The 71,658-nt window shown below is 47.5% G+C and overlaps 1 protein-coding gene across 1 annotated transcript; it reads left to right on the top strand.

Annotated features, from left to right (window-relative positions):
• Window positions 1-16,972: 16,972 nt before the first annotated feature.
• Nsg2 (neuronal vesicle trafficking associated 2) lies at window positions 16,973-68,059 on the top strand. Its single transcript, XM_076855667.1, has 4 exons — window positions 16,973-17,101; window positions 32,017-32,100; window positions 65,648-65,758; window positions 67,868-68,059. The coding sequence occupies exons 1-4, from the start codon at window positions 16,973-16,975 to the stop codon at window positions 68,057-68,059; spliced, it is 516 nt and encodes a 171-aa protein (XP_076711782.1).
• The last annotated feature ends 3,599 nt before the right edge of the window (window positions 68,060-71,658 follow it).

The raw sequence follows: 71,658 nt of genomic DNA, 5'->3' as shown, positions 1-71,658 counted from the left end.
TGAGGCTGGTCTCAAACTTTCAGTCCTCCTGCCTCAGCCTCTCCAGCCTGTGGGATTACAGGGGTGTGCCACAACTCCCAGCTTGAATTTACTTTATACTATAACTTGCTACACTGTGACCAATAACCCACTCTCCTGGAATCCATACTAATGGATCCACCAATCCATCCATTCATGGGACTGTTGTCTCCATGACCCAGACACCTTCTAAAGGGCCCACTACCTCTCAATCCCATGCCTTTGCAGTTAAACTTCAATTTGAGTTTTGTCAGGTTCCAACCATGTTCATCCCATGGCGGGAGAAAAATATGATTTTAAAGGAACTTGTTAAGCAGGGAAATGGAGCAGATTAAGTAAGAGTCATGGTAATAGAAAGGGGTAGACTTATTTGAAAGACACTTAGGAGGGAGAATTATGAAGAATTGGTAATCAGACATAAAAATGAGGAAGAAGGAGATGTCTACAATTCCTGTCGGGTTTCTGGCTAGGACAATGTGGGCAGGAGGGGGCAATTCACTGAGACAAGGCAGGCAGAGGAGTAAGTTCAAGGATAGAGGCTCTCTTGGCCATTTGGGCTGCTATCACAGAGTACCATACACAGGTGGCTGACGAACAGCAGAAATCTATTTCTCACAGTTCTGGAGGTTAGAAGGGCAAGATCAGGTCGCTGGCATGGTTGGGTTCTGGTGAGCTCTCCCAGGTTGCAGACAGCTGGCTTCTTTTAACATAGTGGGAAAAACAGAAGGGTGGTGGTGGCTAAAGAGATTTGCTAGGTCCCTTTAATAAGGCATTCATTAATACCATCCAGAAGGGTCTACCCTCGTGACCTAGTCACCTCCAAAAGGGCCCACGTCAAATACCACCACAATGGGAATTAGATTTCAACGTATGAATTGGGGGTGAGGCAAACATGAGACCTTGAATTCAATTTCAGACACATTGAGATTAAGATGTCTTCAAACCATTCAAGCAAAGGTATTGAAGAAACTCATGCATAGGGGTCTGGAGTCCAGCGGAAATCTCCCTTCTAAAGATACAAATTCAAGAGTATTAGTTTGAAGACACTTGAAGTCAGGGGGTTTGTCCTAAGGATAACCTAGGCAGAGCCTGCTGGAAGCCGTATTGACCACATAGAACTCCCTTCAGCACTGAATCTGTTATCCCTCAGTGCTGGCTGGAGCCCTTGGTTGGAAACCTTTTTGGCAACTGGCCTTAGATGAAAAGCCACCTTGCCCACATTCTGCCCTCTTGGGGAAGCCGCCCACCTGCACCTGAATTGAGACAACTCAGAAAGGCCATCCCAGCTTCAGAGCTGCCTGCAGGACTGGCCAAGGACATTCTTGAGACAGCCCAAGTTCTGCCTCTGGCCATTCTGCCTCTTCTCTTCCCTTCTTCATCTGGAGGGTTTCTTACAAATCTCTGGCATTCAAAGCTGCTCAGAGTTGGCTGGTTGGGAAGCCTTTCCATTCACTTGCCATTTATCTTACCCGGCTCACCAGGAAGTCCTTTAGTAGAAGAGACCCATGAGTGGATCATTTAATAGGAACATAGTCCTTGGAATGCCTTTAAAAGACATAAATTTCGAGGCAAATTCAAAAACTTTCTCTAAAAGTCTTTATTCTGTTGGTGTATGTCTTTCTAAATGGATTTCTCAGCCTTGGTTGGAAGCGTTCTTTGTAAGTCCTCTGCTTGTGTTAAGTTGCCCGTCAGTTTTAACCCCTAGGCTTGCCTCCTTTTCCAAGAGAATTTCCTTCTTCATCTATTTCTAGCCAGCCAGAGGAAACATTTTGACTGGCCTTCCTGCAGCTTGCCTTTCTGCCTGCCTATTGTCCTTTTATCTTTTAAATCAAAAGAAGGCAATGTCCCCTTCTCTTTTCAAGAAGAAAGAGAATCTCTCATTTTTCATAGCTTTCTGACTTCTGTTATTTGAAATTTAAATATAGAGTTCCTAGCACTAGTGTGAGCGTAGCTTCCTTCTGTGCTGGCCTCTGGGAGGGTCTCAAAACAGATTTCTAAAAAGCCCACATTTCTATCAGACCATTAAATTTTGAATAAGATTCTTAAACTGACAACAAGATTTATAATGAGACACTTAAAATGCTTTTATATTCTCTTCCATTGGAGGTAGGCTTATGCATGGAAGCAAAACAAAACAATAAGTGCTAAGATGTCATGGAAAATCACCTCAGAAGCATCACAAAGATGCTTTGAAGCTTAAGTATGTAAAATAATTACTTTTAGGTAGAGTATCATTTGAGGCCTTCTGGAAAAATCTCACATTGTATTCACTTTTCCTCCTACTTCCAATTCTGACAAAAGTGTCTCAAGGAATGGAAATAAAATAGTGGGAAGTATGCATCAGTGGAAGCAAAGACTCGGAAGATAAAAATGTCTGAGGTTCAACTGATAAATATGGGAGGAAGGAGGCAGGGAAATGAGACAGAGGCACAGATGTGTGCTGAGCATCTCGTTTTGCATGGGAGGAGATCAAAAGAATTTGTCCTGTTCTTGAGGATGGGAGATGAATGTCAATTCAAATGTTTTAGTATATTAAAAATAAATCAAGATATAATTTTAAAAATCATGTATACTACCCAAATTATGAGATTAAACATTTTTTAGAAAACAATGAAAAATAAAAGCAGTAGCAAGAAACAAGAAAAGTTTATGATAAGCATAAGACAGTTCCTATCATTATAAGGGTAAATTTTTTAAAAAACATTTTTTTAGTTGTTGATAGACCTTTATTTTATTTATTTATTTATATGTGGTGCTGAGAATGAAACCCAGTGCCTCACACATGCTAGGCAAGCACTCTACCACTGAGCCACAACACCAGCCCTGTAAGAATTAATTTAAGAGGTTCCTTATAACTATTTAGTCAAGAAATAAAGTCCAAGTATAAAAGGCTGAGAAGAGCAAATACAAACCACAGAAATGGAGCTTTGCATTGTATTTCAGATAAAGAAGAATTGAATTTAAAAATACTAAATAGGACTAATAGGTCTCCTTCACATCCATAAAAGTGAAATTTATAAGACAGGACATCATGAAACTATTTGCCAAATATCATAGCATTGATGCAAGGAGAAATTTTACAACAGTAATGGAAAATTGAAATACTCCTCTCTCATCTCTTGACAGATCAAGCAAGTAAAAAATAAATGAGGGTATAGAAAATTTCAATAACAACAGATATGATTTATGAATAAAATCTGCATTTATAGCAGATATGACATTTTTCCTTATGCCCAGAGAATTTAAGCAAAAATAGTTCATATCTTAGGCCACAAATAAAATATAATATATTCCTCAAAGCAGAAAATATCCATACCATAGTCTTGAACAACTCACAATAAAACTAGAAAGTACTCTCAAATGATATATATTATAGCAACAATGAAAATCAAGCATTTAGAAATTCAAACAAAATTGTTTTACTAACAACTGCTGCTTGAAAGAGAGAAAAAAATCTTCAATTATAAAATCCTTGAAAAATGATCATGACACAAAGCAGCAATAATCTTAAGTTCTGACATTGATTTCTTTCATTGTCAAAGAGGAAGACGACATATCATTGAGCTAGATATTTGTCCTAGAGCATTTAAAAGAGAAAGAAGGAAATCAGGAAGAAGAAAATAATGTTTTTAAAAGTATAAATTGATACATTAGAAAACTAAAAGCCAACTTATCATTTAAGAGTTGTTCTTAAGAATGCTTATTTACTAATAGAATAATAAGAATGAATATTTGTCTTGCAATTATAGGTGTTTTTATAAGCAATCATTCATCTATAGTCCTCATAATGGCTCAGTGGGCCAAATACTGCTAGTGTCCTTAATTTGACATGAGGAAACTGAGTCACAGAGAGAATAAATAACTTAGCCAAGGTCATAAATCTAGCAAAGTGCAAAGATGAGATTTGACTTCAGATGTTCTGGCTCTATACTACACATACATTTGTTAAGGAAGATGGTTGCAAACTCATAGACACAGCATCAGTTTAAAATTTATAAGTAAAAAGAGCATGTGAATGATTTTAAAATATTCTTTATAAGTCATTGATGGCAAAAGTCACCTAGCGATGCCAGAGAATGTTCAAGAGATAATTATTTCTTTATTTCATCTAATGCCAGTACATTTTCTTAAGGATGCATTCTTAGGCTAAATATAAAGTTGATAAAGTTTAAACAATTCAGCACTGTGGTAGGCAGATATCTGTGGTTTGAAGTGCTCAACATTTCTTCCCACTTTTTAGAAATGCTTCTTTCCTTCCTTTCAAGAAATGCTTTTGCCTACTTTAACCATTTGGTTTGAATGTGACTTATTATCATATAAATCTCATTTCCTTTGTTAGAAGAGGGCCCTGGGCTTTACTAGGGTACTGATAGGCCCTTCTTCAACAGTATAAACTTAGGACTAGAGGGAAAAATGCTCAAATTCTTCTTTGGTGTGATGGAGAAATTTATTTTAGTGATACTTACTCTGTGAACAACTAAATTAAAAAAAACCCTGCTGTTGGGTCAGTTCATGGTCAGTTGGCCCCATTTGGGCCTGTGGTGAGGCAGTGCATCATGGTGGAAGTGAATGGCAGAACAAAACCACAAACCTCATCAGCCAGAAAGAAAAGACGAGGGGGAAAGTCTCGATTCCCACAGTTCCCTTCTAGGGCACATCTCTAATGACCCAAGGATCTCCCAATAGGCCTCACCTCTGGAAGTTTCCAGCATCTCTCAACAATACCACTTGGTGGGCCAAGCCTTTAACAAATGGACCTTTGGGGAGATTCAGCATTCAAACTATCAGATGATATGAGTTGTTCAAGACCTGGTATCATGCTAGAGGTGGATTCAAAAATCTAATATCTGACTCCATACTCATATACTTTCCCCACTCTGTATTATTGCCTCCATGACTTGTAGGTAGAGTTTACTTTAAAATAAAGCAAGTCCTCCAGCAAAAGAAAGAATGAATTTAGTAGAGAGGTAGATAAGCAAATATGAATAGGAAGGAATCAAACATTAATCAAACAAAAAATATTCATATAGTAAACCATCAAATCTCTAAGATGAATAAGGGAGGAAGACATGAATATAGAATATTCAAAATAATCAGAAGGAAAACATTAAATAACAGGAAGAAGAACATGTCTTTCAATAACTCTGAATGTAAGTGATTTTAATTCTCCAATTAGACTCAAACCAGCTGATTTTTATTAAAAAAGCAAGACCTGACAATATGCTGCCTGAAAGAAAATCATCTCCCTGGTAAACACACACACAAATTGAAAGTAAACAGATGGAAAATGATATTCCAAGCAAATGGAATCTGAAAGCAAGCAGAGGAAGTTATACTCATATTTAACAAAACAGACTTTAAACCAGAATCAGAAGAGACAAAGAAGTTCACTACATTTTGATAAAGGCAACAAACCATCAAAAGGTAAAATGATTATAAGTTTATATGCATCAAATATCAGAGCACTTGATTTTATAAAACAAATACTAATGGAAATTAAGGGAGAGATAGGTCACAATTCAACAATAGTGGGTGATTTTAATACCCCATTCTCTCCAACAGATAGATTATCCTGACCAAATATCAATAAAGAAATATCAATGTTAAATTATGTTATAGATCAAAGGATTTAGTATTTAACCTATGGATTATTTCACCCAACAGCTACAGAACATATATTCTTTTCATCAGCACATGGAACTTTTTCCAAAACAAATCCCATATTAGGTTATAAAGGAAGTTTTAACAGATTTTAAAAAATTGAAATAACTTCTCTCATTTTATCAAATAATAATGGAAGGCACTAGAAATCCACATCAATAGCAACTGTAGGAATCATACAAGCACATGGAGATTCAACAATACACTTTGGAACAAACAGTGGCTCTCTAAAGAAATCAAAAAGGAAATTAAAACATTCTTTAGAATCAAATGAAAATGGAAACACAACTTACTGTAATTGTGGATACAGCGAAAACAATACTCAGAGGGTCATTATAGATCTGAGTTCTTACATTAAAAAAAACAGAGAGCTCTAAAATGATCTATTGATGCATCTCAAGGTGTTAGAAGAACAAGAACCATCTGAATCCAAAATAAGTGGAATGAAAGAAATGATAAAGATCAGGGGAGAAATATGTGAAATAGAGGCTAAAGAACAATACAAAAGACGAATGGAATAATTGGTTCTTTCTTTGAAAATGTAAACAAAATTGACAAACCCTTAATTAAACTAACCAAATAAATAAAAGTAGAATAAATAAATAAATGTAGATATGAAAAGGGGATATTACAACAGATATTACTGAAATTTATAGAATCATTAGGGAATATTTTGAAAAACTATACACCAATAAACTGTAAAATATACAAGAAATGGGCACATTTACAGACACATGAACTGCCAAAATTGAACCAATGAGATAAAGATCAATAACAAGCAATGATATTGGAGCACTGATTGAAGGTTCCCAACAAAGAAAAGCTCAGTACCAGACATATTCACTGCTGAATTCTTCCAGGCTTTTAAAGAACAAATACCAATGCTCCTCAACCTATTCCATAAAATAAAGAAAAGGAACCCTTCCAAACTTATTCTGTGAGCTACTGAAAACTGATGAGGACATAACATTAACAATAACAACAAAAATAAAAGAAAACTATAGACCAATATCCATGATAAACATAGATTAAAAAATGTCTATACAATACTTGCAAATTGAATTCAGCAGCACATTAAGAAGTTCATATACCATGATCAAATTTCATTCCAGGGATATAAGGATGGTTTCAACATATGCAAATCAATAAACATAATACAGCAGATAAAAATAATCAAGGAGGTGGGCATGATGGCTTATACCTATCCAGGGTTTGGGAGGGGAGGCTGAGGCAGGAGGATAGCAAGTTCAAAGCCAGCATCAGCAACTTAGGGAGGCCCTAAGCAACTTAGTAAGACCCTGTCTCAAAGTAAAAAGGGCTGGGGTTGCGGCTTAATGGCTAAGCACCCCTGAGTTCAATTTGTGGTACAAACAAAAACAAAAACGAAAATAATCAAGTATATTAAAAAAAAAAGCATATGATCATCTCAACAGATGTAGGAATTAGGCATAGAAGGATCATATATGACAAATCCATAGACAACATCATACTGAATGGGGAAAACTGAAAAAAAAAATTAGGAACAAATCAAGAATGCTCACTTTTACCACTCTTATTCAATATAGTACTTGAAACTTTAGCCAGAGCAATTAGACAAGAGAAATAAATAAAAGGAATACAAATAGTAAAGGAGAAAGTCAAATTATCTGTTTGCTAATGATATGGGTCTAGATTTAGAAAACTCTAAGAACTCCACCAAAAACTCTTAAAATTAATAAACAAATTTAGCAAAGTAGCAGGATACAAAATCAGCATTCAAAAATAAGTAGCTTTTCAGAGGTAAAGCACCTCTGGGTTCAATCCCCAGTACCAAAAAAAAAAAAAAAAAAAAGGAGCTTTTCTGTACACAAATAATGAACCCACTGGGAAAGAAATTAGCATAGTCCTATTCACAGTAACATCAAAACAAACAAACAAACAACAACAACAATAAAAACTCTAGGAAGAAAACAAACCAAAGAAGTGAAAGACCTCTACAATAAAAATTTAAAAACATTGAAGAATGAAATTGAAGACACTAAGTTGGAAAAACCTTCCATGCTCATGAATGGGGAGAATTAATAGTGTTAAAATGGCCACACTCCCAAGTGATCTGCTGGTGCACTGCAATCCCCATCAAAATACCAATGGTATTCCTCATCAAACTAGGGGGAAAAACCCTGAAATTCATAGGAAAATGCAGAAGAGCTTGAATAGCCAAAGCAATCCTGAGCAAAAAGAATAATGTTGGAGGCATCATAATACTTGATTTTCAAAATATTCCACAGATAGTAACAAAAATAGCATGATATTGGCATAAAAATAGATGTGTAGGCCAATGTAATAGAATAGAGGACTCTGAAATAAACACATATGTACAACCAACTGATTATTGACAGAGGTGCCACAAACATGTTGGAGAAAAGACAGCCTCTTCAACAAATGGTGCTGGGAACATTGGAGAGTCATGTGCAGACGATTAAAACTGGACCTGTTTTCTCACCTTGTACAAAAGTCAACTCAAAATGATCCAAGACTGCAAGGTAAGTCCCCAAACCTTAAGACTACTAGACAAAAATACAGGAGAAACACTTCAAGGTCTCGGCAAGGGAATGCTCTCCTGAGTGGGACTGCAGTAATCCAGGGAGCAAAAGCAAGAATTGACAAATGCAGTTACAAGAAGCTGAACTTCTTTTGCACAGCCCAGGAAACAATCCACAGAGTGAAGGAGCAGCTTGCAGAGCAGGAGGGAGTCTTTGCCAGCTGCTCACCCGATAGAGGATTAATAGCGAGAATATAAATTAATATCCAGAATTAAAAAATGACCACAGAATAAGTAATCCAATAAACAAAGGGACAAATGCACTGATCAGACAGTTCACAAAAGCAAAAATGATCAATAAATACACGAAAAAATACTCAATGCCTTTAGCCATCAGAAAATGGCTGGTATCAAAAAATCCAGAAACAGTTAGTGCTGGTGAGGATGTGGAGGAAAAGGAGCCCTCCTGAGTGGCTGATGGGCTGTGAATTAGAATAGCCACCGTGGAAAACCCAGTGAACACATGAGTATCTTCAGGAAAAATGAAAATAGAACTACCACACGATTCAGCCAAGCCACTCCTGATTATTTACCCAAAGGAAATGAAGTCAGCACACAAGAGAGATGGCGTGTGTATTGAGATATGATTCACAATAGCCAAGATGTGAAATCAGCTTAGGTGCCCAAAGACAGATGAATGGATGAGGAAAATATGGTCTATATGGGGAGCATTACTGAGCCAGGATGAAAGTGAAACCATATCATTTGCAGGAAAATGGATGGAACTCTAGGACATCCCGTTAAGAAAAATAAGCCAGGCACAGAAGACAGACCCCACACGTTTCTTCATATATGGAAACTAAAAATATATAAAAGATGACCTGATAGTAGAAGAGGGACCATTAGAGTATTAGGGAAGAGGATGGGGCCCAGGGACCAGGAAAGAGGGGAAGAGAGGGGGAGGGACAAGGAGAGTAGAGGGGAGGTGAACATGGTCAAAACTTGACACGTATGTTATGGAAATATCACAGTGAAACCCAACAATTGGCACAATTACTATTCATCAATTATAATTTCAAAATGAAATAAAAATCTTCACAAAAAATGGAGAAAGAGGAAATGTGGACACATAAAGAAACACCAGGGAGGCAGGTTCCAAGAGGAAAGGCCACAGAGGACCCAGCGAGGAGGCAGCCTACTGGGGCAGCCGCAGGAAACCGAGCCGCCAACACTGGCCACGGCCTCTGGGCGCCCACAGCACGAGGCCTTGGTTTATGTTGGTTAAGCCACCGCATCTCTCAGGTTTGTGTCAATGGAAGCTGTAGAAAAGGAATAAAATCACAATTATTATCAGTTAAAAAAATTAAGTGTCTCTTCCTCTCCTTTAACTTCTTTCTTCCACTTAACCCTATGCTCCATTTCTTTCCTTCTGAAGACGGGCTGGGCTATTGGGTGCAGATTGACAGATGCTTGAACAAAGGCTTGAACATGGTACAGGCCCCTGATAGCGGAAGGTTTCAACATCTTTTTTGCACTTATTTTCTGTTTATCTTCTTCGATGACACATCTGTTCAAGTTTTTCACTCACTTTTTTTCTTTAACTGTGGTTGTCTTTTATTTATTTATTCTATTTTGTTATACATGACAGAAGAATGCATTTCAATTCATAGTACACACATAGAGCACAATTTTTCATGTCTGGTTGTACGCAAAGTAGAGTTACACCATTTGTGTCTTTGTACATGTACTTAGGGTAATGATGTCCATCTCCTTACACTGTCTTTCCTACCCCCTGATCCCTCCCTTCCCCCTCTCCCCTTTACTATTTAAAGTTTCCGCCCATGTTCCACACCTGCCCCCGCATTATGGATCAGCATCCTCATAGCAGAGAAAATATTCAGCATTTGGGGTTTGGAATTGGCTTATTTCACTTAACATAATATTCTCCAATGCCACCAATTTACCTGAAAGTGACATGATTTTATTATCTTTTAATGCTGAGTAATATTCCATATATACCACAGTTTCTTTATCCATTCATCTACTGAAGGGCATCTAGGTTGGTTCCACACTTAAGCTATTGTGAATTGTGCTGCTATAAACATTGATGTGGCTGTGTCCCTGTAATATGCTGTTTTTAAGTCCTTTGGGTATAAACCGAGGAGTGGGATAGCTTGGACAAATGGTGGTTCCATTCCCAGTTTTCCAAGGACTCTCCATACTGTTTCCCATGTTGGCTGCACCAATTTGCAGTCCCACCAGCAATGTATGAGTGTACCTTTTTCCCCACATCCTCACCAACACTTATTGTTATTTGTCTTCATAATAGCTGCCATTTTGACTGGAGTGAGATGAAATCTTAGAGTGGTTTTGATTTGCATTTCTCTAATTGCTAGCAGTGATGAACATTTTCATATATTTGCTGAGTGTTGTATATCATCTTCTGAGAAGTGTCTGTTCAGTTCCTTGGCCCATTTATTGATTGGGTTATTTGTTTGTTTGGTGTTAAGTTTTTTGAGTGCTTTATATATCCTAGAGGTTAGTGCTCTATCTGATGTGCATGTGGTAAAGATTTGCTCCCATTCTGTAGGCTCTCCATTCACCTCAATGATTGTTTCTTTTGCTAAGAAGAAGCTTTTTAGTTTGAATCCATCCCATTTATTGATTCTTGATTTTATTTCTTGTGTTATAGGAGTTTCACTCATTTTTTAATTGTGGTGTTTGTTTTCTTATTGTTGACTTCTGAGCATACTTTGTATATTCTGGATGTCAGTAATTGTCAGGTCTATGATTTGCAAATATTTTCTCCTGCTCTATTGCTCATATTTTATCTTCTTAACGGTGTCATCGGCAAAGCAAAAATTTAATAAATTTTAAAATTTAATAAACTCCAACTTATTAGTCTTATCTCTTGTAGATTTTGCTTTCGATATTAAATATATGAACAATTTGCTTAGCTGTAGGACACAGAGGTTTTCTCTTGTGTTTTTTTCTAAATGTTTTATAGAGCTTTCAAATGTTTTATAGATATATGATCTATATTTGTGTAAGACATGAAGAGTAGGTCAAGGTTTTTGTTACAACACATTTTTTTTTAAAAAAAGATTCTTTTCTCTATTGAATTGTACTTGGACTTTTGTCAAAAATCAATTTGTCATATTTGTGAGTCTATTTCTGTTCTGTCTCTTCTCTTTCATTGACCTATTAATATTAATATATACATATCTCATGACAGTACCATGCTATATAAAATACTGTAACTTTATATTAAGTCTTAAAATTAGGTAGGGTAGTTCCTCTGTGTTACTCTTCTTTTTAAAAGAAGAATAAAATTTTTTAAAAATTTGTTTTGGTAGTCCTGGTTTCTTGTCCTTTCCATAAGAGAATGATCTTATTGATCTACAAAAATTCTTGCTGAAAATTAGAATTAAAAATTTATCCATAGATCAGTGTTTAGGGAATGGACATTATTCCTATGTTGAGTGTCCAATCCAAGAAATTAGTGTGTCTTCAATTATGTAAATTTTTGAGATCTTTTATAAGCATTTTGTAGTTTTTATCATATAGGTCCTATATGTATTTTGCTAGATTTATACCAGGGTTTTTTTTTTTTTCATTTTGGGGAATTATTGTAAATGATATTTATACATTTTGGTTTCTGTTTATTGCTAGTGTATATATATATATATATATATATATATATATATATATATATGATTAATTTTGTACATTCATATATTCATAATTTTGCTAAACTCATCTATTAGTCTTAATAATTTTAAAAAATAGATTTGTTGGGTTTTCTATGTAAACCATCATGTTTGAAAAACAAAGATAGTTTTGTTTCTTTCTTCCCAACATGTGAGCTTCTTCTGTTCCTTGCTTCACGGCACTGGCTAGTGCTCCCAGTAGTGCTGGGCAGCAAGTAGCACCAGTGGACCCTGTGGATCTTCCCCAGGTCTTGGGAGGAAGGCATTCACTCTCTCACGCTTCCATGGGATATTAATTTTTTAAGGCACCTTTGACCAGGTCACTGAAATTCCCTCCTATTCCAAGTTTTCTAAGCATGTAGATTGTGAACAGATGTTACACTTAATTGAAAGCCTTTTCTCCATCAATTTCACTCCTAAGAGAAAGGTCACTTGTTCAAGGTGTATTATTTTCCTTTTTGCCTATAGCTGGATTTAATTTTCTATTTTGTTGATGTTTTAGCACCTATGAGGTATGTTAGCTGGTAGTGTTCTTGTCCTGTATTATCTCTGAGTGATTTTGGTATCAGGTTACTGCTGGCCTCATAGAATGAGTTAGAACATATTTGCCTCCTTTTCTGTTTTCTGAGAAAGATTATGTACAATCAGTGTCATTTCGTTTTAGATTTTTTTTTTTTTTTGGTTGAATTGACCAGTGAAACCACTTGGGCTTAAAGATTTATTTGGGTGACTATTTTTAATGCAAATTCATTTCCTTCATGGTTAGGACTCTTCTGGTTAACCTTTCATTTGGAGCATGTTCTGATTCGTGGCTTAGAGAAATTAGGCCATTGAATCTACTTCATCAGTTGTTTGTAGGAGTTGCTTATTATTCTCTTAAGCTCTGCCTACACAACAGCGTCAACCTCTGTCATTCATGGTACTGGTGATTTGTGATTCCTCTTTTCTCTTTGTTCATTCTCTCCAGAGTTTATCAAATTTATGGATCTTTAAAAATAACTGGATTTTGCTTACATCACTTTGCTCTATTGTTTTTCTTTTTTTAAAATTTTGATATCTGCTTTTTATGGTCTCTTCTTGTTTGTTTTGTGTTTATTTTGCTCTTATTTTCTCCGAGTTACAGCACATTTATTTCGACTTCTTTTATAACATACACATTTAATGCTGTGAATTTTCCTCTAAGTACCACTTTTGCTGTGCTTCCCAAACTTTGATATCTTACATTTTCATTTTCAATTCAAAATACTTTCTAGTTTTCCTTGAGACTTTTTGTTTGACATATAGATTATTTAGAATTAAGTTGTTTTGTTCCCAGTCGTTTGGAAAATTCCCTGTTATTATCCTGTGACTGATTTGGGGCCTTGTTCTGTTATGGACAGAGAAACTTCTTTGTCCCATCTCAGTTAAAAAAGGAAATGTTCAGGTTTGTTTTCCATCTCAGAATACACACTGTCTTGTAGGTGATTCCACTTGAGAAGCACGTTCATTCTCTGTTGCGGGGGGAATATTCTGTAAATGCCGGTTCTTCTGTAACAGGGTTCTCAGCTGGGGTGGTCTTGACCCTTTCTCCCTTCCCCCGTGGGACTCTTGCCAATGTCTGGAGACATTTTTAAGTGTCACATCTTGAAAGAAAGATGCTGCTGGCGTCTAATGAACAAAGGCAGAGATACTGCTAAACAATTCACGATGGCTCCCCCACAAAAAATAATTAACTGCTCCAAAATGAATAGTTGTGAGGTTGGGAAGTCCTGTTTTATATCAGTACTTATTTTCTGTTTGCTCTTCAGTTAATGAAAGAGAACTATTGAAGTTCCCAACTGTTATTGTGGAATTCTCTAAATCTGCTTCCTGTTGTGTCATTTTGCTTCACGTTTTTATTAGGTTCATACACATTTAAGATTGTCTTGTCTTCTTAGTGAATCAACAATTTTATCTTTTGTTGTATGTAATGCCCCTCATTATCTCTTGTAATTTTCTTTGGAATCGACTTTGTCTGACATTAACGTTAATATAGCTACTTCAGCTTTCTTTGGGCCAGTATTATTATGATTTGCCTTTTCTTATCCCTTTACCTTTTTTTTAATTACTGTCAAATGATCCTTTTTATTGAAATATTTTCCTCTGTAGTTCGTAACCAGCTGGGTGTTCTACAGCTCCATTGTGGATACCATCTGTGAAGTCCTAAGAGTAGAGGACATCAACCCTGCAGACCCAGTGTGGAAGTCCCTCATCTCCCAAAGGGTTCCCAGAGTTCTCCAGCTAAATATCAGTGCTCATCTGTTAGGCAGTGCTGATGGTCACATCCAGAGTGATTTCCACTTTGCTGTTTCTCTGCTTCTTTTTCCCTTGAGGGCCTTAATGACCAGGGAAGAGGTCGAATGCATTCCTGCAGTGGGGGCCTGGTGTTCAGTCTGGCTAGTTTTGCTGTAGAACTCAGGCCTCTGGATCAGCTGTTTACTTGATGAATTCACCACCAATCTCTTTTTGGAAGAAAGAACTAGGGGACTGGTCTTGGGGTCCAGGTGGATCTGGCACCCATGTTTCCTCCCAGTGTACTTTGGTCACATGACTTTCATCTTGTTGAATCTGGATGACATGGAAGAGGTGGCTGATGTTGGATATAGGATGATCGAAGATAGTTGGCCTTGGCTCCTTTGAGCTGAAAGCCAAAAGCCCATCCTTTCAATTTTAATGTACTTACATTATTATGTTTAAAGTGAGTTGTCTCAGCAGTCTCTCTCTCTCTCTCTCTCTCTCTCTCACACACACACACCCACCCACACACACACACACACACACATATTTCATCACTGAACATACAGATAATATGTTTATTGTCTTCTGGGCTTTTAGCTAGAATAGTGCATGCTTACCATGCGAGTACTGGCTAGGGTGACCAAACGAATTACCATGCAAAGGAGGGCTCTTGAGAGCAAAGGAGGAAACTGACAAATGCCAAGACAGATGGACCCTGTAAAATGCATCCTAAACAGCACTTCACCTGGGGACGAACAACCAACAGTGGCTGGAACCACAGCTGGGAGAAACCAGCGGCAATGGTCTTGGCCTTGGAGGATTCGAAAAGGGGATGCATGCAGTGTGGCTCAGCCACTCAGGATCTGGCTCCCACATCCAAAGGGGTTTCCTCGGGCATACTTTCTTCTCATGCTCACAACCACTCTGCGAGGGGAGTTATTGTCCTCATTCACAGATAAGGGAGCAAAGGCCCAGAGAGTGAATACAGAAGGTCCAAGATTGGTATATTCAGAATTTGGTGGGGGTGACACTGCTCTTTGCCCTTTCTGATTCCAGACACTAACCTGGATGCCGTAAGCCACGTGCTGGATGTGGACTTTGGTGGCGATGGAGCAGGGCTCGAGTCCCAGTTCTGGGCTGTTGAGCTCTGTGGCCTTCGTTGCCCTGTGTGATCACGGTGTGGTTGTGGGGCAGCGGCTTCTGCGTGTGCAGCGCTGTCACTTGCCCTGCTCTGTACCAGATGCTTTCTCTGTGTGTCCCACTCGCACCTCACCCCAACCCCACAGTAGGCACTGTTACAAACCACGCTCTGCAAGTGACAGAGACAGCCTGAAAGGGACCAGAAAATTGGCCACCATGTGGGAAAAACACAGCAAATAATCTTTCATTTCTGTTTTGACTGGGTCAGACCAGAGTGCAGGGCTGGAGTTCTTCTGCTTCTTCTGCTTCTTATTCAGGAAGATCTGAGGAGGTGATTCCTTCTAAAAATGTGCCTGCTTTTCCAGTTTCCCAAAGGCTCAAGGATTGCTTTTTATGTAATGTCTATTGATTTTTAAAATGTGTATTGTTTTTGGTGTGGCCAGAGTCCCTCCCACTTTTTGAAACCGTTGTCCCATGCAGTGGTTGTGGCCATGCATGAGAAACAGCAGGTGGTGCCAGATGACAGATGGTGCGGGAGCCGTCCTGGTGGGAGGGGGCGCGATTGGAGCAGGCAGGCAGCTGCCAGATCTTCCCCGCTCGCTGGCGCCTCGCTCGCTCGCTCGCAGAAGCTCGGATCCAGACGCACGCAAGGCGCTGTCCTTCAGCACCACGACTCGCGCTGGGGCGGGAGGACTCCTGTTTGTCCTCCTCCTCAAATTGGCTTGAATCTGCTCTGACCCCAAGAGTGCAGCACAGTAAGTAGGCATTTGTTTTTGTTGAAACCACTCCCCAATACCCTCTAAATCCTACCACCCGGTCCTCCCCACAGCAGCCTCGTTTTGTGGGGTAACATTCCATTAGCAGGATTGACAGGAGGAATTCAGTTGTGCTCGGCTTTTGAGGGTGGGGTGCAAGCACTGTTTGACTTCCAAGGGAGCTGGAGAGGAATAAATGCAGTTTGTTTATTTAGTTGGCAATCTTGCAATATGGGGGCCGCTAACTTTCCATGGAACCAAAAAAAAAAAAAAAAAAATGGCCCTCCGCTATTGAGGAAATGGAGGCATCCATGGCTGAATAACAGGATCAGCTCAAGCCAACCTCTTTTTGTTTTATGAAATTGAACGTCATGTGCAGTCTACGTGTGATGTGAAGGGTACACCTGGAGACATCGAGTGAATGCATTGTCTTTTTTTTTGGGGGGGGGGGTTGCTGAAGGAAAACCATGTAATGAAATAGCAACCAGGGTGGTGAGCTGAAATTTATCATACTGCAGGGGGACCCAGAATAATGGGATTTCGTTCTGCACTAAGAATAAGCTTTTCACTGGGGTTATATGGATATTTCAGCTGTAGTGTTTGGGTATTTTTTAAGCTTGTATTTTTTTATGTAGATCTGGGATTTTTCCTTGTTTCCCCCAATTTGAGGGCTATTGAGCCCTGTGGGCAGGTGGCATGTTCTGATGATTAAAGAAGTTTTACTGGACAATGGGGATCATGTCAGGAAATATAGCGGAAGATCGATGACTGATCACTAGACTGAAAGCCGCCCAAGTGGAGCTGTTGAGGACAGCGCAATTTTCTCTGTCGCCAGCCCTCTCTCCCTGCCTTACCTCCTGCTGTAACCAGAACCCACTGCTTGCCTTAGGTCTGGGAAGAAAGGCGTGAGGATGGTGAAGCTGAACAGCAACCCTGGGGAGAAGGGCACCAAGCCACCTTCGGTGGAGGATGGCTTCCAGACCGTCCCCCTCATCACCCCCTTGGAGGTCAATCACTTACAGCTGCCTGCGCCGGAGAAGGTAAACGAGGTGCTCTTCCCCTCGTCATCCCTCTAGGACCCCCATCCCAGGAAATAAAATGGCACGCAATCCCATCCCAATCCCTTTCTTTCCCCCATCAGCCCCCTTTCTTGTAAAATGTAGCTATTTTCTCCAGAGACCAGACATCTCTTGTATTATTTCAGATTTATGGTAAGTGTTTATTCATTTTTTGGTTTGTGTCTATATGCTTGGGCAAGCAAATCAGGCTTTCCTTGTTAAAGTTTTGTTACAGCAGATGAATACAAATAAGCTTCTAGATAGTGACAGAGAAAAACCTGCCTCGATTATTTTGGGAGGTGTTTCAAGAATTAGCTGGTGTACATTTGAAGACAGAGAATTGGATTCAGTCCAACAAGCATTCAGTTTGCACCTGCTAAGGTCCTGTCCCTATCTAGGAGTTGGTTATAAAAAGAAAAAATTACAGAACACTTATTCAGTATGACAAATGAATGTAATGTGTCATGGTGAATGCTGTACCTGAACATCACAAAGGCTCTGAGAGTGCATGGGTGGAACAAGCTAAATTCTGTTGAAGTGGGAAGAGGCAGGGGAGGGCTTGGGGATAGGACTGGGGGACAAGTTAGATAAGCTACAGAGGACATTTGGATTGGGACTTTAAAGGTGAGTAAGAATCTTTCAGGAAGACCATGGAGGGACAGGCATTTGAGGCCAGCAGCACACATGTGCAAAGTGTGGGGAGGCTTGGGGACAGCATGCCTGGAGCAGAATGTCTCCGGGAGAGGCGTGGCTGAAGTGAGTGATGGCTGATGGCACATCTCCTGACATGGGAGTGGCCCATGAAGAATGGAGGTGGGCATTCATACAAAGGCGAGGGGTTGTCATCCCATGGGCACAGATGGGAGAAACAGTCATTCACTGCCACCTGAGAGTGCTTGGGGTTTATAATGTGAGTTTTGGGCCATCATATGAGAGATTTGGAGGCAAAGGATGAAGAGTGAACAATGGATCATTCCGTCTGTTTGATTTTCTCATTGGCATCTCCAGGAGGGCACTGTGCGTCTTACCACTTGGCTCCATCCAATCCAGAGAGGAGGAGCCAAAGCTAGATAAAGAGCCTGCTGATTGGCTGGGGTTGAGTCATTTGTTTTGAAAGTGCAGAGGTTGTCAGTAGGAGACCGTGCTGGAGTGGGGTGGGGGGCAGACATGAGAATTTCTTGGGCCATTCTCAGAAACTGATAAAGCCTTTAAGAATAAATTTTGAACAAGAAATTAGCACTCAAAATGTGAAGAGACAGGATTAATTTAGTCCTTGCTACATGCATATCAGATCTTCTCAGTTTTTTTTAAACATATCAGAATCATCAGAGATTTTAAAACCCCTAATATCTAGACCCCACCCTAGAACAATTTTATCAGAATCTCTGGGGTGAGACCCAGTGTCCATGTTAGTGAAATCTCCCTAAGACACTTCTATGTGCAACTAAGGTTGAGAGTTGCCGTTTTAGATGTGCAGCGGCCCTGGGAATCAGGAATAATGCACTCTCATTTATAGGAACATTTGGTGAGTTATCCAAGTTCACAGAAGGAGCCATGGAAGTGCTGGAATTGGAAACCAGATATAAGTGGAACTGGGGAAGGAGGAGGGGAGTGTTTTCCTGGGGTTCTGTGAGGCTCACAGCTACAGCCTGCAGACCTGAGTTTCCTGGCAGTTGTGCAGAGAGAAGGGATTGTGATGGGGTCACTTTTCTTAACCTTGCACAAGCCTGCAGGTCATTCAGAGTTCACTGTGGTCTCTTTCTCCCCTTGCTCTTCCCACCCTGGTACTTTCTTTCCTCAGTGAAGGAGGAGACAGTCCTGGTAAGCACTGAGTATTTAGTCCAGACATATCAGAAAGTTGTCCCAAAGGCTCGCCAATAAATAAGTACCTTATCTCCACGATGGACATGCGTGTTTGTAAAAGGAAGCCATGAATCCCGAGACATGCAGTAGGTCCCAGTTTGCCTGCAAATCCCCACAGGGGCACATCCCTGCAGGGTCACACCGCAGGCTCTCTCTGATGTTTATGACAATGTTTTTGCTGGGTGGACCTCAGTTTTCTCAAGTGAACAGGATCCTGCCTACCTCACCATGGTCAGAACAAAGTTAGATGTGGTCTCACGTATAAAGCATCCGGCACAAAACTAATTATAAAAGAAAAATAGTTACAGTCTTCAAGTACTTTTTAAATGTTAGAGGCTGTCTTCAGTCATCTGTAACACACACACACACACACACACACACACACACATTTTTCTTTCATTTTCTCAATAGCTTAATAGAATATTGGAGTTGCAACTTCGATTTTTTTTGTTTGTTTTTTGTACTGGGGTTGAATCCAAGGCTTTGTACATGCAAGCAAGTACTAGATCACCAAGCTACAGTCCCAGCCCTTTGATTGACATTTTAAAAACTGAAACACAGAGCAGTAATGTAACTTCCCAAAGCAAAGAGTTGGTAAAGCATCTTGGATGTAGAATCTGGAAAGTGTTGTTCCAGAACCTTCCACTTCCACAGGAATGAGGAACAAGCTGGCCTGGGATTCCATAGATTTCCATAGATTCCTGTCTCAAATTCAGTCATTCACCAGAGAGTGACTTGGTTTTCCTCCCACAGGTCTCTGTCTTCTCTGAGTGGGGAACTCTATTAACAGTTTTGTGTGCTAATATTTAGATTTTATGATATTTACAAGAGCAAACATGCCTTCCCCCTGACATTAGGACAAATGTATTAAAAGTGAATTCCCGTGAAGAAGCCAACGCTCTCTAAATGCTTAGGGTAGTACTGTGGTTACCAGTGTCTGAACCTCAAGTGGGATCACACTTTTCTCCACCTTTCGCCAGCCTATCTTGACTAAGGACTGGAGTGGATTTCCCAAACTACACAGCCTCAGCCTCTCTGAGTGTGAGACAGGGAGGTAATGTTAAGACTCAACTCCCAGGGATGTGGAGGAGGTGACGTAAGCCCCAGTGTGGTTTTAACCCTTTGATTAGATCCCAGTCATATGGTGACTATTTGAAGCTGAAATGTTTTGGGGGATTCAACATTGAAGTTATTGAGTCCAGTGTTAAATCAAGGTTTTTCTCTTTGGAAAATGTAAAATATGGAATGAGCTTGGTGTATAAAACTCAAAATTATCTTTGGATTCATTCACTAAATAATCTCGAGTAGCATGGAGTGTGAACATCAGGAGGAAATAAAATTGGGAGGCTCAACAGAGAGAATGAGGTCTTTAGCCTATTTTCTCTTACTATAACAAAATACCCGAGGCTTGGAACTTCATAAAGAAAAGATGCTTATTTAGCTTCCTAGCTCACTGTTTTGGGGTTGGAAGTTCAAACAGCATGGTACCAGCTGTGACTGTGTCACAGCTTGTTGGGTGGCATCATGGTGGTCACATGTGTGAGGGAGAGAGAAAGCAGGAGAGATCCAGGAACCAGATGTACTCACAACTCTCTCTCAGAAGTTAACTGGGGTCCAGGAGAACCACCTTCATCCATTCTTCTGGCAGCACCCCCTGACCTGGCCTTTCACCAGGCCCCACCTCTTAGAGACCTCACCACCTGGCCACCTGGCTGTGCAGAGTTCCCAGTTTCCATCACACACGCCTTTTGGGACACCCTTGACCATATTCAGACCATAGCAATGGGCTTGTCTGGGCGAGCTGGCCTCTGCTGTCTGGCTTTCAGTTCATCCCCTCAGCGGCTGTGTGGGGTAGCTTCAGGCACCCATTCTGCTGGTGGGACACCAGGCTCAGGTCGGTGCAACGACTGTCCCAAGCTTCCCAGTCGGAGTGGGAGAGCCCGGGGAAGCCCAGCACACCAGGCACTCCAACGGTCTCCTTCGTGATGCTGAGAAGTGTGTTCATGGCCACCGCTCCTCCTGAGTTCCCTCCCAGGCAGGCTTCTGGGTCCACAGGTGGGGCCTGGGTGGTTCCCCAGAGACGACACCCCCACCTCCAGGGTTCTTTCTTGTCCAGTGCCCACCACTGTCCTCTGCCGCGTGGGTGGTCCCTGCCCCTTCTCTCTGCACTGCCCTGGGCCTCCCCAGAGCTGTGGCCAGTTGATCTCCCATGGAACCCCTTGCAGTCCCTCTTTACCACATGATGTCGCCCTCAAGCCCTTACCTTACCAGCCCACCACCACCTCGCCGCCAGCGCTCCTTCCCTCTGTTCCTGCTCCGCACCTAGAACTCAGTGTGCCACGGCCTCTCGCACAGCACTTCTCAACAGCGTCGCTTTGTCTCCAGGGGGGACAGGTTCGGTTGTCAGAACTGGAGGGGTTGTCAGAACCTGGCAGCACCGAGAAGAGGCCCAGGAATGCTGCTAAATATCCTGCACAGCACACGGTGGCTTGCCCTGTGCCCCACAGAATTATCCTGCCCCAAATGCCAACCATCCCGAGGGCTGATAAACCCTGTCCTGGAGTTGCCCGGAGTGTCCCTGTCCTGTGCCTCCTCCTCCTGGAGCACGCCCCTCCTTCTGGGCGGAATGCGCCTCTCACCCTTACTCTACCTGTAAGACAGAAGCTCTCCTGTCACCCGGCCCTGACCACCCATGAATACGGCCATGGATCCAAGTAGCGCTCTTACAGCCACCCAGCCACCCGTCCTCTCTACCTCCACCCATCAGTCACTTGCTCCTCTAGCCATCCAGCTGTCCACCCACCCACCCAGTCAAGCAGTCAGAAAACCTTGTTGTGTGCTTTCTTTGCACCAAGCGCTGTGCTAGGCCACATGTGCGCAGCCACGAAAGCGTCAGGGAGCTCGGAGAGAGGGACAAGCCTTCACACAAATGGAAGTGCAGATGCAGACTGTAGAAGGGCTATAAAGGATAAGGTGCTTCCTGGGAGAGGGGGTAAAGCTGAGAGGGTCTGATTGTGTGGGAGGGTGACCGGGAGCTTTGCGGTTCCCTGTGGGATCCTGGCTGAGATCCTGCCCGGGGAGTCGGGGTAGGGGGATTAGCAAGCAGCAGGCACCGAGGAGGATGGGGGACACTGGGGAGTTTTTGGACTGGCTGAGACACTGAGGGGAAAGCTCAGCAGAGGGGTGAGGGGGCTCTGGCTCCGTGGGGCCTGGCGCATGGTTTTGGAAGGAGTTCAAGGCAGGAGGGCGGCGGCACAGGGTTCTGTCTTAGGAAGGCGGTGCTGGCTGCTGGGGGCACAGTGGATGCAGGACAGGGTCTGCCTCCCGCTGATCCTCAGGCTTCTTCCTCTTTCCTTCCAATCGTTCCTCCACACAGTGCCAGTTACCCCAAGCAGGTGACTTACTTTCCTGCAGCGGTCACACCATGGGTGGTGGAGGAAGAGAAAAGAGCAGAGGGCACAAGCCAGCTAGAAGGTCACTGCTGAGCTCACCATGGGACGGGGCCCCGGGAGAGGGGAGGTGGTGCACTTATTGAGACTTGGTGTCAGGTTGGCTGTGGGGAGGATTCGCTCTCTCTGCTCCGTTTGCCCCCAGACCTGAGGACACTGGCTTTGCGTCATCTCAGTAGCCCACTGACACACGGTGGCCCGTGGGAAATGCTGCCTGGAAAAGACTCCTTCCCCATCTGGCTTAACCCGGGCTCAGTTTCTACACTTGACCAGCGGGGACACAGACTCAAAGCTCAGCAGTTGAGTGGCTTTCTCTGAATCATGGGAGCAAGCTCTTGAAAAACTGGGACGTGAACTGGTAGACACCCAATTGCAGAACATGCACTTGGCGCCTGGGGCCTTTGGCTTCTCTGTGTCCCTACACCAGCTCGGAGAGCCCTACGCCTCTCTGTGAGGTTGCTCCCATTGTCCCCACTCTACAGATTCAGAAGTAGTCTCGCAGAGTCAGCCTGGTGTCCTAGGACACACCATGAGAAGATGGTGCAGCCAGGATATGCACACAGGTGTGCTGGGTGGTGTCCAGGAGTGGACGGCAGGTCTGCAGAGTGCAAAGCCGTCAGGCCAGCCCCTGGTGGCAAAGCCCAGGGAACCATGGAGAGGCAGGCCAGCTGCAGGACCCCGGGCAGGCATCCCGGAGAAGGTCAGCTCACCAGCTTGTGAGGAATGCAGACTTTCAGAGGCCAGTTATTAGTGTCCCTCATGCTCACATTTTGTGTGGTGGATCGCGTGCACTTTCTAGTTCTACAAACTGGGTTTAGATCTCAGCTAAGCGATCCACTTACTATGTGGCTTTAGGTAAATTGCTCACTCTCTCTGGGCTTTGCGTAGTTTTCAATTGCAAATTGAGCATGGTATCTAAGCAGCCGGGTTCCTGTCAGGAAATAGACATGACCACAGTCTCCTAGCCCTGGCTCAGGGCCTGGCCCAGAGAGAGCTCACTGATGGATTTCTTTTCTTTCACTGGACACCAGATCATGTCCACTGAAGACAATTTTGTTGGGAGACTGTAAAAGTGAAGCATGCTGGGAATGACGAGGTCTCGGGTGGCAGAGGGGACAGTGTGTGGAGCTGTGGTCTGCGGCTCCTCAGGGGGGTTTGAAGGATACTGGGCAGAGGGGATGGCCACTCTCCTCACTGAAGCTTCTGTGCCTCCTCCGCCCTTCCCTTGCTTCTTTCTCTCCCTGAGACACAGGATCAGAGAAATGTCAGCCTTCCCCCAGGGATCCCCAGAAGGGCACCTCTCTGCAGGTCCAGTCCCCAGGGCACCCCATCTTCAGAGACTCTCAGCACACATGCTGGGGCCAAGGCCCCTGGCAAGGCAGCTCCTGCAAGTAGATAAAAATGACCAATAATCATGTCAAACTTTTTCTATAATTTAAAAATCACAATTTTATGTGTGGCTGGGGTTGTGGCTCAGCGGTAGAGCGCTCGCCTAGCACATCGAGGCCCTGGGTTCGATCCTCAGCACCACATATAAATAAATAAAAATAAAAAGATATCATGTCCAACTACAACTAAAAAAAGTAAATATTTTTAAAAAATAAAATCACAATTAAAAAAAATATAAACAAATTATTTACTTATCAGATTGGCAAGAGAATTTTTTTACAGAACATTTTAAAAATAATATCCTGCATCGATAACGCTGGGGACACACCTGACTTCAGTCCACTCTTGTTGGTTATATAACTCAATGCAATATTTTTCAGGAAGTGTTTTGGCATTGTTTATAAAATTCAAACTCTTTGGACCAATGGACTGATAAGCTTCCTGTGGTGGGAGTTCATTCTAAGGGCATCTGTTCTTAAGTATGCAAAACCATATGTATGTATGCATAGATTTAAAAATCATCTGTATTTTAACTGGGAAGAACTCGGGCTGTTCCGTGGGAGGACTGTTCTAGGGAACTCCGGTGCTGGACGTGGAAGACTAGGCGGTGGTTGTAGGAGGGAGGTACAGTCCTCATGCTCATGTGGGACGAAGGCAGAACTTCAGAGAGTGCCGTGGAGGGATCCCCTGTGGAACATGCACAATGTGTGTACGTTTATTTGTTTTCTAAGAAGTTTATTTGTGATTGACATGATAATTGCAAATATTCACGAGGTACAGTGGGATGTTTTAATACATGTTTGTGTTGTCTGATGATAACACACAATGGAATATTATTCATCAGTAAAAAGGAAGAGATCCTGTCATTTGTGATAATATGGACAAATCTGAAGGACTTTATGTGTATATATGTTATATTCTTATAGTTCATAAAACTGTCTCAAAAGGGCACACAGAAGCTGTTAAATGTTTGGGAAACAGAGATGGGGTGGGTGAGGTCCATTTGAAGATTTTTATCCTATAGTTTTCATTTTTTTTTAACCATGAACTTGTATCAGATTTTTGTTTCAACCCCTGTCCCCATTTTACAGATGGTGAAACAGACTGGGAGAGCTTGGTGTTGCTTGCTCACTTTTACACTGTCCACCATGGAATGGGCCAGTGTCCCTGCATGTACAGGGAGGCATTCTAGCAGCATAGTTTGAATTCAGATACTAACTCTACCAACTGTTTGCTGTGTGACCTTGGGCAAGTTTTCTCACCACTCTGAGTCTCCTTTTCCTTATGCGAATAACATTTTCATCTAAGAATTGTTTTAAGGGATAAAACGAAAGCAATGCCTGCCAAATGTTCATCATAGTAAATGCTTAATGCAAAGCTGTTACTATTGTTGATGTTATTATCAGTGTTATCATCATCATCAATTCAGTTCTAAGATGAAGTCCTCTCTTCCTGGAGAGCATAGAGCTAGTCCCAGGCAGCAAGAGGGAGTGGGCTATGAAGTGCCCTGGGCCTCCGGACCACGGACGACCCTGAGAGAGTCCCTCATCTTGCCCTGTACTTTCATTGCCATAGAATTGAGCCATAGACTTCTTGGGGCAGATGGTCCATTTGCGGCCACGCTGGCCAAGCTTTCATTTGGCTTCTGAGAAAGCCAAGCCCAGCAAGGGAGAGGCTTGATCCCGTGGAGGCCGCCTGGACTGGGAGCTGCAGGTTCCTGTGAGCAGCCTGCTTTTGACTCAGTCCCTCCCGTGGCCTGTGCCACACCCCTCTTCATCTCTGGGCTCCGTGTCCCTGACCTGGTGGGGGTAACCTCGCTGAGGCCAAGGTCCTTTGTGTGCCAACATTGTGCCTTCGTTTCCTGCTCAGTAGAAAGCTCCAGGGGCCAGGGAAAGACTCAACCCACAGAGAGTGCGGGGCTGAGGGACAGGGCAGGACGTGGGGAGTGCCCGAGGGGATCGGAACCATCTGGGCAACTCGCCTCTCTCTTCTGAGATAAGAAGGTTGCTCCCCACATTCAACAGCGTGAGTGGGGCCCCTGTTGTGCCCAGGCCCCGCAGGTCAGCGCACAGGTGTGAGCGGGCACTTGGAGCTGACCTCAGGTTCAAGTCTGGGCCCTGCCTCCTAGTGGCCATGTGAGGGTCATCTCTGCTCTCAGATGCTGGTTCCTCATTGGCACAGTGGGTATGATGACCACCGTTCCCCACGGAGTGAGTGTGAGGGTTCTCTGGTCTACAGGATGTGACGCTTTGGCCCCTGGCCAGGCACCTGATGTCTAAGACGTACGTGGTTCATAGCCAAGAGCCCGTCAAGCCTGCGCTTGCACACCCGCTGCACCCATTACCAGTCGGTCCGTCCTGAGGAGGTGACTGACCTCGCCAGGACAATGGGAAGAAGAACCTGATTTTAGATGAGAGACCTCAGGATCAGAGGACGTGCTCCGGGAAGCATTGTGAATCCTCTCGGGTGGGTAGCCCGGCGTGGGGCTCGTGCGTGGTGGGTGCTCAGCGGCCGGTGGCGCCTTGTCCTGCCCTGAACCTCTATCTGCAGCAGGGAGGAGCTGAGGCCATGGCGTGGATCTATTTTTGGCCAGTGCAAGTCCAGCTCCAGCTCTTGAAAACACAATCTGGCCCCTTGTCAGCACTTCGACACTTTTATTTATCGTCCCTGCCAATCCCAGGCCCTCTCCACGTGGGGACCTCTTCATTATTGATAATCCCGGGAAGTAGTATTTTAAATTTTTATGATCTGTACTTTGCGCCATCTGAGCCACCCTGTGTCATTAGCCTTGCCAGGGTGGGGGGTGCAGCCAGATGAGGGTCCTTCTGGGGTGAATGATTCATCCCCTTTAACACAACACCAATGACGTTAAATCACGCTCCTTCCATTAGCAGCCGACAGGACAATGGGGAGCGAAAGGGTAAATATGAACAGAAACCAGGTTGTTCCTTGGCCCCCACACAGTGATGTTGAAACCTGGGGTTTTGTTTTCCAAATACCTAAAACCAGGCTTCCAGTAATAAAATGACCAGGGAGGATGTTCCCTCTTCTTTCCACCCCCCAACCCCCACCCCCCTGCTCATTTCTGTCATAAATCAAGGAGCTCACGGCTCTGTTTTGTTCCATTTATTTGCTTTGTTTTTATTTTTTACTGTGGGGGGAAATATAAATGCCCAGCATAGAGCCTTTCTTAGCAATTTTTTTTTCTTTTGTCTCTCTCTTTGCTTATGCAAGCTGAATCCTCCAAGGTACAATGGATAACGATGGGTTAACGTTTCTTATGTTTTCCACTTTATGGTGCAATTTATTTTTCTGTATCTTTATATAAAGAAGGTAAGTGTCCTGGCCTCACTCCATAGGGACAAAGCACCAAGCTCCATGCAAACCTGACAGCTGGTGGATTCCAGAAATTCACAGGACTGTAGTCCCCGTTCCTGGCCCCCATCTGGGGACTCTCCATGGTGCTTGAGCCGTCTCTGCCGGATGCACACCTGAACCCATTCCCTGTTTTTTCCTTCTGTACCCCCCATCCCCATGAATCCTCAGGGTTCTTCACTGGGTTCAGGACCTCTGGGCGCCCTCTGGCTTCAGCTGTCAACCCCTCCCCTTGCTGCCCGGGTCCCTGTCGGATCAGAGCTGCGTCTGTGGTGCACCCCCCCTGCTCAGGCTCCCGGGTGCCTCTGAAGGTTTGTGACAATCGCAGTCCCTTGGCTGGAAAGAGCTTCAACCGGGGTTGGAGAGGTGTGAGTGGAGACAAGGAAGCTGACCCGCGCCAAGGTGCTCGGAGGGATGAGCAGGGCCCTGGGCTGAGGGAGGCAGGGTGGCCGGGCACATGGGCGACTCAGGAGGAAGTTCTGATGAGAACTGGGAACTCCAAGGGAGAGATCATGAGAGAGTTCTGTCCTTCATTTGGTTAGACAATGGCATGATCCTGCTGCCATGGTCTGAGCTGAGCCTTCGGTAGGCGTGAAACCTCTGAGGCAAGGCTGCTAGGGATCGTGGTCAGGGCCCGAGAGCTCAGCTGTGGCCGTGGTAATTTTAGGTGCATGGATCCCAGGGCAGATGTCCAGTAGGGAAAACTGAGTGCTGGGTGGGATCTGAGTGCTGACATACAGCTGAGTCACGGACAGCAAGATGTACAGGGCAGTGACGGAGTGGTGAGAACCTCAGAGGGGGCTTGTAGGACAGGAGAGTGGCCGTGGCCGAGCCCTAATCAGTCCAGACATTGAGAGATCAGGTGGAGGGCCTGAGGAGGCCTGGTCAGTGTGGTAGGAGGGGAACCCAGAGAAAGATTGCCATGGACCTGAAGGAAGGGAAGGTCTCACGGAAGAGGGGAAACGGGCCTGTCCACTACAGATGCTTCTTGACTCACGATGGGGCTGTGTCCCTTTAACCCATTCTAAGTTGAAAATATAAGTCAGACATATAAGCCACTTGACCTGCCAGACACGGAAGCTTAGCAGCACAGTATGCTGCAGGGTACTGCCGTCTCCCCTCCTCCGCCGGTGGAGCTCTGGCTAGCTGCCACTGTCCAGCATAGAGTGTCCAGTATTGTTGGCTTGGGAAAGGATCAAAATTCAAAATTTGAGGTGCGGTCTCTACTGAATGTGTGCATCACTTCCACATACTCCTCAGTGAGTGACCGATGGTCCATCAGACCAACGTAAGTGGGAGATGATCTGTCCTGCAGAAACGCAGAGAGGATGAGGGTAGGCACTGTCCATTCTACCCCAGCAAGTGGGCCTTGGGAATGGTGCTGGGTCTCTATGGGGCTAACACTTCTGCAGGGGCAAAGGGGAAGCCCTGCACAGGGGCTGGGTTGCTCCTGGGGTCGGTGTGCTTAGGTAGAAAGGAGCAATGACCAGGACTCACATGACTTAAGGCACCCCCGCCCCCAGTCCCGGGGCCTGTGTTTGGGATCTTTGGTTTCAGAAGTGACAAGCTAAAGTCAAAAGAAGTGTATTCTTTAGAAAGTCACTCAGATCATAAGCAGCATTTCAAAAAAGTTTTGGGAAAAGCCAGATGTGGATTAGAAGAGAGGATTATGGCCCTAACCCTGTAGCCCCTACGGCGAATGGTGAACGGCATGTGACGCCATTTAAGCTGCACACTTATATACATAGTTATAAGCTGCTAATAGTGAAATGACACAGTGTATATTACCTTGGTGTCTGATTTTTTCTGTGTAATCCAATGTCCGCGAGGCTCACCCGTGTGCATGTGGGATTGCTGAGTGGTGTTCCCGTTTTATGAATAAAGTCAATGTCTCCATCCTCCTGCCAACGAACATTTGAGTTGTTCCCAGTTTGGGGCTTTTATGAGCAAAGCTTCACCAAATATTCCTGGGCATATCGTTCAGTAGATCTGCTGTAGTTGTTTGAGCTGACTTTTTTGCTGACACCTCGGAAACCTATTGATTTTGGTATACTTATTTAGTATTTGGCCATCTTACTGGATTCTAATAGCTTTTCAGTTGATTTTTTGGGGTTTTCTTGGAACACATTTGTATCAGATAGAAAGATTTAGTCTCAAGTAATAGAAAAACCCAATCCAAATTGGACCAAATCCCAATGAGTATGTGTTTGCTCCCATAACTGTAGAGCTTGGCACGGGCTGGCTTCAGGCAAGGTGTGGTTCAGCAGGCAGATGGTACCAGGGCCCATGTCCACTCTGGGTTTCCCTCGGCTCTGCCCTCCCTCCCGTGCTGCCTTTGTCCTCCTCCTGGTCCCTTTAGAGCTCTTGTCCAGAGGTAAATTTCACAAGTAGCAACGATTGCTACAGCAGTTGCAGAACAGGCCTCCCTACACTTTTCCTTCAAAGGAAAGTACATTCGGAATGTAGATCTGACTTGGTCCCCAGTCAATGCTGCCCATCTCATTGGTCAAATCAGACAACATGCCAATGTCTGAGCCAATGAAACAGCCTGGTTTTTGGGACAGCACTCCCTGATTGGCTCAGCCCAACGAGGCCCATCCTTGAGATATTCCCAGAGAGGTGAAACTCCCACAAACCCCTTGGCTGCCGCACAGTAGGACAGCAGGGAATTGATGAAGGAGTGGCAGGGAGCTTTGGATCGGAGAAGAACATGGGTGCCAGAGAAGCACCTCCCAGAGGTTATCATTGCGACGATCAGGGTGATCCTGCCTGCGGTTCTTATCCATTGTCCCACCCCAACATCAACGGTCTTGGTCCAGCCTTCCAACTAGCTGCGTTGGCAGGACACGGGGTCCTTCAACTTTCACAGATGATGGAAACAGCTGTGCGCTTTCTGGGAAGCTCTGGGAGGGACGCTGGTGTAGCCGGGCGGTGGGAGGGCTCCTCAATGGCTGACGTGGGCCATGGAGATGCTGGAGCCAGCCTGATGGCTGGGTTGGACGCGAAGGGGACACTGAGAGGTGGCTGAGCTGCGCTTGGCGGTGCGGGAGGGCGGTGGCCTTCTAGTACTATGTGGCGCGTTGCCAGTTTTGTTGCAGCCAGCACGCATGTGTGGCCTTTCAAGGTCATAGGTCAGGAGTCCAAGTGCTCCTAAGCTTGGTCCTGGCCCCACTCGGGGCCTCCGGGTGTGACGTCGAGGTGTGGCTGGGCTGCGTGCTTGCCCACGCTCGGTCCTCTTCCAGGACCTCTTGAGTCATTGGCAGGATTCGGTTCCTCCTTTCCCCAGAAGCCCTCCTCGGACGGTGCCCGAACCACGTTCCTTTTAAAAAAAAAAAAGCCAAAGTTCTGGTTTTGTTATTTGGAGGAGACTGTGAAGAGAGTTGGGCCCAGAGGTGAAATTGACCCCTGGACAAGAGCTCTAAAGGGGCTCTGTGTGGGCTGGGCCTCTCTGATCAACACAGGCAGCACCCCACGTAGACGTCCAGGACACAGAAGTGTCCCCCACCCTTCCTGTGGAGCTGCCCTGAGTTGATGGCACACCTCATGGACCCTAGAGAACATTCTTCAGACAAGAATGCTTTCTCCAGTCAATACATCTGACCGTTCAGGGAGAGTGGTGGGATTTTCAGTGAAAATCTGCTTATTTAAGCTATAATGAGGATTAAGGGTGAATTTGGTTAGCAGATTATTTCTTTTAGCTGGGTGGCTGAGGACAAGTGACTTGGCATCTCTGAGCTTCAGTTTTCCTTATCAGGAGAATGGGAGCAGCGGTGGTAGATAGGCAAGGCACATGAAGTTCTCGCATATAAGTAAATGGTTTAAAATATTAGCCCTTTTCATTTCACTTAACTCTCAAAGGAATCTCATTACATAGGGATATGGTTAGGGTGAAGATTCTTGTGCATATTTTCAGGTGGGAGCCTGAGGCTCTGTTTCCGTGTCCTTCACTGTGCCGCAGCACCTGGCAACAGTTACTGATTACCTGTCAGGTCCCCTTTCCTTCCACGGCCTGCGCTGTGGGATGGAGTTCCATAAATGTCTCGTCAGGTTGACAGCATATCTTGGTAACAGATGAACTACCTCTGCAAAAGCAGGCAAGACTTCAGAAAAATAAGAAGATACAATAGATTGAGCACGCATCTGTATTTTTTTCTTTTGGCAAGTCCCCAAATCAAATTGGAATTAAGAATGTGAGCCAAGGTTCAGGGGTAGGATGGCCATCAGAACTTGTTTACACAACCCGAACCTTGGAAAAACCTTGATGGTCAACAGTTAAAGGCCAATTGTAATCTACAAATGTAGTAAAATATTAAAAGGCTCGCTGAAGGTTTGGGGGCATAGCTCAGTGGTAGAGAGCTTGCCTAGCCTGTGCTTGGCCCTGGGCTCCTTCCCCAGCACTGGAAAAAAAAAAAAAAGACAGAAAAGAAATTGTGCATTTTTCTACACTGGAAAACTAGGAAAAAGCTACAGTGTTGCCTGATAAAAGCAGATTATAAGATAGATCGTGAAGTATGACTCATTTCACAAAAGCAGGATACATGTTTTCATAGGTGGCAAATGTGTTTTATCTATACACACACACACACACACACTCACACACACACGCACACACACAGAAACACCTGGAATGATACCACCAAACCTCTCCCCCGTGTGGCGATGGGGAAATGCGGGTGATCGGAATGTTCTCTTGTGTGCGTTTGGGAGGGAAGGTTCTCCATTTCCCGATCTTATGCATGGATAATAAACCCTAGTTACTAGGAAGAGGGCGGGGAAGGAACCCCGTGGTCTCTGGGTGCTAATGCTGGCTGCTCATTGCAGGTGATCGTGAAGACCAGAACGGAGTATCAGCCGGAACAGAAGAACAAAGGGAAGTTCCGGGTGCCGAAGATCGCCGAGTTCACGGTCAGTGTCTCGGGGTGTCTGGGTAACGGGCAGGGTGACTGCAGCCTGCTCAGCATGCTGTGGTGGAGCAGGTACCACTGCCCCACGGGAAAGGGACAGGCCACCCCTGAGGACTTCTCGAAGCCACACGGGCTCCAGCAGGGTGCACAATGGAAGGGCAAGGGCCTCCTCGGGCCTTGTATTCCAGAAGGTTCTGATACGCCTGAGAATTGGCAAGTGCCTCTTTGTTCCTGCCGATGTTCCTGTCCCCTTCTTCCTGCTCTTTCAGAGTCCTCAGGAAACATGGTGGAAACTCATCAAGTTTGTGGTTGCAACAAACGCGAAGGAAAAAGGGTTTCTTGGTGGTAGAAACCCAGGGGTTGGTTGTCTAGTTCTTGGTGGAGGGTCCCACGAAGTTGCTGGCTGTGGGGAGTCACATCTCGGGCCACAAGAGATGCAGGGAAGCCCTGTAGGTGGGTCACTTGGGAGCTGAGCCATTGGAGTGTGTGGGGGAGTGGCTGCTCATGCCAAGGCCCTGCAGCTGGAGGGAGGCTGGCCCAGAACCATAAGGACAGTGGGGCGGGGCTCTGGAGAGGTTGGGGGCAGGGAGGGGTGCGGCAGGGAGGGGGCAGAACGCAGCAGCTCCTTGCAGGCCACAAGGAGGGATCATCCATAGGAAGCCACTGAAGAACGTCCAAAAGGCGAGAGTTGACCAGATTTGAGTTTTAGAAAAAGCATGTGGTCTTGTACGTGGTTAGTGGGGTACAGGGGCGAAAAGGAAAGTGGGGAGACAGCTGGGCTACTGCAGTTGTCCAAGCAGGAAGCACTAGTGGCTCAGACAAGGATGGTGAGTGAAGCGAGAGATGCAGGCCCATCCACAGGACGGCTGGGAGGCGGCATCAGCCACGGAGGCAGCAGAACTAGAGGCTCTGTGTGTGGACGTTGGAGTGGCTTGGCGGGGCTGGAGCCCTGTGTCGCTTTACATTGGCCGCGTCACCACAAACCCATTATTACACTCCTTATCACATGGAGACAGTAGTGGGGCTGCTGCAGGCTGCAATGTAGAGCACATGATGGTACACAGTAACAGGGGCTGTTTGTGTCAACTGGGACTGCAGGAAAGGCAGGACCGAGGGGGCTTTGAAAGTGAAAGCAGCCCTTGGTTAGTTATCTGAATGGGGAGGGGGCAGAGAGGGTGCAGATGAACATAACGGTCTGCTCCCACCTTTGACTATCTTTCTCTGTGCTAAATCTATGTTAGAGCTGCTGGGTGTGTGACCCTGGGTGGAAATGCCACCCAGCTCCTGCAAGGTGGGACTCTATAAATGCCAGCTCCCCTTTTGAAAGCAGGGGCTGCTCTTTTACTATGCCTTCAGTGTCTGCCACACAATGTGGACCCAGTGGCTGTGGCAGCCACATCAATGTTAGCAGCTCAATTCACAATAGCTAAGCTACGGAACCAACCACCATCAACAGATGAATGGATAAAGAAATTGTGGTATGTATATACAATGGAATATTACTCAGCCATAAAAAAATGACTTTATGGCATTTGCCAGTAAATGGACGGATCTGGAGACTATCATGCTAATTGAAATAAGCCAATCCAAAAAAAAAAAAAAAAAAACAACCAAAAAACACAAACGTTAAATGTTCTCCTTGATGTGTGGATGTTAACACAAAAAAGCAGGGGAAGGGATTAGATAAGGGGGAATGAAGGGAAGGGAGGAGGGATAGGGATAGGAAAGATAGTGGAATGATGCGAGATAACTCTCCTTTGTACATATATGAACACACTACAATGAATCTCACCATCATGTATAAGATAAACTCCATGTTTTTATAAATACGTCAACATAGACTCTGCAGTCATATATAACTAAAAAGAACAAATTAAAAAATAAGTGAAGATTTAAAAAAAAAATTCCCCTGTGAATCTGGGCATATTTCCCATGGCCCCTGCTGCCAGGATAAGTCAACTGAGTCCCCGGCCTGGGGCACACATGCAGGCATGAAGAAGCCCCAGCGCCCCTGCAGCTCCATGCTCATTCCTGCAGGTGTGTGCTTATTCCTGCAGGGGACTGTGGGCAGCTGGGGCCAGCCACGGTCTGATGGGCTGTCATGGCACGACAGTGCTTGTGCTTAGTGACCCTTGTTTTACTTAGGAGTGGCCCCAAAGCGCAAGAGCCCCGGGGCTGGCAGGCAGCCAGCAGATAGCCAACCCACCATAAAGTGAGAAGATGAAAGTCCTTGGTTTAGTACGGGAAGAAAAGGGTCCTATGGTGCGGGGCTGAGATCTGCAGGATGTTGCTGTTGTTAATCCCATCCCCGTGTTGAACTGACGGACTACACCATGCCATAGGTGTGCGTTATAGGGAAAATTACAGTTCATATCAGGTGCGGTACTCTCTGAGGTCTTAGGACTCCACTGGGAGTCCATCTCCCCTGGATAAGGGGGAACAAAGGGGAGGTAGGGCTCAAAGAGTGGAGGTGACTGTCACCTGGCTGCCCAGCGGCCGGGCAGTGTCCAGGGCTGGTGCCTGGCCTTTCCCTTGGACTAGCCACTGCAGTAGACATGTTAGAACAGAAATGAGTCAGTTGAGACGTGGGGAGCAAGTTGCTCAGGGGCCGAGGACTGGAAGTGCCTGTGCACTTGAGCTCAGTCAGCCTTGGAGGGGTAGAGAAGGGGCTGTCTCTGCGCCTGGGCAGCCCTTTGTTAGGCACAGGTGGAGGAGGGAGGGCTAGGCGCGGGTGGAGGAGGGCCCTGCAGCTTGGAACAGGAAGGGGGGGAATGAAGCGGATTCTCCTTTGCTCATGTGAAACTTCCAGCATTAATTAGCCTGTCCCCTCCCCCCACTTTCTTCCGGAAAGTTCCCCCTGGGCTTTGTGGAAGATGTTTGTGGCTAGAGAGAGGAGGCAGGAGTGGGGAGGAGGCTGGGGGTGATTAAGAAGAGCCTGAGGGTCTCAGCTGAGTCAGCGCTCCCAGGCCCCAGGACCCAGGTGGGCTGTGGCGGAGGATTCACAGAACTGACTTCTGGTTGCAGAAAGCACAGGGCACTCCCTGGATTTGTTGCATCTGACTGGGCCTGGGGACTTCCTTCCACAAAGGTAGTCCTTTTCACAAAGGTAACACTGAGAATAAAGTGCCTGGAGGTCCAGGGAAGGTTTGGGGGTGGGTAGGCCACCCTTGGGTGCAACTAATGGTCTGGGCTAAGGATGGAGATTCACCTGGAGAAGCATCTGGAAGAGGGTGGGCTTCACAGTGCTGGCCAACAGCGCAGGATCCTTCTCTAGGATATACTGCCAGGGTTCAGGGGACCCTAGGAAGGACCAGGGTGCACCCCCTACCACTGCAGTCCCTTCACAGAGGTGGGACAGTGTGTCACTCTGAATTTCAAAACTGACCTGGAGAGAGCAGTTTATAAGCAGTTACACTGAGGGTGGGGGGCAGAAGAGAGCAGAATGGGGAGAGATGGAGTGTAGGAAATCGACTAAAAGAATGGACAGGGATTTTTGTTACTTCTAAAACCAAGGAGGGTCTTAGAGTCCTTGTGAAAGGCCAGAGGCCTGCAGTGTCTTCAGCAGGCCAGCCTCAGCCAAAGGGAGGGCACCTGGAACCCTGGAGCTGGCTCTCCGAAGGCCGGTTTGGCTGTGGGGTGCTGGTGCTATGGAAGCCGCTGGACGGGGAAGTGTGAGCCGTGCGGGCGCTGGGCCTTGTCACTCTGCCTGTGGGCGCAGGTGCAAGTGCAGGTGTAGGTGCTGGGGGCTGTTGGGCAGTGATGGTCCTGAGGAAGACACTGGAGGTGGGGAAACGTGCTGCCGCCACGGAGGATGTGGGTTCTGCCAGGGCTGCTGCTCCTGGGCAGCAGGTTGGTGCTGCGGAGGGGGCTAGCCCTGCAGGGGACCCACAGCGGGGAGAACTCCGGTGCTGTGGAGAGTGTGGATGCCACAGAGGAGGTGATTGTACGGAAGGTGGTGGTGCTTTAGAAGGTTCCGGATTTATGGAGGCTACTAGTTAGGGAAGTGCTGGGCCATGGAGGGTGCTGGGCTGTGGAGGGTGCTGCTGTGTCTGCCACGCTCCAGGTCGGCTTGTTCGGGGCTGGTCCTCCAGTGGGAGCTGCGTGCTGCCTTCAGAAGCCATTGTGCCAATGGCTGACTTTCTGGAAACACCTGGGGCTGGGCTCACCTGAGGATGTCAGGGGATGACCTTTTGCTCTTTAACTTCGTGACCTCGGGGAAAGCCTTTCACCCCCTAATTTGACTCATTGTCCTCAACAGCAGGCCGCAGTCTTGCGGTAACCAACAGTCCTGGTGCACTCTGAGGGCTTAATGAATGATCATTTATCATTTCCTTCCTGTTTTCATCCCTTTTCTTTCTCGTGGGTTTTTAGCTTCCTGCCTAATTGGCTGGATTTGTCTGTTGGCTGGGCTCCGAGCTACCTGCCCTGACCTTCCCATGGGACATGACTTGGAAAACCTGGAGAACTCTTGGAGGTTGTAGCCAGTTCAGGGTCCACAGGTGGCCTCTGCTTCTTAGCAGGGACCCCGGGGCCATGTCTTTGCCTACTATAAGTGTAGTCTGTATTTCTGTGGGCCATTTTTCTACACATATCATGTGTTAAAGATGCTTTCGCGCCACTCTTCGTCCTGATAATCCTCTTGTGAACTGGATCCTCGCATCATCCCCGTTTTGCAGGTGAGGAAATGGGTGCTCAGGGATGTGAAGTGGTCTTCCCAAGTCTGCTCAGCCAGGAAGTGAGAGAGCAAAACAGGGACCCACCTCCCTGACTCCACGTTCCCTGCTGTCTGCCAGGCCTCAGTGCCACCGGCTATTGCCCTTGATCAGGTCATTTTTCCTTCTTTGTGTTGGCATTTGCCCTGGGCGTGGCTCGGTGCCTGCTGCTGGGACACACAAGGTGGCCGTATCCCTGCTCTCAAGGAGCTCACCAGAGTGCGGGACAGACAAGGAGTGCTCTGGCCATTTTCTCAGCTGTCCCCTTTTCTGGGGCTCCTCGGCTGGCCCTTTTCACCTAGTTCAGGGCCCCTCCTGGGCTTGGTGGGGTCACCTGAGTGCCTCCATTGCAGCTTTCCTCTCCTGGCTGCCCTACATCAGCAGTCTCCTTCATCTCAGATCCAGGGAGATGCCTGGTCTTCTTCTGTGTCCCCCGTTCCCAGGACAGGGACTGGCATGGAGTGGTGGTGGGTATTTCATGGGCCCAGTCTTTTGGGATAGTTTAGGTAACCCTAACCCTAACCCTAACCCTAACCCTTACCTAATCTAAGCTGATTCAGGGCTTAGAAGTCTGGCTCCTGGGCAGGCTCAGATGGGAGGTTGATGGGGCAGGGGGTGGGGATGCCCACAGACCAGCCCAGAGCCAGGCCAGTGGGGGAGGCCAGACCCAGGATCACCAATCCAAGGGGACAGAAACCCACCTCTCCTCTCAGTTAAATGCACATCCAGAAAGAGTGCGGTGGGGGAGCCCTGGAAGGGAGGGGCCTGATTCTTTTGAAAAACAAACAAACAAAAACTGGCATTGGTGGGCTCTTATCAAATCAATCACCTACAAGAAACGAAACCAAAATGAAACAGAACCTCCCCAGTTGACATGTCAGGCCTAACACTATAGAGTGTTGGTTTTAAAAGCCGTTTCATCCATGCACCGATCCATCCACTCTTTGGACCTCTGTCCTGGGCCCCAGCTGTGACTGGCACTTTCTGTGTGCCATCCGGCCAAGTGGCCTCAGTGCTGCAGGCTGGGGGTTACTGCCCCCCTTGTGGAGTTCAGCAGCTGCAGAGCAGCCAGGTGGTGTCCCTGAGGCCACACCCAGAGGCTGTGGAGCAGGGACATCCCCCCGGGCTCTGAGCCCAGGTGCCTGCCTTTGAGTGGAGCTGGGACAGGGCAGCTGCATGCAGCTGGGGGCGAGCAGAGCCCGGCCACGGATAAGCAGCTCCTCAGGCATCTGCAGAGCGACTCGCTGCCCCTGTTCCTTCTTGTTCTGCAGGAAGGTAAGGCCAAGGGATGGGTTTGGGCAGTCGGCGGCAGGTCTCAGGCTTGCTCCCGTTTCCTCCAACACCAACAGGGCACAGGTGTGGGGAAACAGAACTGGCTTCAGTGCGGGCTGGGTCCAGCCCTTCCCTCCCTATGGTCTCCAGTGGCTGTCCCTCTACTATGCTCTTGGTCTAGGCTGATGGTGTCACCTGTCCAACCTCCTCCCTGGTCCTTGGTTTCCTTTCTCAGTCCCTCCATGGCCCCAGAGGAGGAGACTTTGCAAAGCTCAGCTCCCACCTTGGCTCCCACCCAGACTGAGAATCCTACCTGTTTCTGTTGCTCTCGCAGGTCCCCTGCCCTCCCCAGAGCTTTTACCTGTCCCTCTTGACACGGCCATTTGTGCTTCCTTGCCTTGTCCCTTCTGTCCCTTTAGGAGGGAAACCTTGGCTGTTCTGTCCCTCAGGCCACCTCCCCACTCATCCTTCAATGCCAGGCCCAAAGGGTGCCCACTGGCCCATGTGAAGCCCACCCGCCCCCCTCGATTCTGGCTCCAGTTGCGATGGGGCCACCACTGACAGGACCCTAAGCTCACAGAGGCAGGACTGGTGGCTCTTCTTTGCACCCAGGTGCCCAGCCAGTGCCTCAGCAGGACTGGCACTAAAAGATGTCTTTAGGAACGAAGGAAGGAAGGGCTGAGTGAGCAAACTAAGGAGCTGCGCTGACCAAGAAAGGCCACACCGCTGGCCTGGAGGCTTGTTTACAGCCAGGCTTCTGTTTCCTCCTCGGCTTCCTGCCGATGACACCTTCTTGTGAGTGCCATCTTCCGGACCCCACTTCCTCCTGGGATGAGACCTCATTATGGCTCTGCCATTTCTTCCACCGGTTTCTCATCCAATCTCCAGGGTTGTCGGCCGTCAGGGGGATTCTCATATTTGCTGACAGCAGCATCTAGAGACAAGAGCTCTGACTTTATTATCTGTTGTCTTGGTTTTTATTGCTCTCTTTTTTTTTTTATTTTGAGGAACATTTTTAGGCAAGTTATTAAAAACCCTGCCTGCTGGGCGAGGAGCAAGCCATTAGCTGGCGTAGGAAGAATTTGCACATGAGCACTTGAAGAAAGGCCGCAGCAGCATTTAATTTTTATTATTTCACTTCTGGCTAGAGTTTATTGAAAATCAGAGCAAAGATGCTGGCCTGGTTTTGGCTGGACGCTTTCTTCTGGCCTGAAGGCTGTGCTATTAGAGTGACCTTCAAGAGCACATATTGCTATTAATTGATAGTGGAAAAGAAAATGTGGCTTATTATTATTCTTAACAAAATATTTCCCAGAGGGAGAAAATAGACATGCTGCTCTCTAGGGAAGAGCAGACTCAGGGGTCAGATGAAGGCTGGGAGGGTCAATGACTCCAAGGGCAACTGACTGGGCATTGTCATAGATTCTCATTGTCATAGATGCAAACCAACCTGGGTAAGTCAATGATGCCAGCTGTCAGACTTGTTGGGAGATCAGAGTCAGCCACAGTGGGAGTGTTTACACCAGAGAAAACCACCCTGCAACTGCTCCTGCCAGGGCATCGCAGTGCAGAAGGCAGGGTATGCAAGGGGGAGACACACGGGCTGGGTTTACACGGTGGGTCTATGTGAACTGAAGCCAATCATCTCCCACTTCTGAGTCTGTTTTCCAGTCTGTGAAGTGGGAGAACGATGTCTCCATCACAGGCTCGTGGTGAGGCCCAGGTGAGACAATAGGAATTAACTCTCTTGGGCCATAGTGGTCATAAATGTGAGCTTCCCTTTGTCATCACATGGTAGTGTCCTTCCTGGGGCGTGGGTCATCCTACCGGATGAACTGCCCCTGCCATGGTGGGTCTCTGTGGGAAGCCACACCTGGTCCCCGTGGGCCTGCCATCCCCACTGATGTTGCCCCAGCTCAGCTGCTGCTCCCCTTTCCACGGGACCAGATTGACTCACTCTCCATTTCTGTCCCATCCCCTTTACCTCTGATGAGCAAAATCAGAGTAGATCACCAGATTGCTTTTTTTGCTTGAGAAATCTCCACGGCTCCTTCTTCCCTGGAGCCACTGGGTGGAATCTGTAGCTCAGACGGCAGCTCTCCCAGGTCACCGTTGCTGTAGCTCCTGCTCCTCTGTCACAGACTGCCTGCAGGCCTGGGGCCCAGGGTTCTCATCGCCCTGCAAAGCTGCCGTCTGTACCTTCGGCTCTTTACCACTCAGTCTCTTCTACCTCTATTTCCATCCTGTTTTCTGCCCGTGACACAGTTCAGGTCTCATTTCCTGCTGGAACTTGTCCTCAAGGAGAATTAAGGGGTCCTGGGGACATCCTAGCATGTCCCTCAGATTCTATACCTCTCAGCACCATGCCGTGGGACCTCAACTTTTCTAGCTTCCCCCTCCGACCTGTCTGGGTTGGTTGCTGAAGGTAGTGGTGAGGGAAACACTTCATAAGGGCAATCCAGATCCTAGCTCATGGAAAGTGGAATAACATCTTAAGGTTATTGTTTACAATTAAGGAATAATAATAAGTTTCCATTTCACTGAACACCCCTGATGTGCCACAGAGTTTGTTAGTTGCTTCCCACTTTGTCTTTAATGTACCTATGAGTAGGCTTTGCATTTAATGTGCGGATGAGGAGACTGAGCATCAGAGAGGCTAGTAAAGGTGGTCAGGGTCACACAGTGTCGGGGCAGTTGGAATTTCCTCTCCCAGAAGGCGGGCATCCAGGTGTTCATGTGCACATGCACACAAATGCACTCTTGGACAACATTATTTTCTGAATTTGGAAACTCTGCCCTTTGGGGAAGGGCCTAAATCAAACTATACTGAAAAGTGGTAGCTAGAGTACTAAAAATTTGCTGCACGACCCATATGCCAAGTATGGGCTTGTATTTTTCTCCTTTATTGTCTTTGAATTCTCCGTTTGGCCCAATCCTGAGAAGCATTGATCCAAAAGGAGAAAATAAGAAAACAGTTCCCAAGGGAGAAATGCCATTTTCCTCAAGCTTGCCACACGACCCGCTTCATGATCCCAGGCACAGGAGGGAGGGCCGCTCCTGGCTCTCAGTTTCTGGGCCTTTGCTGCTGCAATGTGTGAGGATACTAAATATGATTTTTTTGTGTGTGTTTTTGGATTTATGGTGCTTATTCTCCTGGAGCTGTCGGAGGAAGACAGGCCCTAGCAGAGTGACTGCGTGCGCAGCCCGTCATGTCACCACTGTGTTCTATAATTATAGGAAAACTGGTTGTCATAGCAACTGCCATGCAGGCCCAGCTTCCTCCCGAGGATGCCGACGAGCTACGCAGCTCTGTGACCCTGGCAGCGGGGGGAACTTTCTTCTTTAGGGTGATCGCCATGAATTCATTCTAATTCTGAGCTCTGTTTTACTTGGCAGTGGGACAGGCCTGGGCTCAGCTGGTTAGGGGCTCTGTAACCTTGGGCAAGTCATCTGATTTTAAGAGGCCTCAGTTTCCTTTTCTGCAAAACGGGGATACCAGTGGCATAAGGCTTCTCCCCATGACGTGCCAGCACGATTTCTGGCTTGCAGTGGCCTTAGATGTGTATTAGACATTTTCTCTTACCTCTGAACACATGAAAAAAGGAAAATGCTGGGAGTAGAGAGTTATTATTATTTTTAGTAGCATTTGTGGCTTGAAAACCAGATTATTACACAGAAATTCTCAGCTGTGGCTTGAAAACCAGATTATTACACAGAAATTCTCAGCTGGATCATGTGTAGGGGGTGGGCAGGGAGAGGACATAAGTAAATATTGAATTAGATGAAATTGACTTAAATTCAAATTTCTGTGTTTTTCCATTGCCTTTCTTGAAGCTAAAAATAAATCTCTGATCTCTGAATTCTCTGAGTAGGAGCAACCTGTTTTGGGCCTTGGTCTCTGGACCTCGGTTCTCCCATCTGTACAATGGGTGGTTGTGTGAGCTGATCTCCAGGGTCCTGTGGCCATGACGTTTTAGGACAGTGGTTCTCAACCAGGGATGAGTTTGTCCCCTAGGGGCCCTTTGGAAATGCCTGAAGACAGGGTTGCTTGCCACAACTGTGGGTACCTTTGTGTCTTCTCTTAGCACCCAGCGGTAGGTCAGGGAGGCTGTTGCACACCGTGTGAGGCACAGGACAGTCCCCCACAGCACAGAGTCATCCTGCCTCAACTGTCCATGGTGCAGGGCCAGGAAACTTCCGTCTAGAAGTTACCAGCGTGTTTGTTGGGTCTGGAATCAGGAATCAGACCACAGTTGTGCCAGCAACATAAGCTTGATCTGACCAGCATTTCAGTTTCTTATCCTTGCGATCTCCTGGAGGTTTGAAGCCTTAGGAAAACTGGTGAAGGTGAAGACCAAAAGTCTTTGAAGGTGGTAGAAGGCTTAGTAAAAAATGGGGTGGCGGCAGGAGGCAGGAAAAGCACACTCTTTTGTTCTTCTCCCTTGGCTCTGCGTGACTTTAAACAGACCAAATATGATTGTTTCATGCTCAAATAGAATGCACTGAATGCAATTTCAGGTCCATAAATAGCTTTATTACCTTTTCTATAGAGGATGATAAAAATAGGTCTTGCATACATTTTCAACTGCTTCCCTCATTTCCAGCTCCCGTCTGGGGTCTTGACATTCCATGACACAGCCAGAGCGTCTCTAAGTAAAATACAGAGTAGGGCTGGGAATATGGCTCAGTGGTGAGTGCCCCAGAGTTCAATCCCTGGAACCAAACACACAAACCAACAAACAAAGACAAACAAAGGCTCCCACGTGCTCACCTCCTTCCCCTGCTTGAGACTCAGCCTTTAGGGTGAAATCTGAACAACTCAGCCCTGATGTATTTTTTCCATGGTTCTGGACCCTGAGGACAGAAACGGCCCCCGATTCAGTTGTGTGGTCCCTGTGGGCTCTGAGGCTTTGAATAAGACAGTGGTTGGTAACTTTGTGTACTAGGGATTAAACCCCCAGGCGCTTAACCTCAGAGACACGTCCCTAGGCCTTTTTATTTATTTCTTTCTTATTTTGAGAAACTGCTTAGGGCCTTGCTAGTTTGCTGAGGCTGGCTTTGAAGTTTGTGATCCTCCTGCTTCAGCCTCCTGAGCTGCTTCTGTTTTTTGAGGGAACTTTTGTTTTTAAATAAGATAAACAGGCACAAATGCACAAAATCCAACAGTATAGAGAAGAATAAGCTCCCTCTCTTCCCCTTCATAATCCTTCTCACCCCAAATATCCATTTTCTAGGTCCATGCTGTCCAAATTGGATGCCCCTGGGCCAGTGTGGCCATACACATTTCAAAGAATCAAAATGAAATTCAGAATTTAATTCTGTAGTTCTGTGAGCCACATTTCAAGTGCTAATAGCCACGTGACCCTGGGAGCTGCCATATTGGACAGCTGAGATTTTCAAAGCCTTTCCGTGAGTGCAGAGCATTCTGTTGGATGCCCAGGAATCATTTCTTATGTTCCTACCCAGAGACATTTTCCTCATGTCAGTATTTATATTTATATATGCAAATGACATTTGGCATCCTCTTTCATTTTCTCAAATGGGATCATTTTATACACATTCTTCTGTATCTTGCTTTTTTTCCTCTTAATGATATATCTCGGGGATCTTTCCACATCAGCACTTGGACGGACACCTTTGTTCCTGTCCGTGGTTGTAGACTGAGGATGCTTCATCATGGTTCTCAATTAACTCACTATTGTTCTCTAGCTTTCATTCTTCTGCTACTAAAACCATCCTGCAGGAAACTTCCTTGCCTTGTGTATACACACACACACACACACACACACACACACACACACACACTGTGCTCTGTTCTAAAAGTGCAGGTTACCTTCAATTTCAGGTGTTGAAACCCTAACCCTCATGATGGTGGTATTAGGAGGTGGACCCCTTGGGTAGGTGATTGGGTCATGAGAGTGGAACCCTCACAAATGGGATTAGGGCTCTTATAAAGTAGTTGAGCAACTTACCTGCTCCTTCTACCATGTAAGGATACATTGAGAAGGTGCCACCTAGGAACCAGAAAGTGGCCCTGGCCGGATACTCAATGCGCAGGCAGTTTGATCTTGGATTTCGCAGACCCAAGAAGAGTGAGAAATAAATTTCTGTTGCTTATAAGTCACTTAGTCTATGGTATTTTGTAATAGCTACCCAGAGGGACCAAGGCATCTTTAACCTTAGGAATTTTGCCAGAGGATAGATAAATCCTCAGTTTTAGTAGATTTTTTGCCAAATGCCTTCCAAAATATTTCCACCAATTTATACTTTCTCCACAATGCATAAAAATGTGTTCCTCCCACATTGCCAGCAGCAAGTTTTATAAACTAAAAATTTTTAATAAAATAGAAAATGATACGTGTGTTAATAGTAGCTTCTGGTCATTGTGACAAAAATACCTGAGAAAAGCAACTTAAAGGAGGAAAGATTAATTTTGGATTCTGATTTCAGAGGTTTAGTCCACTGTCAGCTGGCTGTATTGTTTTCGGGCTGAGGTGAAGAGGGGCAGGGTGGAGCCACGCTCACCCCATGGCACCCAGAGCAGAAAGGGAGGCAGAGGAAGGGTGCACACCCCCAGTGCCCTACGTCTTCCAACTAGCCCCTCCCCTAAAGTCTCTATCACCTCCAATAGTGCCACCATCTGGGGACCAATCTTCCAACACATGAGCCTTTGGAGCACACTCCAGATCTCAACTATAACAAGACCTCATCTTTTAAGTTTGCGTATCTTTCATTATTGGTGAAATTAACCCTCTTTCTATGTTATTTCTTTCTTTTTTTTTCTTAGTATATATTAATTGAACTTACTAATGGGGTTCAGTGGGATATTTACTTACACACATACACACACACACACACACACATACACATACACACACATCTAGTGAGCATCGATCAAATCTAACCTCCTTTTATCCACTTTCCCTCCTCCTGTTCCAACCTCTATCATCACTATTCTACAATCAGGTGGACTTTAGCTTCCACAGTGGGAGAGAACATGCAGGGCTGTTCTTGTCTTTCTGTGTCTGGCTTATTTCACCTAATGTCCTCCAGTTCCATCCATTTTGCTGCAAATAGTAGGATTTCATTCTTCTTTATGCCTGAATAATATGCTATTGTGTAAGAATGTATATGTGTGTATACATACATACATATATGTTTATATGTATGTCATATGTGTATACATGTATATATATATACACACACACCCATATATATATATGTATGCATGTATGTGTATGTCTACCACATCTTTGTTCATTTATCTGTTCACAGGCATTAGGTTGGTTACATATCTTAGCTATTGTGAATAGAGCTGCAGTGAGCCTGTGCATTCAGGTACCTCTTTGGGATGCTGATTTCATTTCCTGTTGATACATACCCAGGAGTGGGATACCTGGGTCATATGGTAGACCTATTTTTAGCTTTTTGAAGACTGCCCTGAACTCTCTGATGCCCCTCCTAATTTGCATTCTAACCAACAGTGTGAAGAGCTCCCCTTCCTCCACATCCTTGCCAGCATTTTGTTGTTGTTGTTGATTGGCTGTTTGACCTTTGGTTCTTTCCTGGAAAGCTTCCTATTGGTTGGACTACTTTTAGTTCCTCCCTACTGATTTTCGTGACTCTTCCCAAAGCTACAAACTTGGTTTTTCTACTTCGTCTGTTTTTTTTTTTTTCTCTTTTGCATTTTGGTTTTGTTTATGGCATAACCTCTTTTTCAATCCTATAGGATTTTTAACTTTTTGCATTAATTCGAATTCATCACTAACTTCAGAAGACATAAAGAAAACATCGATACATTTGTCTCTATAAATATTAAGGCCTCTTCTACCCTAAACTCATTTTCTTCTGATACTTTTATGATTTTATTTTTATGTCAAATGCTGTTCTATCTGGAATTTGCCTCTTGAGTAAAGAGTGAGGTAGAAATCCAATTTTTATTTCTTTTTGAATGGCACTTTTCCATTCAAAAATGGAATGGGGTTCAGTGTGATGTTTACTTACACACACACACACACACACACACACACACACACACACACATCTAGTGAGCATTGATCAAATGTTTGACAGTCACTAGTTAATCCTTTCCCTCTTTGTCACGTGACCTTCTTTCAGATACTGCGTTTCCATAAGTATCTAAGTTCATATGGGTTCTCTCTTTTCTTCCACTCTTCTGACCAAATTTCTTCAGTTACATAGCTTTATGATGTACCTCAATATCTGCCTATACTGCTCTTTCCTCATTCCTTTTACTTTTCTGAAATTCTTTACCCATTCTTGCATATTTACCTTTCCAAATACATGTTTGTTCATTTGTTTGTTTTTTAGTTTTCAAAGTACTCCTGTTACTTTTTAATTTGGATTGTTTATTTATAGATTAATCTGAGAAGAGGCAACATCTTTAAAATACTAAGACTTCTGTCTGGAAACAAGATTTAACATACCATCCATAGAACTCTCATGGCTCCCAACCAGGCTTTAAAATCACCTTCTCAGTTTTTGTTGTATTTTTACCTCTTTTTGCAGATATGCTAAGAGGAACACTTTATTTCACTATTTTTTTTCTAACTGGTTTTTATTTATGTTTAATAAGATGCTTTTGGTGTTTCTGGTGTTTTTCTGTTTTGCAGCATTGGGGTTGAACCTGGGGCCTCAGGTGTGCTGGGCAGGGGCTCCACCACCGAGTTACAGTCCAGCTCTTGCCTTTGAATTGCATACACTTGTTTGCCACCAGGCAATTGCCAGTTTCTTTTATTGTTTCTGATGATTTGTTTGAACATTTGGTTCTTTAAGTGTTTCTAGATATATAATTATTTCATCTTCCCCAGTTGAATATTGCTTCTCCTTTTCTGATATTTGGTTTTATTATGTTATTTCTTATTTCCAATTTTTACAATCATGTCATTTTCTTGTCTAGTAGCATTGATCAGCAACTTGAGGTCTGTTGTTTCTAGTATTTAGCCATTTAAATTTTGATGGATATGCCCCAAAATTTTACCTTTCTGCATTTGTGGAGATGATCACATGGTTGGTCTTTGATTCAATATTATGGTAAATTATATGAAGGTATTTTGAAATATTAAGCCATTCTTATATGTTCTCATTTGTTCATCATGCACCACTGAGTCTTGTTTTCCCAGGATATTATTTAAAGATTTTTGTTTAAATCATATTGTGTGTTTGTATTTTCTTTTTTGTGGTATCTCTGTCAGGTCTGGTATAATGCTATGCTGCTTCCAAATAAAAGAGTACAATGTGCCTTTTTCTTTCTTCAGGCTCTAGAAAATTGGAAAGCATAGAGACATAATCTGTTTAAGTTTAAAATAATAATAATAATAAAATAATAATAATAATAAAATAATAATAATAATAAAATAATAATAATAATAATAATAATAATAATAATAATAGACCCGAAGAATTATCTGGCTTAGTGTGGTTGGGAGAGGGTGTTAGTTTTCTGTAAACATGTGAAGAAATAATAAACAAAATCCATTTACACCCAATTGCCTCTCTAAAACTTTGAGAGATTGTATTTGGAAATGCATCTATCGTCATTCTCTTCATTGTAACTCCCTTCGGTGATTTTTCTCCAAGTGGCCTCATTCAGTCAATATGTATTCAAAGAGTGCCTACCATGTCCCAGGCCTTGGGGTATGTGACGTGGGTGATTCATGGAAGCACAAGTTATGATGCACAATCTAATGTTCCCAGATGCTATCACACAGTGGAAATTTCTATTTCTGTGAATTTGATTCTAAAGCATCACCATTTATCATTGAATATTAATAGAACTTGGGGCTCTGTATTTACAAATTACCTTTCATGCATCCATTAGTCATTCTTGAATCAAGAGAACAATATCTCATAAGATGGAACAGATTGTCTTTCCTTTCTTGTTTGCGTCTGGCTCCTGTTTCTGATGCAGGTCTGCGAAGTTCAAACACATTGATCTATGGGCTGGGGAACCCATCAGACTTGCTTTGCCTGTGGCTCATTTCCTTACCTCCCTAAGTTTTAAGTCTTTTATCTGCAAGATAGAGATACTCATCTTATTTTATGGGATGTTCAGATAACACACAGACAGCATCAAAACACAGTTGGCACCAGAAAAATGTAAGTTCATCTCTTTGATTTGGTATCTGCCCACGTGCTGGTGCAGTCTTCAGCTGTGAAGTACTCTAAGTTGTGGATACTTGTTTGGGTCTAGATTATTCTTACAGCCTTTGACTTGTGTCTTCCTTCCTCTCGAATATCACCCCTCCAAATCAATTTCCATCCAAATCGCCAATGTGATTTTTAAATCCAAGTGTAACTGTGCCGTGAACGTTGGGTGCTCAGCGCCTGCCAGCTCTCCGGCTCTCCCTGTAAGCTCTGAGCCTGACCCTCACCTTATCTACGGGCTGCCTCTGTTCAGCAGAGAAGCCCATCTTTCACCATCCAGTACCGATCCACCTGTGTGCCTCTGTGGGGCTCCACTGCGTGCCTCTGTGTGGGTGGCTCTCTCCGCCTGACGCCTGATCACACTTTCCCTTTCCTCCAGGCTGGCTCAGGAGTGCCACCTCCATCACACTACACTGCTCCTCAGACCACCTTGCTGCATCCAGGTGCCTGGCCCCGGGGTTAATATTCATTTGGCATCCCCCCAGGTCACCAGTTTGGGGCTCACTTTGTAACATGTGAATAAGGTTTTCTCCAATTCAGTTCTCTGAAGAGCTGGGGGAAAATCGAGGCCAGGAGAATCCACCCACTTCTCAGCTGCAGGAGATGATGGAGAGGAGGGACTTACTGAGCAGATGGGAAACACAGCATTGTGGCGTGGGGGATTGGGAGCGGGACGCCCCTTTCATTTTGTCCCATCCATTGGAATGACTTAAATCTTTTGAAAATGTCAGTCATTCATATATTCTTATTTATCGTAAATCAATTTCTTCATTTTTCTTATTAGGTTTTTAAAAATTCGTTCTTAATTGACTCATAATATTTGTACATCTTTATGAAGTACAGGTGATGCTTCGATTCATGTCTATATTGGGTAATCATTAACTCAGGGTGATTTGTACATCCATCATCTTTGACTTTTATTACTTACTTATGGTGATTACATTAAAATCTTCTCTTGAGACACATAGTGCATTATTGGGTGTGATGCTCACCCTTCTGTGTTATAGGCTCTGTCCCCATCTAACTCTAACATTGTACCCACTTACCAGCCTTCTCCTCCCCTGTTATTTGCCTCAGCCCCCAGTAACCACCACTCTACTCCCAACTTCCACAAAATCCAGAATTTAGATTCTCCCTCTGTGTGAGACCATGCCATGTTTGTCTTTCTGGGTCTGATATTTCAGTTACCACAGGATCCTTCAGACCCATAAATTGTTGCAAAGGACAAAATGTGTGCTTTTATATGGCTGAATGATATTCCATTGTGTATAAATACGTTTTCCTGATCCATTTGCCCATCATCGTCACCTAGGTTGACTCCATAACCTGGATATTTTGGGTAGCGCTGCAGTCAACATGGACAGGCAGAAGTCTCTTTAGCATGCTGATTCCATTTCCCTTCAGTGTATACCCAGCAGTGGGATCGCAGGGTCATATGGGAGTTCTATTTTTATTTTTTTATTTATATATGACAGCAGAATGCGTTATAATTCTTATGACGCAGATAGAGCACAATCTTTCATATCTCTGGTAGTATACACAGTATATTGACACCAATCCGTGTCTTCATATGTGGACTTTGTATAATAATGATCATCACGTTTCATGTCATTAATGACCCATGCCCCCTCCCTTCCCCTGCCACCCCTCTGCCCTGTCTAGGGTTCGTCTATTGGGAAACCACCATCCCATTCTCCATGGTGGCTGTGCTGATTCACACTCCTTCCAGCAGTGGCAAGGCTTCCTCTTTCTCCATACTCCCCTGTATTTGTTTTTTTTTTTTTTTTTTTTTTTTGTCTTTTTGATAGTTGATGTGAAGTCTTGTTGTGGTTTTGATTTGCATTTTGGTTAGGGACATGGAGCATTTTTTTCCCTAACTCCGTTAGCCCATTGCTGCTTGAATTTTTATGTTCATTTCGAGTGGAAGCCAGGCTAGCACTCATCAAGCCATTCATCCGCCCACTGCTCATGAAATTCAGGAGCAGGTGCACTCGAAAATCCCAGGGCCTCCTTGTTCAGTGATGTCAATGATTTTGCCGCTCAACACCCACACTCCAAGGTGCCTCCTCCAATAAGTGGAGAGGGGGGAAAAGGCCAAAATAAGACAGCAGGGTGGACACTGGTGGAACATCTCCTGGGTTTCAGAAGACATGCTTACTGTGTTTGTCATCTCCTTGACTTTCATACTGCCCTGATGGGACATTATTGGAATCACTCTCTTTGGACAGAGGATAAGGGAGAAGGAATTCACCCAAGGTCATGTAAGTCAGGAACCATTTGTGCATCTTCTGAGCTGCCAATTCGTTTCTATCTTCTGGACTCTGTGCATGCTATTGCTGCTCCAGTGCCTGTCTTTCCTCAGGTTTCTAGAAAACCTTGATCTAATTTATTATGCATCCACTTCAAGTTGAGGTACTGTTATCCTCCTGTCTCCAACTTTATGCCCATTCTCGTTCCTTCCACTTACCTCATTGCAACAACAATGATACCTATCACAGATATCGCACCCTCGAGCACCCTTTATCCAAAATGCATGAATGTCAGATTTTAGATTTTGGAATATTTGCGTATGTCTCAGCCAGCATTCATTCATGTCTCAACGCACACCTGATACCCAGATCCTGAAGGTGATCTCAGAGAGCAGTTTTGTTGTATTCGCATTTAGGCTGTGACATGTGTGAGGTCAGGTATGGAATTTCACTTACGGCATTATAGCAGCACTCAAAAACTTTCATATTTGGAGCACTTTGGATTTGGGGACGTCATGGATTTTGGATTTTTACAGTCCCTTCCTATGGAAACAGTGATGCTTAGCCTAGAATAACTGAAGACAGTGGAGGAGCTGTGTGAGGTGCTTAGGGCAGAACGGGGCATAGAGAGCACTTGACGCATGATAGAGGTTACTCACCCAAGTGGCCTTCCATCATTTCTGGACAAGGTGGGGGTGTGGCAAAATGAGGTGAGTACACAGGTTACATGGGGTCTGTTTTCTCAGCACAGATGTGTGCAGCACCTACAGCAGCCCAGGCCTGCCAGATACAGAAGGCCCTGCGATATGTCCTCAAGGCCTTAGCCCACCAGGAGCAGTCGTTTCAGTCCAAACCTGGCTGGGCCCAGGGAGGTGTCAAGCTAGTGTCCTTAGTTGGCTCATTGAGACTTCTTTCTGGGGGTTTGTGGCAAAGGGCTCTGCATCCTCTCTGCATCTCCTGCTGGCCTCATTTTCTGTATCCGGGAAGTACCCTGACCTGAGCCTCACCTCACCCTGGGCTCTGTCCACAGCTCTTCCAGGAAGCTTTCCATAAAGGCAGAGACACTGGCAGCTGGCTCTGGACCATGATGCCCCTCACTCTGCCTGGGCTGCGGAGGTGAGAGTTGAATATGCACACAAACCCGTGGACCCAAACTACTGCCACCGTAGGACCTCAGTGGAGGGAACGTACTTGGTTTAGGTCCCAGGCCTTTGCTTTAATGCTAGTGGGGGTGTCTTTCTGTGGCTCCCAGCTGGCCGTGTTTGTGATCCTGGGTCAGATGGTGGCCTGGTGCTCTAGTCAGAGTGGCTTATAAGGGACATGTAGTCAGAGAGTGGTGATGTCTGTCCCAGTAAAACCATGACAAAGTTAATTAGGCTGTGACTCACCAGGCCATCTTGATGAAACAAAGCCGGGCCTCTGGCTCATTTAGTGGCAGGAAGCTGAGCAATTGGATGTATTTGTAATTGCTTCTGAATATCTTTAATTAATCACCACAGGAATAATTTCCAGCCCTAGGGGACCTCTGCTTCCGGGATCTTTGGAAGTCCTCCCAGAATACCTGGGAAATGATGGATTCTAATTTTGAAGATCAGGAGACTGAGGCTCAGAGATGTGGCATTCCTTATTTAAGGCCCACACAGCAGGTGGAGGATGGAGCAGATGTCGGATCCTAGGTCAGTCTGCTGTGGGCCTGGCCTCTCCTCCCAGCCCCCTTGCTGTGCTTTCAAACTGTGGGTGCTCGTCTCTGAACAGCCAGAACTAAATACTGTGCCATCTGTATGCGGAACTGTCAATGGGCTCTCATTTTTTTTTTTTAATAATAAGTTAAAATCATCTTCAAGGAAACAGTAAATAAACTTCGTGTTGTTGATGCTCAAAGCCCTCTTGCCTGCATGTTGGGACAGAGTTGTAGATATAGTCACTTCATGTGGAGACAGCAAGGCTATAGGACTTCTTAATTTACCGAGTTGCATTTTGTGAGAAATGGCCCTGTTAATATTGTGGGAGTTTTCTTGTCTGGATCATTTTTCCAAAATGCTGATGATCCACAAGATTGTGGTAGAAGCTCAACAGCCCGGGTGATAGGAAGGCCCAGGTGTGTCGAGCAAATGTCAGAAACAAGAGGCTCCTTCTGGCCTGGCTGTGTGGTCCTGGAAGGCTCCTAGCCTCACTGAACTTTAGGCAGATGAGAACCATAGCTGTTTCATCTGACCATTGTTAATGGACTTAAAGTAAAACCATACACGTGAAGTTACGGGCCTGGCCTGCAGCAGATGCTCAATGAATGTTAAGTCCTTCTCCCCTCCCCCATATCTCTCCACAGTGGTAGAGGCAGCAGGCCTTTGCCCCTTGTGTGTACATCCTCCAGACCCCCTTTGATTTCCCACCCCGTCCCATCCAATAATTGGTCACAGATGCCAGAGGTGCCCCCTGGGAACTGGCTCTACACTGAGCCTCAGACCAGTCACACTCCCCACCTCTCCCTGGACCTTGTCCAAGGCAGATTGAGGAGGACTGGCTGTCTCGTCTTGGGCTAACTGCTTTTGGAAACTTATTTCTTACCACATAGGGATCAATAGCTCTATTGCTCAGGGTTGTTGAAAGGTTTAAAGTGAGCAGTGAACAGAGACTCATGAAAGCACTCACCCGACCTGCTGCCCCCAGTCTAAAAATTGGGAAATTTCACGTGAAGTTCAGGATCACCGACTATTCTTGAATGATCGGGCCTGTCATTGTAGGACCTCGTTCCCTTGTTCCCTGACGACAAACTGAAGCCAAGCAGCTGCTGTCCCCTGTGGTTGGGGCACGTTCCCCAGCATGCCCAGAACTCCCACCTGGCCCTTAGGACTTTCTTCTGTTGTTGGACTGCTTTGTGCTTTTGGTGAGGGGCTGAGCAGGGGTGGCTGGCTCTGTGCTCTTGACAGGTTGTTGTAGTAGGTAACATGTTTAGATCTATTCTGCATTTGCTTTGCTGCCTTATAAAGACACAAGCTTGTGAATTAAGGCCTCAGCCTTCTCCTGTAAGAGATTCACTGCCAAAGGTCTTGGTATCCTCCAGCCCAAGTTGAATGGTAGTTTGAACTTTTAAAATGAAAAATACTTCAGGGGCCAGAGATTTATCTCCTGTATAAACAGGCCCCCAAACCCTCATTTCTTCTTTCTAATGATTATGCCAATATCACATTAAATTGGGAAATGAGTTATTGCCTCGGAATGCTCCAATTTAAATGGTGCTTTTTCTCTTTCAAGGATTTCACAGATATTAATGAATTCCTGGCTCCACACCCCAGAATCACACTCTATGCCCGTCCTCCTCCCCGTGGGGAATTTTCCTCTCTGAGTTCTGAAAGAGACTACTGAATCATGGCTCATATAAAGTTTGAGGCCACAGATGTTTCATTTTCCATTTACTCTCAAAAGGCAATTTACTGAGCAAGATTCACCAGGGCCTTAGGGAATGGGCTTCTTTAATGGGTTTTTAGGGGCTTCTGTGGGAGCTGACCAAACATTATGATAACCCATCTGGTTGGTTTGGGGAGGGGAGGCCCTTTATACTCTGGGAAGCCACTCTAGTAGTGGCCACTGGTGGCCTTAGGAGGGCACATAGCCTTTGGGTCAGACCTGGATTCAAAGCTCTGCTACTCCACTGGTTATTGGAATGTCCTCGGGCAGATGACAACTTTCCTGCATTTCATTTTCTTCATTTATAAAATAGGAAAAGTGATGGGGCCTACCTTATTGGATATAAATATAAAGATATTAATAATAAGTGAAGCTAAAATGACCATACCATGTTTAAAACATTGTAAGTCCCTCCGGTGAAGTCATCTCAGCCTTGGGGGTGCACCAGCGGCCAAGCCAACGCCCTCTTTAGGAATGTCCCCCAGCTGAGGAATGGAACAGATGAGGGCAGTACACGGCCCACCCATAGGTGTTCCTTCCCAGACGTCTTGTCATTTAGGGTTGGTGCTTCCACCCAGGACAGTACGTTGACAGAAACTGTCTGTGTGTCTCTCAGATGGCACTTATTGAACGTGTACCATTTTAGAACGAAGCCAGCAGGCGGCCTCTTGCCCTCACTGCACCTTCCAGCTTGAGTGTGGGGCGTTGCTCAGACTCCTATTTTATGACTGGAGAAACTGAGACTTCAAGACGTCACCCAACCTGCTCAAGGTCATGGGAAGGACAGTAGGAGGAGAAGCTGCAAGTGGAGAGCAGCTCTGGCCAGCAGCACAGGCAGGCTCCAGCTCATCCCCATATCTCCCCAAACCTAAAGGGAATCGTTTCTTTTCTCCCCAGTAGCCAGACAGGTCAGCCAGCACTCTGGTCATCTCCTCTCTCCAGGGATGTGCCTGAGTCTGATGAATACAAAGTAGAATGAAGTCATTAGTATTGAGTGAATGCAGCCCGATGGACACAGAAAAAGGCCACTCAAAACACGGGGACCATGAGGCAGGCAGAGGGAGCAAGACTGTACCCCAGGCTGTATTCGCTCCCCCAGATCCTTGGTCTCTGGCTCCAGCTCTGGGGCTGGCACAGCGTTCCCACCGGGTGCTCTCCTTCCCTCCTAGAGTCGGTGCTTGAAGGTAGTTACTGTGACCCCAATTCCCAGGTGAGACAGCCAAGGCCATGAAGCTGTGATAAGAGACCCAGGAAGTGAGGGGCTGGGGTGCAAGCATGGGGGGTTCTGGCCTCCCAACAGGGCTCTGGCCATTACTTATCTTTGTGTCTTCATCAGGTCAGAAGGGACGGATGGAAACCTAGGTGCTCTAACCGAGGTCACATGAAACGTACCCCCGGCCCGAGAACATTTGGGCCTTGAGGGAGAACTTGGCTTCTGGGTGTTCTTTAGAAGTGACACTGGGGAGCACCTTGACTGGCTGAGTAGATGCAGACTCAGCCCTTCCTCACCTGCATCAGGTGATGCTCAGGGATCCGGGGGGCTTCTGTGCCAACACCTTTCCTCCTTGGACTCCCTGCTAAGGAGGTCCATATGTAAGGACAGACTCCAAATGCAAGACACAGACCTGCTCTGTTGACCTGGTCAGCATCCAAGAAACCAGGGGCAGCTGCTTTTGTGAGCAAAGCCAGGGCATGTGGCTCAGGAGGAGGCCCGGGACAGTCTTCATCTTCTCACCCTGTTGTGCCCACTTTGCTCTGGGGAGGGGTCGCCTGCTGCTGTGAGTTCATTTTCAATGGATGAAACAAAATGCCTAAAGCTGGGCTTACAAAAAGAAGAGTTTTATTTAGCTGACAGGTTTGGAGTCTGGAAGCTCAATGACATGGCATCTGCTCTGACGAGGTCACCTTGACTGTGGCCATCATGGTAGAAGCGGGGGATCCTATGGTGAGACAGGAAGCCAGAGAGCAGGGAGGGACTGCACTCTCTCATGGGAACCAACTAGGGTCCCCTGGGGGCATCTTTACTCTCTTTCAAAAGCAGAGCCTCTGGTACTAGCCCTGTACATGGGGCCCACTGCTTCAGGGTTCTTCCATCTCCCACATCTCCACACCTGTGTCCACACTTCCACCACGTGAACCCAAAGCATGTTCAGCCCTCAGCAATAGCCCAAAGGGTACTGCTGCCCATGACCAGAGGGAAAAGCTTCATGTAGAATGTGGAGGAAGTGTGCCTATTTCCAATTTTGGTGTCAGGCTCACTGAGTGAGCCTAAGCCAGATGCCACAAAAAAGGAGAGGGACAGACCCCAAACCAAGTGGCCTGCTCCTTTACGCAGGAAGAATAGACCCTATCTTCATCCTGACCCATGAGGTAAGAACAAAAGAAGAGGTGTTAATGGGCGCCGGCTCTGGAAAGCAGACAGGGAAACGGGAGGGCTGGGCCCTGGTGCCTGCCTTTAAGGCGCAGGGACCCTGGAAAGCCGAGCTCCTTCCAGGCTCTGAAATACCTGGCGCAAAATGGGGAAGTCAGGAAAGCAAGCAGAGGTGGGCGCTGTGCTGGAGGTCCCCGAGACCCCCCACGCTCAGGGGCCCACCAGGAGGACTCAGGGACTCAGCATACAGCTGTGTGTTTGGCTCTGGCTTATTCCAGCAAAGGGACCCGCAGCAAAATCACCCAAGGGAGAAGGAGCACGTGGCCAAGCCCAGAAGGACACAGGCACATACTTCCATGAGTCTCCCCCAAGTGCTTGATCCCCCCACTTGAATAACAATTGTGACATGTCTGTCAGTGGTAGAGACCCAGTGCCAGGGCTTTACTGGGGCTGATCATATAGTCACCTTGTGGTGAGCACCTGCCCAGATGCCCAGAAAGAAGGCCGATGTGCAGCCTAAACCATACTGTGCACATAGCTCAGGCACAGGGAGCCGGCCCTGTCAGCCCGGGAACGGGAACACTCCTAGAACCCCAGTTTGCAGATGCCCAGCAGGGCCAGTGTGTCCCAGAGGGAGCAGCCTCAGGTCTGCTGCAGGGACCCTCCTATGGAAAGGCCTCCACAGCCCTCCCAGGTCTGGCGTATCTGGTCTGGTCAGGAAGGAGGCGCGAGGAGGTAGAAGACTGAGTAGGGGACGGAAATGCTGTCTCCCTGGAGTGTGGCTGTGTGTCAGGAGCAGGCACTGTGTGTGGAGGAGGTGGTGATGGTGGGCACTATTTTTCACCCCTGCGGGAACTACAGGAGGACCTAGGTTCATTTTTCTGGCTGGGGAGTCCCCACTGGTGCCTAGCAGTGTCATCCATGGGAATTTGGAGAAGATGGTTTCTCATTTTCCAAACCAATTTTGCTGAGCCGGTCCCCTCCCCACTTTTTAATCAACTCTTCTGCCAAGAAAGGGGATTGAGGGAATGAAAGTAGCTTAATGAAACAAGCTCTTTGAGCTGCAGGTTTTAGTGTCTCCATGGAGACGGACACAGGCTATGTCTAGGCCGGAGGACTGGCTGGGATGCAGGGAGACACTTGCAGCATCTGGATCGTTGGCCTTCTGGACAGAGGGGACAGTCTGGCTCCCTGATGGGATTGGCTGAAATCAATGATGTCGCACTTTCAGGCTCACTGTGTGCTCTCTGTGCCAGGCCCAGGCCTGGAGCTGGGCAGGAGGTCACTGGGGCAGAGTCCTTCTCTTGGGAAGCTCACAGTCTCGGGGCACAGACTAGCAGGTCTAGAAGCCATGATAACATGGAGACATATGCGCATGGCCAGGACCGACAGCCGTGGGCACCCCAGAGAAGCTGCATGCTCTAGGGAAAGGTCTGGGATGGTGTGTGTGTGTGTGTGTTGTGTGTGTGTGTGTGTGTGTGTGTGTGTGTTGGGGGATCCACTGAGGAAAAAGGTGGGAGCCAATAGGAAAAAGCCAAGAGCTTCCAGGCACGAGGACTGTGTGTGTGCTCATGCCTGTGTGTGCGTGGCCATGCCTGAGTGTGCGTGCACAGGAATAGTGTCTGCAGGGATTCCTGGAGCCCATTCCCTGGGGATATAGAAAGACAGCTGTATTTGGCAACCAAGGGTGGGGAATTCCTCGTCCTTTTCTCTTTAGATGCCAGACAAGGATTTTGGATGGTGTCCTAAGCACAGGCGCCAGGTAACTGCACCCGAGCCTCTCAGGTGTGTGTGGAGCCTGCTGACTCCAGGGTATCGGGCAGGATGGGGGATCTGAATACAGAGGCCCGGGCCTCAAGACTCTGCATCTTGCCATTGCCTTAGGTGGCCCAGTGAAGTCACAGACCCTACATGCCAGGAGACAGGAAGTCAGGGAAGGGCTTGCAGCTTCCGTGAGATGTTCAGAAGGGTAACTGAGGAAGATCCCTAGGCAGCAGGGAGAACAGACCAGGCAGGGAGCCTTAACGGGCAGGACCCTCAGGCCCTGGGAAGCTCAGAGACGGAGGAGGAGATAGCCCTGCCTGCAGGGACAGTCACTCAGCTGGGTGGGACAGGGGATAGGTGATAATGACACCCAGTGGTCCTGGTGCCGGGGAAATAACTGAGCCCACGCAGCCCTGGTGGTCACAATTATAACAGGAGCAGCAACAGGAAGCCTTCTCACCACTGCAGCATTGACAGAGCCAGCTCTCCTTCGGCGTTCTTCATCTTAGATGCACCCCATGGCATTTTGGGATAGATTAGTGTAATGATTTAGGGACATTTTGCAGATGGAGAAGTTGAGGACCCTCTTGGTTCTTGGGTGGTCCCGATGTGTATGTGAGGATGTCCTGTGTGACCACAGAAAGCTGGAGGGACCCCGAGCATGTAAAATGGTGTGGAGCAGAAATAACCAAGGTTTGTGTTGACATGTGTGTGGACAGGAAGGAGAGATGGGTGTGGATATGAGTTGAGGCAGGTGAGATTACAGTAGGTGTCGTCTTGGATTTCCAATATTGTCTTCATGATAATGCTGCAATACCTTTTAATTAATTTATTTTTTTTGTACTGAGGATTGAACCCAGGGGCTCTGAGCCATATCCCCAGACCTTTTTATTTTTTATTTTGAGACAGAGTCTCATTAAATTGCTGAGGCTAGCCTTGAATTTGTGATCCTCCTCTCTCAGCCTCCCGACTTGCTGGGATTAAAAGTGTGTACCACCACATCTGGCTATTTTCTATTATTCTCCTCACATGGCTAGGCTCTGAACCACCGAGCCATGCTTCCATCTCCAATACATTTTTAATAAAAAAAAAATTCTATTGAGCTTGTAGGTTTTTAGGCAGGCTAACATTTGGTTGGGAAGCCGGACTTATGAGTTAGACCCGAGTTCAAGTCATGACTCTGCCCTCATATATGAAAATTCGCCTTGCCTACCTCTAACACAACATCTGTAAAATGGGCATGTTGATAGCGCCTACCCCACAGAGTCCCGAGGACAAGAAAAGGTGTCATGCGCGTGTGCCCTCCATGTGTGCTAACGTCATCCCCATGGGGTGGCAGGTATAATGGCCAGGCCTAGCCTCTCCACTCCCTGTTTAACCTTTCAGTAGCCAGTGTGAAGAAGTCCCCATTTCAATCCATTTCAGAGGGGGTAAGCGGAGGACTCCCAAGGCAGGCAGCTTGCACAGCTTCATACCACACGTGACCTCCCAGGGCTGCTGTCTAGACGACTGGTTTCACCATTCACCGCTCGGTACTTGGGAAAGGGCTAGGAAAGCCAGGTTGTCACATGAGGCCGCGGTCCCCTCACCCTTTCCCCTTAAGCCCCTTGGGCAGGATCTGTGGGTCGAGCCAAGAACAAGGCTGGGGGCCACCCAGTTCTGTCTCTGGGGGTTCCTGCTGCCACGTTCAGAGGACGAATGCCTGCCAGGTGGCTATTTTCATCTTTCTACAAAATATAATCTCCCTGACACCAGTGGTCCCGGGGCTTTGTGGCTTGCTGGGCTCTCCCTTCTCATTAGACAGGGCCGCTGACCAGGTACTACCTGCCCCGGGCTGTGCTCAGTCGAATGGTAATGATGATCATATTTCCCAGCATCGTGAGGCCCTAGACCAGCGTCCTGGCTGGGTGGGCAGTGGGAGCGTGTTCATTTCTCTCTGCTCTCTTTCGAGCTCCTGGGTCTCCACATCTTCAGTGATGTCCCCTCCCCGAACAAGTTTCCGGGATGGGTTGTGCGTAACGTCTTGCTTCACTGCACTCCTGCAAGCAGAGCTGCTGCTGGACAGGCGCATTCATCAAAAGGCCAAATGAGGTAGCGATTAGGATTGAGACCTTCGAGCACCAAGCGTCCCATTCCAACCTGCTCTGCTCCTTCAGTGCCCACGTGGCCTCAGACGAGTAATGGAAGCCTGCTATGTCTCAGTTGCTGATGCTGTAAGATTCTTTCCCAGGTGAAGAGGCCTTTGTCTGGGCGTGGGTGCGTGGCTGCTGGTGGGTGGGACTCTGAAGATGGGAAGGACAGAGGCTGAAGATGACATCTCCGGGCTCCACCCTGAACATAGTCTGCTTGGTCACACGTCTGTCTGCTTGTGTCCATCTGGGGGAGCATGTGTGTGTGTATGTGTGTGTGGGGGGTATTTTTGCAATTTGACACTGTGGCTCAGGATTTTCTGTGCCCGGCACAGAGAGGGAGGACATTGCTGGCTGCCAGGCCTTCCCAGCAGATGGGGCTCTGAGGGCCATGAAGGTGAGGCTGAGCCTGGAGCCCTGGAGGAGTCTGAGCCAGCTGGGTCCCTGAGCAGGGGAGGGGCAGGAGCCAGGCCAGTTGGGAGGCTGAGGAGTCCTTCTCCCTGGCCCTCAAGCAGGCACACCCCAGAGGAACTCCAGGCAGGGCCAGAGATACTCAGGAGTGGGATGGGACTGAGGAGGGAGGTGAGCCCCGCAGTGGCCGGCGTGAGGCTGGAGGGCGAGCAGGAGCCAGGCTGAGAGGGGCTGGGCTGAAAGCACTGGGGATGCCGTGGGCGCTCAGGCAGAATGGGGGTTGCCTGGGCCTGCAAAGCCTCTGAGGGCTGGCCCCTGTCCCTCCTGCTGCACCTCGACTGCGTCTCCTTGTGTCCTCTGGTCACAGCCAGACAACCCCTCCCAGGTCCTCTGGGAGCCTGTGCTCGTCTCCTCTGGGGGTCTTTGGGAGGGCCCGGGTCCCCTCTGCTTCTCAGGATGCCCTCTCCTCTGCACACTCTGTTCCAGGTCCCTTCTGATCTTGTCACCATTTGGGTATTCGTGCATTCGATGCCCGACTCTGCCTAGTGCACCTCCCTGGGGCAGGGACCGTGGGCCAGTGCCTGGCTCGCCGGTGGCCCTGTCGTTAACACACTGCGTGGGTGAGGGTGAGTGAGCAGGAGGACGGTGAGCAGGAGGATGGTGAGCAGGAGGCTTCATGTGGCGAGTGTCACGTCTAATGGGCCAGTCACGCCCAACATTGGAAAGCTAACGAGCTATTTATTGCTAGTGCCAGGTTGTTAAATTGAAGAGGTGAAACTAAAGGCTTTAGAATGTCTCCAAGGAATGGAGTTTTATAAACCCAGTCAATAAATATTGACGTGGATTTCAGGCTTTTGTGTCCAGAGGGGCTTCGTTGGGAAGGGGACTTCTCTCCCAGGCCCTGGAGGCCCACCCACCCCATTGGGAGCTTTGCTGCAGGGATCAAGCACGTGGGGGCTCTGAATTCCACAAACCTACCAGAAAGGCCGAGGCCAGCTGAGGCGGCCAGCTCTGTAGGATGCCTAGTGCAAAAGCCCACAGGAAATCCACCCGCAGCTGACCGGAAGCCTCCGGCTCCTCATCCCACTTGGAAAACCAATGGAGACTCCATTTCGGGAATTCAGGCCCAGCTCCAACATCCACCTTCCTCCTCTCCCACAAGCTTCCTTGGGTCATCGACTCTACTCCATGACCCGAGTCTGGCCTCAGCGTTTGGAACCTGTGTTGGTCACAGTGCCACCCCATGTGTTGCAAGTGCCTGTGTTCATCTGTCTACCTCTCCCTTGCCTGAAGACTTTGAGGTCTTCAGGGACAGTGATACCTGATCCATTGCCATTTTCCAGCCTTCTAAGTCTCTCCAGGAATGGCCGGCCTAAGCTGCAGAAGTTACCAAACTTCAAGACAGGAGGCACACTCTTTAGCTGCAGCATCTTAATTCTGGTGCTCTGGAACGAGTGACCCAATATGATGTCAGATGGCCTTGCTTGGGCAGAATCCCAGGAGCAGAGTAGCTGTGCCCCAGCACCCGCTCAGCACAGCAAACTTGAGGGTGCTGGTCACAGGGGCCACCCGTCCCATGTCCACACAGCGCTCTCCGCCACCTGCCTGCACTAGGGAAGCATCTTGGGGCTTCAGAACATCCTGAGGCCTGAACTACGCCCACAAGAGGTCCCGATGTCATTGGTTGGGGTGGGATCAGAGAATCAGGAGTGTTTCAAATGCTGCCCAGGTGATGCTAACCATGTGCAGTTGGTCACTACCACACAGAGGAGAGGCACCTCCCTGGTTGCCCTGTCTAATCCGTCACCCAGGGAGCTCATAGTTGTGCCATGGCCCTGACCCGAAAATTAGAATCCTTGAGGCTGTGGCAGCCCCGTCCACCAGCATTGAAAGGGCCCTCAGATGCTGCTAATGTGAAGGGGGCTGAGGCCACTGTACCTGAAGAGGGCCTCCCTCTTCCCTTCTCTTGTCCCAGCGACACTTGCTGAAGGCCTCTCTGCTCACACTTTCAAGCTGCGGTGACACTTTGGTGACACGACTCCTCCTGGGTTGTTAGCACAGGGAATGTCAGGAGTGGGTCCATTCACCAACCTGCTGCTGGCCGGGGGCGTGTCCAGCCCCGAATTGGGCCATCTGTGTCTGAGTTTGGACCTCTTGCCCTGCTCCCGAGTTGGCTGAGAGGTTGGGGCTCTGTGCATGGTCACTGGGGTGGGAGGTGTTCTGGGACTCCCTGGACCCCCGTCAGGCCGTTGGAGTGGCAGAGGGGGTGCCAGGGTTCTGACTTCCTTTCTGCGTGCAGGAGGTGTGAGTGGCAGGCTGGCGTACACGTGGCTATGTCTTGTCCTGCTGTTGGGAGCAGCCCTCTTGACTGGGCCCAGGCAGCACTCTGTGAGGGCAAGGGCTGTTAGCCACATCTTTAAGTCCTTTAAGGTGGCTCTGCAGCCACCATTGAGGAGGATGACTCCCCACTTCTGGGGCAGAACTTTGGGTGCCAGGCTGCTGTCCAGGACCTGAGCATTTATTTTTAAAAATTGAGATCAAAGTTTATTAATACAAAATTAATCACTTTACAGTGAACAATTAGGTGGCATTTAGAACACTCATAATGTTGTGCAAACATCACCCTTACCTGGCCCCCAAACATTTTCGTCACCACCAAAAGGAAACCCCGTGGCCATCAGCCACTGCCCCCTCCACAGTCCCTGGCGACTACAGATCCACCTATTCTGGATGTTCCATACAAATGGGGTCATCTACTATCTGACCTTCTGCACCTGAGTTCTTTCATTTAGCATGTGGTTTTGGGGTCTGTCTGCATTTGTAACATATATGTCGTGCCCTTTTACGATTGAATAATGTTCCCTTGTGTACATATACAGTCGTCCCTCAAGAGTCATGGTCATTGGACCCAGGAACCCCTATAACTGACCAAATGCTCAGATGCTCAGCTCCTTTATCTAAAATGTGTAGTATTTGCATAGGACATACGGACACCCTTCTGTGTACTTTAAATAATTTCTTGGGCTGCGGATGTGGCTCAAGTGGTAGCACGCTCGCCTGGCATGCGTGCAGCCCGGGGGTTCGATCCTCAGCACCACATAAAAAGATGTTGTGTCCGCCGAAAACTAAAAAATAAATATTAAAATTTTCTCTCTCTCTCTCTCTTAAAAAAAATAATCTCTAGACTCTTCATAATTCCCTAGCACAAGGTAAACACTGTTATGTTGTGTCCTTTAGGGAATGGTGACAAGACAAATGTCCATACTTGTTCAGTAAGGAAGCAATTTACTTCCCAGTTATTTTGGTCCCCACGGTTGATGAAATCCATGGAGGGGGCTCCGTGGGTGTGGAGCTGACTGACCACTAGCTGACCATCAACTCACCAGTTGATGGACTGTTCCTGCCTTGCGGTTATTGGAAAATCTGGGCATTTTTAGTTTCTTTACAAACTTCTTCTGACCAGGTGTTCCTGGTCCTCAGCATCGGTGGGTAGGGTAGTGGTCCTGGGCAACCCCCTTTCCTGTGCCATTCAGATGACATCTTTGGGGAGTCTGTGTGCACATGACTGAGCTGGGGGCAGCCCTTGCTCCAGGCTCAGCTTCCATGGACGTCTCCATGCGGGCTCCACGTCTTGCCTGGGGACTCGGGTCTGATGTCCCCATCATCGCACTCCGCACTGTCTTCACCCTGGTCCTGAGCAGGAGGCTGATTCCTGTCCGGTGCTTCAGCAGAGGAACTGGGGAGTGGAGGGGGAGGGCAGCACACTGCTCCAATAATAGTTTAAAACCTCATGGCACTCACCTGTGTCTGAAACCTTCACACACGCGCACATGCGCACACATGCCTGGGGAGTCCTCATGGACTCTCCACCAGAGGATTCAGACTCACCACCCTGTCCCACCTCCCCTTCACCTTCCCACATGTCTCCCATCCAGGACTTCAAGCTGCCGACAAGCAGCTCCCCTTGCCCGGAGCGTCCTAGTCTCCTGTTGTTATCCGTTCTCATCAACAAGCCTTGGGGTGGAAATAGGATGAAGATCCCCAAAGATGGTTTGGTCTTTTTTCTGAATCAAGAGGAGCCTCTCTCCAGGAGAGGAATTCTGTAACATTTCTAGGCTGACTGACTCAAAGGGCTGTCTGCTGTTAAAAACAACGCACACAAATTCCACTCCTAGCACTAGACGCCCTAATGTCTACCTCGTACAGGGGTTGCCATGGGGCCAGTGAAAACCTGGAGCTGCCTCGGGAATCATTCACTTGCTCCCTTCTGATAAATCCTGGGGGGCTTCCATCGGGTTTCCCCAGGGTTCATGAGGCTTGCTTGTAGGTAGTGGTCAGGAGCTGGGCTTCTAGTCTGAGGTGTCCAAGGACACTGCATGTAGGAAGAGGACGTGCCTCGACTTGGACGCCCAGGATCTCTCTGGTTGCTGTGTCGGGCACACCAGAGAGGGCAAGCAAGTCTCGGGTTAAAGGCTGTTTCCACCCGCGGGTGAGAGGTGAGGGTGGCCTTGGCCTGGCGGAAGTGGTGGGAGTGGTAAGGAGTGGTCAGCTCTGGACCAGGTATCTGAAGGTGGAGGTGCTAGGCTCTCCTGGAAGAAGAGTGTAGGATGAGAGGCAGAGGGCACCAAGGTCTTTGGCCTGGTGGCACAGTGGTGGCCACCAGGTGGGAGGAGAGCCTCGGGGAAGGTTTAGGGACGAGTGTCCACAAGGAGGTGGAGCAAGCGGTTGATGTCCGAGATGGAGTTCAGTAGTGGTGACGGGGTGGTCACAACAGAGGCAGGAAGCTCTGGAGAGGGGGCCTAGTGGTGAAACCCCACTCCCTACCCAGCGTACAGGAAAAGTCTATCCCGAGTGGGGTCCAGAAGGAACCTCAAGATGATCCTGCACAAGGAGGCACGGAGGCCCCGGCGCACGCTGCACGTCAGTGACAAAGCCCAGCGGAGCAGTGTGCTGGGTCCCTGCCTGCACTCTTAGCAGGCCATCTGCCTACCACCCCGGGTTTAAGGTTCGTGCGTGGGCTGCAGCGGGCACCCGGAGCCGAGGGTGACGCAGGTGTGTCTTCCTGCAGGTCACCATCCTCGTCAGCCTGGCCCTAGCGTTCCTCGCCTGCATCGTGTTCCTGGTGGTTTACAAAGCCTTCACCTACGACCACAGCTGTCCAGAGGGATTTGTCTATAAGGTAAGGGGCCCTGGCCGGTGGGTGTGGTTGGGGGATGACCCATGTCTTCATCAGCATCCAAATTCTGGGCATGACAACCACTCTGCCCACTGTGTGTCCAGCAAGGTTTTCCGGGTTTCCTGAGGGGCTCAGCCTCAAGCGAGCCATCAGGCTCCCTGCCCAGTCGGCACTGTCCAAGGTCAGGAGGTGAGCCACTGGGCTGATGGCAGAGTCCTCACCTCTGCAGGCCCCTGCACAGGGGTGAAGACCGTGTTTCTGAGGTTTCCACGCTCCTCCCTGGCCCCGCTCTAACTGCAAACCTCCTTCAAAGAACTGAGCCAGCCACGTGACCTTGAAAAGCCTCCAGGCCCCTCTGTGCCCCTCTGAGCCTCAGTTTTTTGCCTGCATGGAGGCTGAGGATGCCCATAAAATGGGGGCTGGTAGATGCCCCAAAGATTTCCATGAAGTTTTAAGGAGAGAATTCCGTCTGGTCAGCTGGCCAAAGGCCTGCCAGGTGACTGGCCTCGACACGTCAGTCGCAGTAAGACCAGAGTGTGATTCAGAGCTGGAACAGACAGTGGTATTAATCTTTACAGTCACCCTCTCTTAGGCAGGCTCTCTGCTAGCCATTCTCCTGGGCCTTGTCTCAGTCAGGCCACAACCATTCTGAGAAACAGGTCCTAGCGTCCCCGTTGTCCAGGTGAGGAAAGTCTGGAGCTGGCCGTGAAGAGGGTTCCCCATGGGGGGGGGGGTGTGGTCCAGTCATGTTCCAACGTGGGCAGGTCCTTGGATTCTGCCCTGTGACTTCCCCAGACCACCCCCCTCACGGCTAAAAGCTGGGACCTGAAGGTTGGGAACAGCTAGCGCTGGGGACAACTGAGTGAACTCCAGGAGACACACAGCAAGCTGGTGCTGTGGGGAGGGACAGGAGAGGAGGCCCATGCCCCTCGGGTCGAGGAGCCAGTGGGTAAGGAAGGATGGAGCAGCTGCCTGGGTGTGGGAAAGGGAAGGCGAGAGGCGTGGCTTGTACTGTCAGGAAGAAAGCCCACCAGGATTAGCCAAAAACTACTGAAAACGGTCACTCGGGGAAAGGGAAGGGCAGTGAGGGCACAGGGACAGGAGCCAGCACCCCTGGGTATGTCTTCTTAGATGTTGTCATGAGACGATGAATGATTAACGTATTTGAAAAATTTTTAAGAATAAGAAAAAAGAAAACCCTGACAATTCAAAACAACCTAAACCAAGAACCTCGCTGTATATCAAGTTGAGGACATAAACTTACAAAGAAAATAAATACCCCAAATGATTGTGGGATACAGGGTATGGATGTCCACCCTCAGCGGAAGATAGAGATGTCCTTGACCCATTCACAAGATGAAAATGACAGAAGTCAAAACTGCATCCGACTTACCCAGTAGCACCACAGCTCCGCACGGGGCGACCGTACTCAGATCCTTACCTTCGTCTGGCTCCAGGCAGAATCCTCTCCCACAAAGCCTGTCCTATAACCAGGTGTTGAGTGTCTCAGGCCATTGATTGAATACTGTATTGGAAGGCAGACACACTGGCCTATAGGGGTGCTTTTGTATGGTCCCAGTCAGAATATGACAACCCTTCCAAGTCGGGACTGTCTGTGTTCTAAGGACATAGAGAGCCGCAGAGCAGAGTCAAAGAAGTTCACCCAGTGGTCTAATTCTGCGGAGGAATGTTGTGTTATTTTGTGACTGTGCTGCACGGATTATAAGATAATACAAATGCACTGTTACATTCATGTTGTTAGGGACCAAGACTTTTGAAATTAAAGAGATACAAATGTCAAATCAAGAGCATAAAATTAGCAGCCATGGTCCATGGGGAGCAGCCCGGGAAGCCCCTGGGGCCAGGAGAGGGGAGCTGGGGCCCGAGAGCCCCACAGTCAAGGAGCAGGGGAGGTTGGCCTTGGGTTGGGGTCACCATCAGGTTCATTTCCTCTGGCTTCTTCCAAGGGGCCGTGTTGATGATGGTGATGGGAGGGTGACGATGCTGGGGAGGGGCAGGCCAGGTGGAGGTTGTCACCCACTGTGCGCTGAGCTGTGTGTGGGTCGAGGGGTGGGCTGGCCACACCCCCCTGACGGTCTCCTTCTTCCCCAGCACAAGCGCTGCATCCCAGCCTCCCTGGATGCCTACTACTCGTCCCAGGACCCCAACTCCAGAAGCCGCTTCTACACAGTCATCAGCCACTACAGCGTGGCCAAGCAGAGCACTGCCCGGGCCATCGGGCCCTGGCTGTCGGCGGCCGCTGTCATTCATGAGCCCAAGCCACCCAAGACCCAGGGCCATTAGGGGCCTACCCGAGCCGGAGTGGGGGTGGGTGGTGGGCAGGGGACCCCCCAGGCTCAGCCAAGCTCGAGTTACAAGACAACACTGTACTCCTGGGATGTGGGGGTGGGGCGGGCGGGGGGCGGGGCGGCACTCTCCGAAAATATCGTGCACTGGAGTTGTCTGAACCGATGTTCCTTTTTGTCCCTTGGTATTGTTGATTCGTCCCCAAGTCAGGCTCATGTACAAAGGCATGTTTCGTGTTGATTGTTCCCATGTAAGATATTCTCAAAGCCACTGCTTATTCTTTGTTAGGAAAATTTAAAAAAAAACAGAAAAGGAGAGAAACAAAGAAAAGGAACAGAAAGCGCGAGCAGGCTCCATCTGGAGGGCCTGAGGAGCTGAGGCTCCTGCAGCCTCGGTGCGGGCCTGGTGCGAGTGGGTGGCAGATGGGGCTTCCTGGTTTGCCTCTGGTCTGCGGGACAGGAGCACGGGGAGCTAGAAGTGGCCCGGCTGGAAGGAAGCATTGGTTTTGGTGTTTTTAAGCCCAGGATGCGCACAACCCAGAGCAAACTCGGCTGAGCTCTGGTGCCTTTTGCAAGATGAGCACAAACCGGGGGTGGGTGTTGGTGCCAGGGCTAGGCGCCCCGTGCTGGGCTCCGAGGGCTCGCCTAGTGCCCTTGTGACTTGTAGAAGCAGACACTCAGACGTGGGCAGGTTTTTCTTTGCCTTTTTCAGGTTTCTCTAGCTCCACAGCTGGATGCTGCCCACGCCTGTGACTGGCAGGGCAGAGAGGGAGAGAAGGAGGCGGCTCAGCAGAAAGGCCCAGCCAGGCGCTGGCCCTCGGCCACTAGAAGCACAGGTCCCAGGTGTTCGGCCATTGTTGGTTCAGTGCTGACAGTCACAACACCCGGGTCACAACCAGGAACCTCAGGTGGCAGCCAACTGAGTTCTAGAAGCTCCCGAGGAAGGGCCACATCTGGCACCGCCCAGGTCTGCTCCGTGGAACCTCCTGGGCCCGCCCAGGCCCCTCACAAAGGCTCCGGGAGGCCCATCCTATGGCGCTGTGGCTCCGTGTCCAGCAGGCCCAGGGCTGGCTGGAGAGTTGGCTGTCTGAGATGTGTCGCTATTTCCCCATTAGTCTGTGACAGGCCATTTAAAGGGTATTTTTGTGGCTTGCTCTGTTGCTGAAATCATCGTACCCGACAGCTGGGTAATAAGGCTACTATCGCTCAAGCTCTCCTGCCAAATGCTCTCATCTGTTCTCCCTCCTTCCCCCACCCTCCCATCACCTGAGTCACCTGTAAATTCATTTGTCATCTGAAGCGGAATAACAAATTGTCCCTAGCAAAACCGCTGAGCGCTTTATAATTTTGTGGTGTATTTTTGTCAGTAGGTAGCAGAGGCTGAAGTATTTTTTGGTGTAATTCTCAAAATTTTCTGACAGGAAACAAATAAAGATAGATGTGTCTGAGAGCCTCGGTCTTCTTCTTAGTGAGATTGATGAAGATGCTTCGGGTAGGGGACCCAGAGGGGTGGGTGAGCCCTGGGGGCAGAGTGGCCTATGCAGCAGGGGCTGGAATGGGACCCTGGGGACCTCCACCTTCAGGCCAGTGGGGTCTGACCTGATGCTGAGGTCCTAGGTAAGGCCCAGGAGATGCACACGGCCACCTGTCCCGTAGCCCCGTGTTCATTCCACAGCCCCTGCCGGTCAGCACGGCCTGGCACATGGCATCTCAGCCTGTTTTGTGTTTCTGTAGCAGAATGTAGACTGTATAACTTATCAAGAAGAGCAACCCATTTCTCCCCGTTCTGGAGACTGGGATGTCCTCATCAATCCAGCCTCTGGCCAGGGCCTTCTTGATGCATCATTCCATGTCAGAAAAACCAAGAGAACAGAGAGCAAGAGGTGCCTCTCATGGACTCAGGCCCCTTGTAATGGGCGTTCTTCTGTCCCCGAGGTTGGAGCCTCGAGACCTAAACACCTCCCCTCAGGCCCCACCTCCCAACACTGTGTGTGTTTCCAGCACCTGTCTTTAGGGTGACGCATTCTAACCGCACTCAGTAGTCACTGCCCCGAGGTCTAGAGCCAGACTTGGATGTGGAAATGTAGCAAAGGTAGGGTCTGACGATGGCTTTAACACAACGCACTTGGTGGCTGGCCAACAGCTTGAGGAGGGAGATAATGGGCATCCAGTGGACGTCTTCAGAATTAGCTTGAGACTTAGTACAACCCTGGAGGCAGGGGTTATTGACCCTACTAGATAGGAGATGGAGAGATTGAGGCTCAGAGGGACAAAGAGCCTACCCTCGGGCCATTGTAGAGGAACTGGGATTTAAACCAAGGTTTGTGTGACCCTTTTGCCCCCAGAACTGCTTCCTTTCTATAAAGGACCCTGAGCAACACTGTCAAGGTCATAGCTAATTTCCAGAAAGTCAAGTTGCAGTTGTCATTAGCAGGACTCCGCATAGGTGGTCCATGCTGGGAAGAGCACCCATCTAGATGCCCTCGCTCTCTGCCAGGTGCCAGTGCTCTGTGTTTCTTAATTCGTATTACTCTCCTGCCAGTCCCAGGGAGGTAGGTGTCCTGCCTCCAACACCATGGCCATCAGTATCATCTAATTGTCCCCATCCCAGGATGGAGACATGGAGGCGCACAGCAGAGAAACAGCTTGCCCAAGGCCACCTGGTTGATGAGTGACAGAGCTATGACTCTAACCCAGGTGTTTTGCCACCAGTCTCTTAACAGCTCCGCCAGTCACAGTGACCACGGGTCTCTGTGTCTTGCCCTATGGTTGGTAACTGTGCCCATGGCAGGCCACTTAAGGCAGAGCTGGGTGGACTCTGCCCACAGTTGGCAGTGGAGGCTCCCAGCCTGTTGCCATGCTGGGGATGGTGGCCGAAGGCCAGATGGGCGGGAGAGGAGGAGGACAGCAGGGCTCCTGCCCTTCCTGGCTGTGCAGGCCGTGAGAACAGAGCGTCAGACAGCCCCTCCCACGCCACCTGCAGCCTTCACATCCAGCCTCCTCCAGGGGACGCATGCTGGAGAGGCCTGGGGCAGGGCTGGCCTCCACCCAGGAGGCGGCTGACCCACATGGCCAGCCTGTGAACACCCAGTGTATTTTTTAATTACACAAAGTCAACTGAAGACTTAATGAACACATGTTCCAACATCCTGTTATGAATAGATTTGCCACTCCATTGCTCAAAAAAACAAACCGGAGCTATCTATTCTGTGTGACGAGTCAGCTGTGGGGACCCACCGGAAATAGCGGTGCTGGAAGGGTCGGCCATGACGGCAGCCCTTCTCTTTGAGGACCGACCTGGGTGGGTGCTGCTCCTGGGGAGTTAGAACCAAAGAGGACGCCTCTCTCCCGACCTGGACATCCCTGGAGAGGCAGGTCGGTCACAAAGGTTTAACCAGAGGAGGTTGGATCTGGAAAAAGCTCCTCTGAGTTTGGAGAGTGGGGTCTCACAGAGCCCTTTTGGGGGTCGCGCTCCAGAGGGAGCCAGGCAATGACCATATTGACAGCACCCCCCCACCATGGCTTTTGCACACGTTTATATCTGTTTATCCACAAAGGGAACCTCTTTTGAGAGGCTCCCAGTAAGATGGGACCAAG

This window comes from Callospermophilus lateralis, chromosome 5, assembly GCF_048772815.1.
Source record: "Callospermophilus lateralis isolate mCalLat2 chromosome 5, mCalLat2.hap1, whole genome shotgun sequence".
NCBI classification, from domain to species: Eukaryota; Metazoa; Chordata; class Mammalia; order Rodentia; family Sciuridae; genus Callospermophilus; species Callospermophilus lateralis.
The sequence above is the reverse complement of the archived record's forward strand: the minus strand, read 5'-3'. Positions and strand labels throughout refer to the sequence as shown.

Coding starts and splice junctions, on each gene's coding strand:
- Nsg2 (XM_076855667.1), top strand. CDS start 16,973: ATGGTGAAGCTGAACAGCAACCCTGGGGAGAAGGGCACCAAGCCACCT. Junction 17,102..32,016: donor AGCTGCCTGCGCCGGAGAAG/GTAAACGAGGTG, acceptor TGCTCATTGCAG/GTGATCGTGAAGACCAGAAC. Junction 65,759..67,867: donor CAGAGGGATTTGTCTATAAG/GTAAGGGGCCCT, acceptor CTTCTTCCCCAG/CACAAGCGCTGCATCCCAGC.